The 69,984-nt window shown below is 44.3% G+C and overlaps 5 protein-coding genes and 1 non-coding gene across 6 annotated transcripts in view; 1 reads left to right on the top strand and 5 right to left on the bottom strand.

The window, feature by feature from the left end:
- LOC125923402 (uncharacterized) overlaps window positions 1-155 on the bottom strand; it is a 7,816-nt gene extending 7,661 nt beyond the window's left edge. Inside the window, exon 1 of the mRNA XM_049631668.1 lies at window positions 1-155. This exon is cut by the window's left edge and continues 31 nt beyond it. The gene's annotated coding sequence lies outside the window, so the exon portion shown is untranslated.
- Window positions 156-2,330: 2,175 nt separating this feature from the next.
- On the bottom strand, window positions 2,331-6,410 carry LOC125923401 (low-density lipoprotein receptor-related protein 4-like). Its single transcript, XM_049631667.1, has 5 exons — window positions 6,150-6,410; window positions 5,357-5,575; window positions 4,779-4,962; window positions 3,139-3,340; window positions 2,331-3,052 (listed from the first exon to the last, which is right to left on the bottom strand). The coding sequence occupies exons 1-5, from the start codon at window positions 6,382-6,384 to the stop codon at window positions 2,828-2,830; spliced, it is 1,065 nt and encodes a 354-aa protein (XP_049487624.1). The 5' UTR covers window positions 6,385-6,410; the 3' UTR covers window positions 2,331-2,827.
- Window positions 6,411-15,058: 8,648 nt separating this feature from the next.
- Window positions 15,059-24,271, bottom strand: LOC125922501 (low-density lipoprotein receptor-related protein 1-like). Its single transcript, XM_049630089.1, has 3 exons — window positions 23,154-24,271; window positions 21,082-21,306; window positions 15,059-15,465 (listed from the first exon to the last, which is right to left on the bottom strand). The coding sequence occupies exons 1-3, from the start codon at window positions 23,182-23,184 to the stop codon at window positions 15,059-15,061; spliced, it is 663 nt and encodes a 220-aa protein (XP_049486046.1). The 5' UTR covers window positions 23,185-24,271.
- A 212-nt stretch (window positions 24,272-24,483) lies between these two features.
- On the bottom strand, window positions 24,484-26,637 carry LOC125922500 (low-density lipoprotein receptor-related protein 8-like). Its single transcript, XM_049630087.1, has 3 exons — window positions 26,554-26,637; window positions 25,934-26,154; window positions 24,484-25,639 (listed from the first exon to the last, which is right to left on the bottom strand). The coding sequence occupies exons 1-3, from the start codon at window positions 26,635-26,637 to the stop codon at window positions 25,432-25,434; spliced, it is 513 nt and encodes a 170-aa protein (XP_049486044.1). The 3' UTR covers window positions 24,484-25,431.
- LOC125923400 (low-density lipoprotein receptor-related protein 8-like) lies at window positions 26,471-34,128 on the bottom strand. Its single transcript, XM_049631666.1, has 7 exons — window positions 33,721-34,128; window positions 31,855-31,974; window positions 31,171-31,410; window positions 30,184-30,297; window positions 28,835-28,954; window positions 27,578-27,703; window positions 26,471-27,000 (listed from the first exon to the last, which is right to left on the bottom strand). Exons 1-7 carry the CDS (start codon window positions 33,986-33,988, stop codon window positions 26,759-26,761), a joined length of 1,230 nt encoding a protein of 409 aa, XP_049487623.1. The 5' UTR covers window positions 33,989-34,128; the 3' UTR covers window positions 26,471-26,758.
- Window positions 34,129-47,096: 12,968 nt separating this feature from the next.
- LOC125924074 (U6 spliceosomal RNA) lies at window positions 47,097-47,202 on the top strand. The gene has a single exon (XR_007458259.1). It is a non-coding gene; the product is annotated as a U6 spliceosomal RNA (small nuclear RNA).
- The last annotated feature ends 22,782 nt before the right edge of the window (window positions 47,203-69,984 follow it).

Here is a 69,984-nt window from a genome sequence, read left to right as displayed (position 1 = left end):
TTGGCCATATGTAAAGAGGTTAAGGCCCTCAATTCCTCTGCGGTCTACTCTGTATCTAGAGCCATCTTGTTGAATACTTTCTATGAGTCCTCTCCCTAGAAAGAGAGGCTTAGTTAATCTCACTTAGCCTAAACAACCATACTCTACCCTGTAGCTCTTTGGGTCTTGTCCTGCCTCCCCTCCAGGAGGATATGATCTACCATGCATTTTCTGAAGGACCGCTCTCCTTCATTCACTCCAACAGAGATACACCACGATTTGCTCGTGCACCTTTGTTAAGTTCTTGATTTTATTCCTTCACAAAGGGGCAACTGGGGCCTATTACTTTCTACTCAGAATGGGGAATCATTGTGTTTGTTTGGAAGGTGGTACAGAATATATAAACTCAGACCTAAATGCTATTTGAAGGTCTTCATGGCTGAAGACCAGAAAGCAGGACATCACTATTTCACTCTGGCCAAAGAGTCCTTCGGACTCACATTTAGGGCATAGGTTATAATTGCTTACCAGTGTCGGCCCAGTACACTCGGGTCCCCGAATCCGAAAAGGTCAGGCCTGCAGGGACCTGGGATTTCTGCCACAGAACCTTCCTCCTGCTGCCGTCCATGGAGGCACATTCAATGCTGGACCCACGCCCACCATCCTCCTGGGAACCCAGGTCCACAAAGCACATGACTGCAGAGGGTGGGTGGAGCACAACAGAGGCAGGATGGTAGAGGTTTTCACTGAACAGGACAGTGGGACACTGACCTTCTGAGGAAGCCACATTGATGTGGGGATTCTCACTGTCAATCCAATATATGTTTCCACTCAACCAGTCCACAGCAAAGTCGATCACGGTCCCCTCCACGGATAGGATTTTCCTCCAAGAGAGTTTTCCAGATTCTTTGAGCCTCAGTAGCCTGATATCACCATTATCCAACTCTGAAAGGTAGAGAGCCTTTTCTTGGACTAGGTAGTCCAAGGATGCAAGCTGGTTCACAGTGGCAAAGGGAAGTATCCTATGTTCTGGTAAAGTTGGCTGTCCTAGTAACGCTTCTAGATTTTTCAGATAAATCTGTGGGGAAAAAATTAGGTGGATGGCACCAGCTGAATCTAGTGTCATTCTTCACCTTGATTTTGCATTAACGTCACGCTGCTTGGAACATATGAGAGTTTGAACTTATCTTCTAAAAACCGATAGCAGTTATTTTTCGCCCTTCATGGAGCTTTAAGCACTTAAAAGTCCTTGAATCCATGGGTTTTAAAGAGGTACTCCTTCATTAAATGCCCTCCCCTTTATTTTGTAAATTTTTGAACTATAATTGACCTGTGACATTTGTGTAAGTTTAAGGTGTCCAAGGTGTTGATTTGATACATTTATATATGAAAGGCCCTCTCCGTTAAATGAGACTCCACTATTAATATCTTACTGAAACTGAAGTCAATCTTTCACCCCAACATTTTTCATTTTCATCAGCTTCTTTGAGAGAGACAAAGAGTATGTGTGTGCACCCACACAAGGGGCAGAGAGAGACAGAGAGAATCCCAAGCAGGCTCCACGCTACCAGTGTAGAGCTTCTTGTGGGGCTCAATCTTGTTACAAACCATGAGATCATGACCTGAGTCAAAATCAAGAATCCGATGCTTAACCAACTGAGCCACTCAGGCACCCCTCAACATTTGTCACTTTAAAGTACCAAAGCTGACAAATCGTCTCTATAGGACAGAAGTTAGAAGTGACTTGTTTGTTGGTACCTCCTATGATTTAAGAAAAGTTCCCTCACAAAATGTACTCCCCCACCTACTCACCCTCCCCCACCAGGCTAGAACCCAGCTGAGCTGCTTGTATTTAGAATTATTCCACACCACCAGTGAGATGCTTGGACAACTAAACGAGATTAATCCCACTCTCAGATCCCTCACCTGTGTTCTGATGTGCTGTTTCTTAAGAAGTGGTCTTCATTTCATAGCCTCTTTATTTTGGTCTTTATTTTGGTCATGATAGCTCCCAACACACAGTGAATGCTAGAATTTAAATTGTATTTGAAGAATATCCCAAGGCGGTGGGGGTCGTGCCTGACTGGCTTGGTTGGTAGAGCATGTGACTCTTGATCTCAGGGTTGTGAGTTTGAGCCCCAGATGAAGTGCAGAGACTAAAGAATAAAAAATTTAGGGGAGCCTGGATGACTCAGTCGGTTAAGCATCCAACTTTGGCTCAGGACATGATCTCACAGTTCATGAGTTCGAGTCCCACAATGGTGCTCTGTGCTGACAGCTCAGAGCCTGGAGCCTGCTTCGATTCTGTGTCTCCCTCTCTCTCTCCCCCTCCCCTGCTTGTGCTCTCTCTCTCTTTCTCTCTCTCAGAAATAAACAAACACTAAATAAAAAAAGAAAAAATTAGAAAAAAAAAAAGAACATTCCAAGGGCAAGGGCCCCTACTATGTATAACTGTGCATGGGGAATGCAAATTACTCGGTCTGAAATGGACTGCGGCCCAGGCCCAGACACGTAAGGCTGTGGAACAGTACCTGCATGATAACTGTGGGCAACACAAGGAACATAAATGCAGACTCCTCGAGTGGAATGCAGGTGGTGCCATCGTCTGCGAGCAGGAGTCCAACTGGGCAACGACAGCTTCCCTTGGGGCGTGGGCTCAGAAGGCACAAGTGAGAACATCCAGCGTCCAGACAAGGATTGGTAGACTTGGGCTGGAGCACTTCATGCATGATCTGGAAGAAAGCAGCCAGATGTTACTACGCATCACCGAATCCTTACAAATAGCTAATGGGTAAATCTTGCTTTCTAATCATGACAGAAGGATGTCACTAGTTTGCACTTGGGAAGTTCATACATATGGCCTTTTTAGGGAGACTGAGGGGCAAACTTTGAAGAGTACACTGTAGACCTTGAGTCCGTACGGCTGTTCAGAACGCTTGATGAGGACAGCCCTGTCCTTGCCTGTTGTCTTCTTCATGCGTTGTACGGTTCTCGTCTTCATCTCAGACCAGAAGACTTCATCTTCAAACACAGCGACCGAAAAGGGGCTCTTGATTCGAGTTAGCTGCAGCATCTAAAATGGTGGCGATGAGGTTTCTGGGATGAGTTTTATACAAGGCATAAGACATTACACACAGCCTAATACCAAGGGACACTTACAGTAATACCAGTGCCATCTAGATTAGCAGAGCCAATACAGTGAAATTTGTCATCGGACCAGAATATCTTCCAGCTAAACTGGTCAAGCGCTATGCTGGTTGGCGAGCCAAGACCTTGATTGATGAGTACTTTTCTGCTGCTACCATCCATCCCGGCTTGTTCTATTTGAGGTTCTCCTCCAATTTCAGACCAGTACATTAACCTGTGCAGATGAAAGTCAGCTTTAAAGTATTACCTCACAGAAAATATTGATTCATTCCTTAAAATACTGATCTCTAGCCCAATTATTTTTTTTCCTCAAACTTGGTCTATTCCTTATGTGAAATTGTGAAGTGGTTGGGGTGCCTGGGTGGCTCAGTCGGTTGAGCGTCCGGCTTCGGCTCAGGTCACGATCTCACAGTTTGTGGGTTCGAGCCCCGCATCGGGTTCTGTGCTGACAGTTCAGAGCCTGGAGCCTGCTTCAGATTCTGTCTCCCTCTCTCTCTGCCCCTCCCCAGTTCACGCTCTGTCTCTCTCTGTCTCTCAAAAATGAATAAATGTTGGGGTGCCTGGGTGGCTCAGTCGATTAAGTGTCCAACTTCAGCTCAGGTCATGATCTCACAGTTTGTGAGTTTGAGCCCCGCATCAGGCTCTGTGCTGACAGTTCAGAGCCTGGAGCCTGCTTTGGATTCTGTGTCTCCCTCTCTCTCTGCTCCTCCCCTGCTCATGCTCTGTCTCTCTCTCCTTCAAAAATAAATTAAAACATTTAAAAAATTTTAAAAAAAGAAATTATGAAGTGGTAAAAGAAAGTTTCCCTTGAAATTTTACAGTGCTTATTTAGTCATTACTTGGAGACAAAATATCATGACAGCTTTAGAAGCAGCCAAGGAATACCTTAGTTCTGGGCCTGGAAAACAGCCAGGGAACCTGCCGATCTTCTCTGGCCGAGAAAGTAGGCTAGTTCTATGGGAAGATGTGTGCCTTAGACCTTATTCTTAGTCACAATTGAAGCCATTAGATGCATCAGGAACTATTGCCAATTTCTTGAGGACCATGTTAACAGATTCCTGATTGAAGGTGTTGAAAGGGTGAGAAAAGCAGAGGGTCCCCGATATGGGTCACCTTTGGATCCTAAGTTTTGCTCTATCTTGTTCTTACATTTGATACACACATGGCCATCCCAGTGAAGGCTTGGCTCTGACAGATACAAAACGTGGTCTCTAAGTTCTTGGCCCTTTCCACAGAGAAAGGACTCTGGATGGAAGAACCTAGATTCAAGCCCAACACATAATTATTTCCTCCACTAATAACAAGCACATCAGTATAAATTAAACACTATCCCTAGTTCCATTCTCCTTCCTCCTGCCATTTAAAGCCATAAAATAATATACCTCTGAATGGAGCATTATTTTAGCAGAAGAAAGTATAGGTGGGCCAGCAAGTGAGCATACCTATATCTCACTTCACTGAAATAAAGGACTTTTACCAGAAACTTTTACGATTACCATGTGTATGGTTGACCCACATCACCATAAGATCTAAAGTCAAGTCAGATAGGTTTTTACTCACTCATTCTGTGTTGGGTGAACACAACCAAGGTAGAACTAAGGAGGAATGACAAACCTAAAGGACCTCACTGGCGTTGTGATCCCCGGACTCACCCGTTTAGGGGATCTAAAGCCAAAGACCGTGGTTGAGTCACGTCATCATCCAGGACAATCGTGTGCTCAGATTTTCCTCTCCAGACAGCAGTCAGCCGAATTGCCAAAATCTGGCCAGCTGTCCCATCCACCCAGTACAGATTCCTCCCGATCCAGTCGACCACTATACAGTCTGACCTTATCCCTGAAGAGAGGAAGCCATTCAACATGTGAATTGAGGTTAAATTACAGCCTTTACTGGGTTTTGGCTCCTAGGCTTCAGGCTTGAATGTCATGTTAATTCATTTTCCTACGAGTACCTGCATCCCCATCAGAGCAATCTTTAAAATACTCCCAAGTTCTACTCCTAGAGGAAGACGGCCATTAGAAATAATGGCCTCTGGCTGACAGTTTCGCCCCCACTGTCTTCTGGGGTGACAACACATCTTTCCATATCCAGCCAATTAGCAGGCTTTGATCTCTTTTAGTGAAGAAGATTTAATGAAATCAGTGTTTAGAATGTTAATGGCCACTCATTTTATTTTTCACGCTATATGTAATTCACAAGGGCAGCATGAAGTCTGCGCAAAGGGACATACCTTTCACCACGGTCCCTTTCTTCTTGGTGTCCATACTTATCCACTTAATACTTTCCGTACCGACATCCGTCCAGAAGACCTTCTGCCCCACTAAGTCATAGTCAATAGAGAAAATCATCATGTTCTTGTCTACGGTTGCCAGAATATCTTCCTTCAAGCTCCTCAAGCCACAGAGGAGTAGGCTGAACTGAATTGCCACAAGCAGGATTGGTTCGGTACCTGCCAAATTAGAACGGCTTTCAGCACAGCCTTAAGGAGTTTGATTGCTGAACCCAGCATGGGCTAAGGAATAAGAGAACAAAGTCGTCTTTGCCTTCTCACTGCCAGGCTGGGACACTAGCCAGCTGGTATGTAAGTAGTTCTCCCCTCGATGTTATTAAACTTGAGCTAATACCCACAATTCAAAGATACTCAGAAGAAAGGCATGGCTAGCGTAAACTGAAAACAATATTTCTAACTAAGGATTTGTGCATAGTGGGCAGGAACGAAGTGCCTATTGGAACTTTTGACACTCATTCTAACTTCAGGTAAGGCTGACCGGTGGTGACAGAAGCCGGAGTTGTGGTTCTGTTACAAGGATGCCTTATCTGTAGACACCTTCAGACTCTAACCCAACCTAAATGGCTACATATAAAAAGGGGGCTTGGGGACCGTGCTAGTCCTGCTCTGCAGACAGAAAGCAGGCAGGGGCATTTAGGACTTGAGAAAGGAGATTTGCACTCGTATTCCTGGAAAATTTAGAAGCTCAAAGCTCCTGATCCGGGGCTGAGGAGACGTCCGGGCTCCAGTTTACCTGCTGCTTTACAGGTATGGCCATCAGGCTCCAGGGAGTAGCCAGGGTGACAGGCGCAGCCATAGGAGCCCTCGGTGTTGACACAGGTCTGACTGCAAGGCTGACCACCTGGCTTCTGGCACTCATCCACGTCCTTGCAGACTTGGCCGCTGCTCTCCAGCTCAAAGCCTCGCTCACAAGCACACACCTGAATGAGTTTCAAAAACATAAAGACTTCCTGAAGACATCGATACATAACATTGATGAAAAGGCCTCACCTTGCTATTAAAAGCACATGGTGATACACTCAATTTCAACAGCTGAAAACAAAAAAGTTCTTAGAACCAGCTTCATTTAAAATTTTAATGTTTATGTATTTATTCTTGGAAGAGAGAGAGGGAGGGAGAGGGAGAATATGAGCTGGGGAGGGGCAAAGAGAGAGGGAATCTCAAGCAGGCTCCACACTATCAGCACAGAGCCCAGAGCAGGGCTCGATCTTACAAACTGTGAGATCGTGACCAGAGCTGAGATGAAGAGTCCGACGCTTAATTAACTGAGCCACCCAGGTGCCCCAGAACCAACTTCATTTTAAGTATAGTCATTCTCGGGGCGCCTGGGTGGTTCAGTTGGTTGAGCATCCAACTTCTGCTCAGGTCATGATCTCACGGTTTGTGAGTTCAAGCCCTGCATCAGGCTCTGTGCTGACAGCTCGGAGCCTGGAGCCTGCTTCGGATTCTGTGTCTCCTTCTCTCTCTGCCCCTCCCCAACTTGTGTTCTGTCTCTCTGTCTCTCAAAAAATAAGTGTAAAAAAATTTTTTTTTAATATAGTCATTCTCTGTCTTATCAACCTTGCTGCACACCTCACACCCTTGCCACCACCATGGTTCCTGAATCAACAAAGGGGTCCAAGTTCAGTCCATGACGCCCTAGAACCCCAGTAGAATCAGTAAGAGGCATGGAGACTTAACTGGCAGACCGGCAGTCTGCCAACAGAGAGAGACATTACTATGATGGGACATCAGAATACCGTTTTCTTCTACTTGCCCATCAGAGTCAGGCAAGTTCATGATGTTCGGCCAACTACTAATGCCAGACCAGAGCACGGGCTGTGGCTCTCCTCAGTTTAATGGCAGGCCACATCCAGATACACACATGGAAGGGACTTCCTTCAAAACTTCTGCCCCAGTCCCACGTGTCCCCCTGAGCTCACAGCTCGCAGGCAGTGGAGTTTCTGCAGGCTGGGTGTTACGGTTCCAGGAGACACGACATGGGGAAGGAGCTCAACGGGATTCCCTAGGAGCTGGGAAGGACTCAGAGGACATCAGAGGATGGGTCGGGGCAGTTCTGCCACATGAGACTTAGAGCCTCCGGAGCAGTCAGGGACAGCCTGAGTGAGGACGTCACCCCCTTTCGCTAAACCAAGTCTATGGCTGCTGGAGAAGAGTAGCTGGATGAACTCACAGGCCCGTGCGGGGACTGGTAGCAGGCGTGGGAACACCGCGCTCGGCTGCATGCTGGCCACGCGCACTGTCCGCCTTCGTCGGAGCCGTCGGGACAGTGCTCCTTCCCGTCACACACCAGGCGGAGGTCGAGGCAGGCACGGGAGCCGCACTGGAACTCAGAACTCTGGCACTTCTCGGGGGGGCCTGGAGAGGAGGACTTTCTACTTTTATAGTCCACCCCCGACCCCCGAACACCCCTCCTGCAGCAACAACGTGCCATCAAGACGCCTCCATTCTGGAAAGGGGGTGGATGTCAGCGCCCGCACTGTTTGCTTGTGGAGCTGGCTTCTCACGCCAAGAGGAGGCCGGCAGCCGGCACCCCTGAGGCCTCCCCCCGCTCAACCGGAGCCCCTGCACTTACACCCGGCCTCGTCACTGCCGTCCCCGCAGTCTCTCTGCCCGTCACAGCGCCACGCGTCAGGCACGCACCGCTCCCCGCTGGCACAGGACCACTGCCTGGAGCCACAGCGAAGCTCCTTGGGGTCACAGTCCTGTGGAGACAGTGGCTCCGTCAGCGACACCTGCATTCAGAGCCCAGGAAGCTGTTCTCGGAGGGAGAACAGGCCTGGGTTACGAGGCAACGCTCAGGTCCCCTCAGCAATGAGGCCAGAGAAAGCCCCAAAACTCAGAGAGAAACGCTCTCAGTAGCCAGAGTTTAGGTGAGGAGTTCTAGGTAAACAGAACCTGGGTGGAAGTGGGAAGAAAGGTCTTCGTTTAAGAAACATAAGAATGGGAACACCTGGGTGGCTCAGCCGGTCAAGTGTCCAACTTCAGCTCAAGTCAAGATCTCTTGGTTCATGAATCTGAGCCCCTCGTCGGGCTCTGTGCTGACAGCTAAGAGCCTGGAGCCTGCTTCGGATTCTGTGTCTCCCACTCTCTCTGCCCCTCCCCTGCTCATGCTCTGTCTCTCTCTCTCAAATATAAACATCAAAAAATTTTTTAAGTAAAAGAAAGAAACATAAGAATGTGCTCTAGAAACTTTCTTTAGATTGTTTTACCATATCAAACCCACACCCTAGCATGTTAAAAGTTATAGCACCAATTTGCACCTAATCTGACTTGGACACTCAGATCTGGGACAAGAGGGGAGGGGACATCTGTACGCCTGCTGTAGCCCCGAACCTTCAGATGCATTCTCAGCCCCTCGGGTACCAGCAGCCACATCTTCCACACATTTGACAGATGAGGGAAAAAACACTCAGGAGTAAGTACTTTCTTAAGGTCCAACACGAGCCGTAGGATTCTAGCCAGGCTGCACCTTGCATACAACGTGGCAGCCTCAGTGCCCCTCATGGTGACACGTGAGCAGAGCTTCTGAGTGGGACACTTAAGCCACAGCCATTAAGACCGAACATTTGAAAACCTACAATAAAAACCTCTTAAACATTTTTGTTTCAACAGGAGATCTTCTCACTTTGGACACTTCAATGTAGTTACGAGTAACTTTCTGAGCAGTAAGGAGGAGAGCCTTCTCTGTTCTTGTATTTTCTCAAGTTTTCTAGAGGGAAGCATGTATTCCTGTTGTGAGGAGAAATCTGTTCTTCTAAGCTGCTTTTTTTTTAAATATTTTTTAATGTTTATTTATTTTTGAGAGAGAGAAAGACAGAGCATGAGCAGGGGAGGGGCAGTGAGAGAGGGAGACACAGAATGTGAGGCAGGCTCCAGGCTCTGAGCTGTCAGCACAGAGTCCGACGAGGGGCTCAGATTCATGAACCAAGAGATCTTGACTTGAGCCAAAGTCAGACACTTAACCGATTGAGCTACCCAGGCACCCCTAAGTTTTTTTTAATGTTTGTTTATTTGGGGTGGGTGAGGGGCAGACAGAAAGTGGCAGGGTGTGTGGGGGGGGGGGAGAGAAAGAGAGAGTCAATCCAAAGCAGGCTCCACGCTGTCAGCACAGAGCCCAACATGGGGCTCAAACTCACTAATGGTGAGATCATGATCTGAGCCAAAATTAAGAGTCTGACGCTTAACCGACTGAGCCACACAGGTGCCCCGAGGAGTCTGTTTTTTCTGAAGAAGGGTATGCTACCTTCTCGTCGGTTCCATCTTCACAGTCTACGTCACGGTCACATAGCCACTCTGCCGACACACACTCTCCACTCCTCCGGCACCTCACCTCCCCTGACGGGCACCGCGGAGGCAAAGCAACAGGACAGCCCTCTTCGTCGGAGTGGTCCAGGCAGTCTTGATTGCCATCACAGCGCAGAAAATTAGATATGCACTGGCCGCTCTTGCATCGAAATTCAGGTGTGCCGCATTTTGCATGAACTGGAAAATAGAACTTTAGGTAAGAACTCAGCCAGAGGTGGAAGCAGTTTGATGGCAAAAGAAATGGTCTGAAGACTCTTCAGTCTCCTGCTGTCACCTTGGGAACTAAACCCTGGCCCTCAAAGGTGGTTCGAGCAGTGTTAGGTCAGAAAAGGCCTACTAAGCTTGCCCGGAAAAATCCTGTCTTGGAGAACAAGGGCTAGAGGACAGGGATGGAGACATGTGGAAGGACACTGGGATAGGCTGGGGAGGAAGACTCTCCTGCAGGACCTTAATGTCATCCACGAAAAGAGAAAGTCTCTCACAACATCCAACATACCCTACATGTTCTGTTCATGGGCTCCATTCCTACAGACAGAAGTTGCTTGGTTCAAGAAAAAAGGTCAGATCCCAGGAAAAACCACAAATATGTATTGAAAAGTAAATGATACCTTGGGTTCTTCCTCCTAATGTTCTTCTCATACGCACGAATACAGTCATATCATCTGGCTACCCAGTCACCTCCACATTCAAATCCATCATGGTACCTCGACCAGCTCCCTCTTCTGCCCACTTCAATTTCTCCAAAATCTCTCTTCTACCCTATTCCCACAAAATGATCAAGGTCTTTGGCACAAGTCATTGGGAAGACTAAAAAGAAAGATCGTGAACCCCACAAAAAAGAGGGGGAAGTGGTAACACCTATAGATGAGGATAGCCCACCACATGAGAAGACCTAGGATCAAAATTAAAATCTTCAAGGAGGGAGATTCTAGCTCAAGAAATGTGCTGTCAAGTAGACTGGTTTCCCACTAATGGGAATCTTGTCCCTCCAACTTGGAACCTTCCGTCCTAGTCTGTTCACTTTGTGGTAAGTACAGTCCATCTTTGTTATTTGCAGATTATTTGCACATTCGCCTACTTGCCAAAATTTGTAACACCCTTCCTAAATCTGTGCTCCCACACTTTTTTGGTCATCTGAGGATACACATACACAGGGCACCTGGACGGTTCAGCCGGTTAGATGTCCGACTCTTGGTTTCGACTCAGGTCACGATCTCGCGGTTTCACGGGCTCAAGACCAGCATCGGGCTCTGCACTGACAGCTCAGAGCCTGTTTGGGATTTTCTCTCTCCCTCTTCTCCGCCCCTCCCCCACTCACACAGTCCCTGTTTTTCTCAAAATAAATGAATAAACTTAAGGAAAAAAAGATGCACATATACAGCAGCAAAACATTTGTGTTGGCTAACGCACATTTCCAGTTGCGATCAAACAAGGCGGCGCTCTGCCTGCTTGTTTTGGTCCTTACACTGGAAACAAGTGTCCTTTCTAATTTTTTTTTTTTCAACGTTTTTTAATTTATTTTTGGGACAGAGAGAGACATAGCATGAACGGGGGAGGGGCAGAGAGAGAGGGAGACACAGAATCGGAAACAGGCTCCAGGCTCCGAGCCATCAGCCCAGAGCCTGACGCGGGGCTCGAACTCACGGACCGTGAGATCGTGACCTGGCTGAAGTCGGACGCTTAACCGACTGCGCCACCCAGGCGCCCCAACAAGTGTCCTTTCTGAAGTCTGTTTAGGGCCATACTTCCCACATTTTTGTATTTTTGGTGATTTTGCTGTTTAAATAGGCCCCCAAGTATAGTGCAGAAAGGCTGTCTAGCATTCATGAGTGCAAGAAGCCTTACAGAGAAAATATATGTATGAGATAAGCTTTGCTCAGGCATGAGTTAAAATGCTGTTGGCTCTGACTTCAGTGTTAATGAGTCAACAATATATTATCAAGTGGTCTCTAAACAGCAATACTCCTAAAACAAGGTTACACATGGATTGGTTGACAAAAATATTATCGCGATAGATTCTCTGAAACCTCACCCTGCATTTTTTTCTACGAGCAATGATGTGACACCTGCTTATTCAGTGTTTGTGGCAACTTTATAGAATATAACTATCACAGATAAGGAGAATCAACCGTAATGCATTTTCAAACACTCCAAGGGAGCCATATGGCACTTACTACATCCTTGTTCGTCTTTCCTGTCAGAACAGTCTGGGTTGCCATCACACAGCCAGCTCTTAGGGATACAGCGGGTCTTGTTGTCACAACGCAAAGAACAGTCTTCAGTGGGCTCCCAGCAGTCCAGCTCATCGGACCCATCAGAGCACTGCTGAGCTCCGTCGCAGTGGTACTTCCCCTCAATGCACTGGTTTCTGTTCAGACACTGGAAGACTCCTAAAATGGAAAGGACCAGAGGCTCTCATCATATACTCAGTCATACTGAAGACTTAAAATTAGATTAACTCGGGGTGCCTGGGTGGCTCAGTCGGTTAAGCGCCAGACTCTCAATTTCGGCTCCTATCATCATCTCACGGTTTATGGGTTCGAGCAGGGCATCAGTCTCTGCGCTGACAGCATGGAGCCTGCTTGCAGTTCTCTCTGTCCTTTTCTCTCTGCCCCTCCCTTGCTCTTGTTCTTTCTCTCTCTCAAAATAAGTAAACATTTCAAAAAATAAATAATATAAAATTAGATGAACTCCCCCTCATCCTGGAGTTTGCATCCTATTTGTGTGAGCTTTAGAGCTTATCTAATCCATGAGCAAGCTTTAGTAAAGTACTCAGGCCAATTATATTAACAAGCTGAACTAAGTTGTTTCATAAGCGTTCATATTGGTTTGGTTACTTTAAAAACTTGTTGGGACACTCCAAGTCTGTTACAAGTGGTCTATTTAGCTCACTTTATGGCTCAGCCTTTCTAAAGGCAAATCCTGGAACACTTATGCAAATATGAGGAAGCAAGGAAGCACCAGTTAAATTACAGCCAGTAGAACATTTGCCTTCAATGTGATAAAACGGATGCTGGTAGAATCCACATTCTGACAGACTCTGACCTTTATTGATGACAATTTAAGAAAGCAAAGCGTGATTAGAATATAAACATGGTACCTCATAGCATGTGCCCGGCCGGAGTGGCGTCATATGCCTGGCACAAAGGACTAGACAGGAGACCGTGACAAACCTGGTCTGTTGCAGAAGTGGGAACAGTTCCCTTCATCCGAGCCATCCTGACAGTCCCGTTTGCCATCGCAGAGGTACTCCTGAGAGACGCATTCCTCCCCGTTCTGACAGGGGACAGAGGATTGGGGGCAAAGCAGAGGGGGCGCCGGAAGAAGGGCGGGGGGGCCGTTTGTGGCTGCCCCTTCCAACTCAGGATCTAGAATAAACAGTTGCTTCAGGAAATCAGTCCCTAAGGTTTCAGCAACAGAGATGCGCTCCCATTGTCCCCCTCCTGCAAAACCACGTCACGGCGGGGTAGTGCCATTTCTCCACCTCATCGGGACAAGCAGGGAGATGGACTCAAAGCCTAGATCCTTAGATTAGATGCGCTGCGTTGGCCCATCGTCTAATGGCTTCAAATTTCGGCCAACTGTTTTCTCCTTTCAGGCCTACCGACTTTTTTTCACTGCCTGACGCCATATGCTAGGAATAAAAAATCAAGTTTCAGCCAGACTTGTTCTGTCTGGCTCCCTGCTATAGAGTCTTGTGATCTGGGACAGGGAGCAGCATAATGTGGACACTCCCTTGTTGTGATGTTTCAGTTTCACTTCTAAAAGTTACCAGTTAGTACGTTCAACAACTAGCACAGCAACCCAACAGATCAGTTTGTAGGATAATCAAAGTTGGATTTTTACCAAAACGTTCACCTTGTCTTGGCACACTTTATTCCCTAAGAGATAGGTTCCTATGCCTCATGTTTCTCAGCCTTGAAAATCAGGCTAAACCAACCAATGAATCAAAAGGTAAGGCAGTTCAGACAGAAGAGGGAGAGGAGAGATCTCTATGGAGTGGGCACATCGAGGACAGAATGCCTCTGCCCTCCTTGTTTCTACCCTTCCTTTGGACTTCTGGCCACTCTTGCTGACAAAGCCCCCTGAATCCTGTGACAGGATTTCTTCTTTTTCTGCCGCAAGATCCAGGATCAGATTTTTGGGCTCCAGGCCAAAGGCATAGGTGAAGAGAGAAAGGTAAGCCAGCCTTAAGCAGGGCAATCTGAACTACAAGTACAGCTTCAGCAGCAGGAAAGAACCGCTTCTCCTGGTACCCACAGCCCCAGAGCAGCTTTGCACAGGATGCTCCGCAAGATGTTGCTGCCTGGAGGAAGGGGGTTCCTTGGTAAAACCTGTCTGGGAAAGTGGTTTAGAACAAATTAAATGGATCTCTTTACGGCCAGAGGTTTATTACACATTTGCTCGGGGTCTTGGGTCATTTAGCAAATTTTAAGAAACGTGTCAGCTTCTTACTCTTCCAGGATAGGGAAGTTAGGAGAAGGCCTGCTGACCTGTGGGTCGGGACAACTGCCAATATAAGATTCCTCTGAAAACACACTGACAAGAGGCAGGTAAAGTGGATTTCGGAGAATGACCCCACACAGGAAGACTCGCCTGAAACCTGCTGATTCTCTGCCAGGATGATCATTTTCCTTACGTCTGGCTCTTTTGACACGGAGAAGGGCTCTGGCATCCTCCTGTTCCACAGCAGGAGAGCTCCTCTGTGCACGGTCACCAGGTAGGGCTCGTGGGCCGCTATAATGCCGTCACTCCAGGCCTTGTTCAAAGCGTATGTTCTATTTTTTAGGAGGCTCAGACTTTGCAACCCTAAGGAAGAGTCAAGTTCTTACAAGCTGACGGAGAACATGCAACCTGTGACGGCAGGGGCAAGGGGGGTCATGGGCACCACTCAACTGAGGTTCAATGACCCCAACTGAAAATAAGTCCAAGGAAAGTGTTCAAAGCTCCAGGAAAGTGAGATCTGCCACATGGAAGCATCAGGTGTGATTTTACTGCCTCACATGCGGTCTGTGAACACGCTCAGGCGCCAGCTGCTGGAGATGGCTTCTGGGTGAGAGGACCGTCAACAGCCGCGAGGCAGAGGCCGTATCTGGTGTCAAGTGTAGCTGAAGCATCTCTGCTCCATTTGCAATGGGAGTTGGGTTCTGTTACTTCCACTCACGGGAACAGAAACAGATTCTGGACAAAAAGCTATTAAGCATATTAGCTCTGAAGCTTACTACCTTTCAAGTCAAGAATCCAGACTTACAAATGGAACCAAGTGTGAGGTAAGTGACACGGGTCCCAGCTTTGCCTACGAGAGTCAGAATCTGAGCCTGGGTCTAGCCAGTTCTAAAAATGGCCGGAATCCTTGTGCTGAGACAAGATTCTCCCGCCACCTCCCGTCCCAAGCTTCTTCCAACTGTGCTGCTTGGTGTTGCACTTACCTGACCCTTTGGTAGTCCAGAGGATGCTAGACGAGCCAAGGTCTAAGGCCATATGGGTGTCGGCCGTCCAGGTGCCCATCCAGACTTCCTGTCTGCTTCTGCCATCAAGGGTCATACTTTGCAAATGTTTCCCACTCTCTACCCAGTAGATCACCCTCTTTGGCCAGTTGAGAAGAAGATGCAGTATAATGCTGCCTGTCCTGTAAAGGGTATGTGTGTCTGGGCCAGTAATGTTGGTCTTCTGAATAGCACTTCTGTCACAGGGCAGCCAGTACAAGTCCCCAGTGGATACGTCCACATTTGCTGAGCAGACTGTAAGGAGGAGAAGGAACTTCCATTACAAAGGACACTCAAATACACTCATGCATGGTCTTAAGTTTCGAGTTAAGGATGGACTCAACTGGAAACAATTAGGATGCAAAGACTGGTTCCTAACAAGCCTACATGGCTCATTCATCTGAGTCCCATCATACCTATCCTGGATCCAGCACCTTGTCTGTAGCACCAGCTCATGTGACCCTTACAACCAGCTGCTAAGGGAGAGATTCACCACCTTTCAGGAGTTAGAGATCTACGTGGCAACGCTGACACTTGAATGCAGGTCTGCAACTTTGGATTCACATCCCTCTTCATCGGTTAAGTATGAAAATCAATCAATTACATGTCAAGTGCCTAGGACTGAGATTGCTGCGGGAAAGCAGAGACTAAAGGGAAACCACAACGGTGGTATCAAAGGTCATTCGTGGGATGGACACATAGGGAGGTGACCCACAGCCAGAAGACACAGACATGATAGGCACCAAGTATATGAAAGCCACAAAGCGTTCGCTTCTAAACGTGACCGCTGGGCACGACCCTACGAAGCACTCCCTGCTCCCATTCCGTTCACCATAGCCGGACAATTGGTCCGGGTCTAAGCTACATAGTACCTACTACTGGGCTGCAGTATCACATAAAAGTTAGCAGTGTCAGGCTAGCGAGTCAGATCGCCTTGTTTGAAACACGTTCCAAAATAAGGTGCCCGTTAATTTTTGTGCCTCAGTTTCCACAAATGCATGGTAGGGACACTGCTTCTCTCAGTGTTGAGGATTAGAGTTAGTATGCATAAAGCTTAGGACAGTGTCCAGTGTTTTATTATTTTTTTAAGGTATTTATTTTTGGGAGAGGGCAAGCAGGTGAGGGGCAGAGAGAGGAAGACAGAGGATCAGAAGCGGGCTCTGCACTGACAGGCTGACAGCAGCAAGCCAGATGTGGGGCTCGAACCGAAGAACAGTGAGATCATGACCTGAGTTGAAGTCAGACACTCAACCAACCGGACCACGCAGGTGCCCCACTGTGTCGGGTATTTTCTAGCGCTGTGCCGGAGCTAGTTTGCACGAGCCTGTAACCGCCAGTTGTTAAATTCAGGGATGCTGCAAATTTGCTGTCCAGTAAGGTCATTATTGAAACTAAATTACATAAGCCTGCTTGTATTTGAAACAAAACTAAAACACTCATCACTTATTTTCCCACGTTTTGTTACTGCACACCGGCGCTAAGAGACATCACATTGGTAGCTTGAAATCTGGCACCGTGGGAGTATTTTCAAGCAGAGAAATTGGCAAACGCTGCACATCAGGGCTTTGTGTTAGGTTTTGTTTTCTAGTCCAGGGACTCACAAACAACGGCCCTTGGGCGGATTCCAGCCTGCAGTCTGTTTTCATAAAATTTGGTGGAGCACACCATGGTCATTCTACAGTACATGTTTTCGGCTGGTTGGGCATTCTACTGTTGTATCTTTTCAGATACAACTGGCCTTTCAGAGGAAGAGGTTGAAAACCCCTGGTCTGGGCTGAAGTAGCGGAGAAAGATGCTAATATTGCAAATTAAACTTACATGTGTCACATCTACAGCCATTACCTTTTAAATACCACAAAAATTGGGAAGATATTTTTCTAGTCCTTGAAAACTATTATCCAATTCCACACATAAGTCCTTTGTGTCAATAAACTAATTCCAATTAGTCTCCATTGCTACACTTTTCACTTGTTTACAGAAACACGTAGCAAACAACACTGCAGTAGGACTATATTCACTCAACGATGGCATCGACATCTTTGCCAAATCAGATAGCAATCAAGCATTTATTCACAGTTGGATTGTGTTAAATCTTGATTGAATTGCAACTATAAACTGCTTTTTTTATTCTGAGTTCTTGAATCTGTAGCCAATCTGAAAATCGTGTGGCTATATGAAATTTACAGTAAAGAATGTCGTCTATTTTATTATTTGTAAATAATGTCACATCCTTTATGCCAGTCAGCTTTATTAGAAACATATATAATATATATATGAACATATCCCCCAACCTCCAGAAAGATGGTTCTTAATATAATATCCGGTGGTGTGCTGGGATATATATAAGAACTCAATTGTTAGGACTCCTGGGTGGCTCAGTCAGTTAAGCGTCCAACTTTGGCTCTGGTCATGATCTCAAGGTTCGTGAGTACAAGCCCCACGTCAGGCTCTGTGCTGACAGTTCAGAGCCTGGAACCTGCTTCAGATGCTGTGTCTCCCTGTCTCTCTCCCCCTCCCTGCTCACCCACTGTCTCTCAAAAATGAATAAATGTTAAAAAATTTTTTTAAAAAAAGAACTCAAATGTTAACTACCAGGAAGGTTGAGAAACCGACAAGGCATGGAACTTGGGCGTGGTACCAGAATGGGGAAGCCAGTACCCACAGGCTTAACGTGTGTTAGTTTTTCCCACTTCCTGGGTGTTAGGGTAGGAGCATATCTTAATATTCCTCACGTTTTCTTTTCTTAAGTTTATTTATTTATATTTAGAGGGGGGAAGGAGAGGGGGCAGAGAGAGAGAGAGAGAGAGAGAATATCCCAAGGAGGCTCTGTGCTGTCGGCACAGAGTCTGACGCAGGGCTCCCAGTCACAAACTGTGAGATCATGACCTGAGCCAAAATCAAGAGTTGGACACTGAACTGACTAAGCTACCCAGGCACCCTTATTCCTCATGTTTTCATGAGGAGAAACTGGCATAGAATTGTCCCCATGTTCCTTAAGTCTCACTCCAGGAAAGAAGGGACTTAAGGTTGGCCAGTTAGCAAGAACAGACTGGCCACACCCGGTCCAGCTTCGCTCTTCTCTGTCGGGCTCTGACGTCTGCACAGGAGATGCGCTCTCTCTGGCATGAGTTTCAAGTGGTGCCGTGCAGATTCAAGGTTGAGTGTCCAGTTGCCAGGACCACGGAATGTTCTTTGAGTGATTCTACATAGGTTCTTAAAGACACACACTCTTTCCTGAAAGAGGATTTGAAGCCCTCCCATTTTTTTTTATTAGCAATCTCAACTGTATTTACCAGCTTTGCTTCTCAGTAGGACAGGATTAACGCATTCAAGAGAAAATACTGATGTTAGTATACTTTGATGTGAGGATAAGCTGGAAGCTGGGTTGTGAGGCATCCTGGAGGTAACCAGCCCTTTCCCTGCTGTGAATGGCCTGCCTGGCTTTGTCAAGCTTTCAGCCATCATACACGAAAAACATACCCCTGTTCTCCAGATACATGTGGGGTTTCCCGACGCCAAGCAATTCTGCAACACGAGAACGTCCTACAATTCAGGGGCGCTTGGGGGTGTCTCAGTCGGTTGAGTGTCCGACTCTTGGTTTCGGCTCAGGTCACGATCTCACAGTTTTGTGGAATCGGGTCCCGCATCGGGCTCTGTGCTGACAGTGTTGAGGAGCCTGCTTGAGATTCTCTTTCTCTCCCTCTCTCTCTGCCTCTCCCCCACCCACATTCTCTCAAAATATAAATAAACTTAAATTGTAGGACATTCTTAAAAAATGTTTTTAATTCAGTTCTGACACCATCTACCTGCAGTTGGCATCAGACCCCGCAGGGTAAGGGCTCCGTCCCAATACTGCCCCCACTTCTGATGCCAACCATAAGTACAGGTTGTCCCCGGACTCTGAGCCAATGGCCTTAAATCAGGGTTCCCACAACCCCCTCAAATTTGATCATTTGCCAAATGGCTCACAGAACTGAGGGAAACACACTTACTGGTTTAGCGCATACAGGATACAAATGAACAGCCAGGTGAAGAGATTCACAGGGCCACATCCGAAGGGCCCACAAGCAGGAGCTTCTGTTCCCATGGACCTGAGGTTTGCCTCCCTTCCGGCACACAGGTGGAGGCTTCATCACATAGACATGACTGAGCACTGATTCCATTTCCAGACCCCCCTCCCCTCTCCGGAGAATGGGGAGTAGGGCTGAGAGGTCTAAGCTTCTGGTCATGGCTTGGTCTTTCTGGTTAACAGCCTCCCAGGGTCAGTGATAAGGGTTTTAAAGTTTTTCTGGCCCTAAGTTGTGGAAATGGACCTTAAATTCAATTTTGCATTGTTGGCTCATTCAAGCCAAAGCTATTCCTCTCGCCCAGGAAACCCCAAAGGACCTAGGAGCTCTGTGTCAGAGCTATCACTCAGGAAGTTACAAAGCTCTGTGCCAGTAACCAGGGTCAGATATGTGTATTTTTTTCCTATTATTTCAGAGCCACCTACCCCAAGGACTCAGTATTCCACACGAGAACCCAGCTCAAGTGAAACTGCCAGTCTCCTAAAATTCCTTGATATAATCATTGTAACACTGAAACCTATTAGCTAAGATTAGCCAGTGGAGCAAAGGTGGCATTTTTAATTAAATGGGAAGAAATTTAAGGCCACAAGTTTCCTCAGACAGCCATCAGCTGTATTGCAAGATCACTGCCCGCTTCACTTTTTCCTGAAAGTTCTCCAGGGCAAGTACCGGAAGTTGCAAGGCACCAGGCACTGTGCTTGCCCTCAGGACTCAGCAGAGTCCACTGCTCTGAAGGACGTCCCGGGAGCACGTCTTTCAGGACAGCACTGCTTGTAGTAAAGCTTATTGTTGGTACTTACAGTACGCAGGGAACATCCGGAAATCAAATTACTCACCCTAGAGCTCTAGCCTCAGTTCCTTTTTATAAAGTAGATGTTTGCCGTTAGGCAGAGCACAGGGCACTAAGCTTGGGGTGTAGCACCCAGGAGTGGGAGAGAAGAGAAAGTATATATTACCATGGTAAGAAAATATCTTGCTAGTTCTCTCAGAAATCTGCATTGCAAATCACTTCTAAATTAGTGCAAGAAAAAAATCTGCATTGCAAAACTGAAGGATTTGAGGTCTATTTCTGTCCTACCCAAACTTAAGGCCAGGAAAATAGAATCTCAAAAAACCACTGACCCCAGGATTTGCCAAATCATGGTAGCTTTTTAACAGTCTGCACAGCTCTCCTAAGCATAAGGGTAACTCTGATACTTCATATGTAAGTTAGTTTAAAACCATTCTTTTGGAGGTGCCTGGGTGGCTCAGTTGGTTGAGCGTCGACTTGCTCAGGTCATGATCTCACGGTTCGTGGGTTCGAGCCCCGCGTCGGGCTCTGTGCTGACAGCTCAGAGACTGGAGGCTGCTTCAGATTCTGTGTCTCCCTCTCTCTCTCTCTCTCTCTCTGCCCCTCCCCTGCTCTCACTCTGTCTGTCTCTCAAAAACAAACACTAAAGGGGCGCCTGGGTGGTGCAGTCGGTTAAGCGTCCGACTTCAGCCAGGTCACGATCTCGCGGTCCGTGAGTTCGAGCCCCGCGTCAGGCTCTGGGCTGATGGCTCGGAGCCTGGAGCCTGTTTCCGATTCTGTGTCTCCCTCTCTCTCTCTGCCCCTCCCCCGTTCATGCTCTGTCTCTCTCTGTCCCAAAAATAAATAAAAAAAAAAAGTTGAAAAAAAAAACAAACACTAAAAATAAAAAAAATTCTTTGGCATTAAGATGGATTCAGATCAGGAATAGGTACCTTTTTTTTTTTTTTTTTTGGCTCTACTTAATTTTAGAGCCAGAAAATAAAGGGAAAAAGCCAAAATAGCCACCCAACTTACCTGTACGCTCTGTCCAAATCTCTCGCTTTTCTCCCGAATAGCCAGTTGAGAAGAACAGACGTCCCTGGGCATTTGTCCAGTAGATGAGGTTTCTTTTCCAGTCAATATCCAGTAAATAGATGTTCCTAGGATGCTCTTGAACCAGGGTTCGCTCTATAGCAGTTCCCATAAAACCAACTTTCAACAAGTAGAGACGTTTGCCAGAAGAAAACACCACCTTTAACTCTACCAAGGGAAAGAGGAGATTTACTGTCTGGCCATTTGCTAGGTATGCCCAAATGCTCCCTTCTTGAGCAATCCCTCCAGCTGAGGTACACCTAGAAAGGGGTCTTATCAAGTTAGCTTCTGAGGCACACATACAACCCAAATGCCCTAGCTTTCTTAGAGAAGGGAGCCATTTGGGCAAATGAAGTGCTGATCAGCTTTCCCAAGGCACAAACCCTTTGGATTTTCTGCTGAAAGGTTCACACAGAAGCAGGAGGATTAGGGTTGGGGTGGTGCCCCATTTCATTCAGTAATGTCCTCGAATCATTGCTCGTGGCACTCAAGTCTCAGTAGAAAGAATTTTAAATTCAATTGCCCACTTAAAGAAAAGTTACTTGGGAACTTAACTGGATATATAATGTTCAAGGTACGATTTAAGCTCAAGTCCTGAGTCTGGCACAATAGTGTATTATATACACCATGAGTGCATTCAGTGGCTACCCCTGAGAATTGTGTTCTTTAAAGGTAGTTAGAACGTGAACATACTTATAGCATTTTTTTTAATTTTTATTAGTTTTCTTTACTTTTGAGAGGCAGAGAGAGAGATCGCAAGTGGGGGAAGGGCAGGGAGAGAGGGAGACAGAGAATCCGAAGCAGGCTCCAGGCTCTGAGCTGTCAGCACAGACCCCGATGCAGGGCCTGAACTCACGGACCATGAGATCATGACCTGGAGCTGAAGTCGGATGCTCAACCGATTGAGCCACCCAGGTGCCCCCACCATGTCTTCTTCTTAAAGCCTCAATGTTCTTTAGGAAAAAGTAACTTGGATAGAGGGGTTCAATGGAGCATGTAGCCTTAATATTTCAAAGACAAAACCAGCAGGAAGACTTTACGTTAACAATATTGACATAGACTCTCTGCTCACAAACAGAAGCCAGAACATATAATAGTTATAAGACTATGGAGGATTACTTTTCTTATACAACTTAAATTTTCTGGTAAAACTGAATGGTGTAAACTATGTTTTTCTAGTTTAAAAATCAATCAAACCCAAATATCCACAGATTGATGAATGGATAAACCAAATGTAGTACAGATAAAATGGATTGTTATCCAGCCTTAAAAAGAAATTCTGGGGGCACCTGGGTGGCTAAGCGTCTGACTTCAGTTCGGGTCATGATCTCATGGCTCGTGAGTTCGAGCCCTGCATCAGGCTTTGTGCTAACAGCTCCGAGCCTGGAGCCCGCTTGGGATTTTGTGTCTCCCTCTCTCACGCTCTCTCTCTCTCTCTCTCTCTCTCTCTGCCCCTACCCTGCTCACGCTTTCTCCTTCAAAAATAAACAAACACTAAAAAAAATTTTTTTTTAAATTCTAACACCTATTACAACATGTATGAACCTCAAAGGTATTATGCTAAGTGAAATAAGCCAGCAACGAAAGGGAAAATACTGTATGATTCCACTTAATGAGGTTCCTCAAATAGTCAAATTCATACGGACCGAAGGTAGAATGGTCGTCCAGGGGCAGGCAAAGGAGGAGAGGAAGGGGGAGTTATTAAATGGGTACAAAATTTCAGTGTAGGAAGATGAAAACGTTCTGGAGATGGATGGTAGTGATGGCTGCAGAAAAATATGAACGTACCTAATGCTACTGAACTGTACACTTAGAAGTGGTTAAAATAGGAAGTTCTAGGTTATGGACTTTTAACACAACTTAAAAAACTAATCAAGATCTTTGAGAGTGAAACTTAACCAAAGTAAGGTTGTCAGTGCAAAAGTGATTGGTCCCAAAATGGAAGCCACGTTATTTCCAGGCCTACCATGGAATGTGACTCCCAGAGCCAAACCCATTTCACCCAGCATACTTACCACTACATGTACCAGAAGGTAAAAGAAACATTCCCTCTGGACAAACACACTTATAGCCCTTGGGATGGATGGGGGACAGGAGACATAAGTGGCTACAAGAGCCTGGAGCACATTCTGGGTATCTGCCTGTTATAAAAGAGAAATAGATTAGATACAATTTCAGAATTCTCCATATACTAGTTCAAAACTGAAGACTCAAGGGGAATTAAATTAGTTTTGCCTTAAGAGGAATCCCAGTATCCTTGTTTCCTTCTAGGTTAGGCATGCTGACCTTTAAACTCCCACAATCCCCTTTCAGATACTGGCAATTACTTATCCATGTTAAGCTCAAGCCAATAAAGCTTCAACCACCAGCATCTTCTCCCCCCAGAGTTAAGGCAAAATGCTGCCTAGCTCGCTTATAGGAACACTCCTTTAGAAGTAAATAGTAGTCTCAGTTCTCTACTTTGGTTAGTCTCTCAGACACAGTAAGAACCATTATCTGAGTTGAATCTGACATATAATTACTGATTGACAAAAGTTTTTAACTCCTACTCTTCTATAAATGGGATACTGGGCTTTCTTCAACTTTCTATCAAGAGCATAAAACTTTAAGGTCAACGACAATTAACGTGTCTGTGAGTAAGCTATTGTAGCCCTTATGTGAATAGCTTATTACCCCGTTTCATGTATTTCAGACTTCAAGAATCTGGTTACTACATTGGACTTGGACAAACCACAAGGTACATGCTTGGAAGGAGTTTCCCAGAAAAGGATTTTTCTCATTTTCTCTTATTTAGAAGTCCTATAGAATTCTGGAATAATACCCAGAACACTTTCCCTGCCTAAAAAAGTAGCAAGTTCCAAGAGCAGACCAAGGTAGTAATTTAGGCCATTTCTGTTTAGTGTACATTCTGATGCATTAGCATTTCAAAAGCAAGTCCTTGACATACCCTTGGGCTGCTGGGATTTGTGCAGGACAGAGAAAGCAGATATGGAAGCATTCAGCAGCACCACTCTCTCCTTTGGGGTGTGGGGTGAAGTGCGAAACAGCCGTATTTTATTTGCCCAGAAGAAAGAATTCTCAAATACAGCTAGTCCTATTGGATTGTCACCTTCCAAGAAGATCTCAGGAAAGGTGTGCCTCCCACTGCCGTCCACGTTTACCGTCTCTATGGACTAAAGGGTTAGAGTCATGAGAGCAGTGTACCGTTAGCAAGAGATGCCGAGGTCAGTGCACCTCTTTCATGCACACTGATTAACATCTTCATGAGCTATCAACTTGACAGAGACGAAATCATCTTAGGATTCACGGAAGGTAATGCCAAACCCAGTGGTGCAACTGCATCTTGCACAAACCGGGTCACAGATAAGTTACAATAGTTACTTGTACAACACATTGTCTGCATCCAAACGTTGTGCCAAGTTCTTTCCCTACATTTTCCGATTGTCTTTTGAAGAAAAACATTTTAGCTGTTTTCAGAGAGGGCAACGGGAGCCCAAAGAGGTGCCATAAATTGCCAAAATCACAGCTGATGTGATAGGCTTAAAAATATGATTCCCCAGGGCACCTGGCTGGCTCGGTTGGTACAGCATGAAACTCTTGATCTCAGGATTGGGCCACACACTGGGTGTTGAGATTACTTAAAAAAAAAAAAAAATTGACGTCTAAAAAAAAATGACTCCTAAGCCTATGCTTTTGGCCACCGTGTCATATTGGTCTGTCAGTTTGATGCTTCCAAAAATGACATTACACAAACTGTAATATTAAGACCTCGAAATAGGAATATAAGTAAGTACTAAGTACTTAACTATGTTATTTCAAGGAGGTGGTCTGCCATCTTAAAAGGTTTTACATCCTAGGCATGACACAGAATATGCCCTATACTACCAGTGCCAAGTTTGACTGCAGTATTTAAGAAAGTCACAATAGGGGCACCTGGGTGGCTCAGTTGGTTAAGTGACTCTTGATTTCAGCTCAGATCGTGATCTCACGGTCATGGGACCAAGCCCTGCATCAGACACCGCACTGAGCATGGAGCCTGCTTGGGATTCTCTCTCCGCCACTCTCTCTGCCCCTCCCCATTCCCTCTCTCTCTTTTCAATAAACCTAAGGAAAAAAAAAAAAGGAAGTCACGCCAAGTCTCCCAACCTATGTTGATATCATCAGACTCTACCTAAAGATACTGTGCAATCCTAGCTCGCTTCTCTCCGTTTTCACAGCCAGAAGTATTTCACAGTGTCGATGCAAGACCAAAGAGAACTTCGCAGTTACCCACAGTCATACCAAGACCCAGGTTTAACGGTTTATCTTCTCTCCCGGACCTATTTCCAGTACCTCTTTATAGTCACTGATCCAGTAGAGCCTGCCGGTCACGTGGTCGAGTGTCAGTCCTACAGGCTCCTCCATGTTTACAGCTGCGAGCACCTTCCTATCCGAGCCATCCATCCCTGCAGTCTCAATAGTTCTCATGCCTTTCTCACCACGATTTACCCAATACAAGGACCTGAGAAAAGTAAAAGGGGCAAGATGTTAACAGTCCCCTCCACTGAACAGCCAGGTCCCCTTAGCTCTCTTGTACAGGTCCCAGATCACCACACTGTTAAGAATGCAGGAGATTTCTGCCCTCAGACTCAATAGACTGAAAAGTTGGGCCTCATAACATTCGATTTAGGCTTTAAACTCAAGATTTTTTTTTTTTGGAGCAAATAGGTTGAAAAAGTTGAAGTGTTCTCTTACCAACTTAAACTTCTAAGATAACCAATGATTTGGGATATAGTCTCAAAGAAACACTACTTACTTCTTTGTGGGAAACACGATGAGCTGCTCTGGCACCAGATCCTTTTCCAAGATTTTGACGTAGCCTCTGCCATCACTTAAACCAGCACAGATGACCCTTGCGAAGCTGCTTGCCCAATACAACTGTCCCGTGAACCAGTCCAAAGAGACACTGTTCACCGTTTTAAGTTCTGGGGATACAGGAGACAGTGTTCTGTTCCCACAGATTTGGACCGAACTTGTCTACATGTTCTGATTTCAAGCTACACGATGAGGCAAATAGGACACAGGGAAGGAGGGCCAGAGATGTGCTATGTCCAATATGCAGTGTGCAGCAGGGAAAGAGAAAGATCTTAGCAGAAACATAACCAAGAAATCAAAGAGAATGCAACCTCAGTTTGGGGCACTATCTATTACAGAAGTCTCAGGTGCATTGTTAGGAACTGTACCTCTTAACCACTCGCAGAGGATTTCTGGGCACCCAGGACAATGCTAAGCACTTCCGCACATGTACCAACTCTGGTTTAACCCCCACACTTACCCAATGAAGCAAGTGCTATTCCCTTCATCTTACAGACGGTGGTTCAAAGGAGTTAGCAACTTGCTCAAAGTCACATACCTAGTAATAGAGTGGAGACAAACCTTGGCCTGAGCCCACATCCCCAAACTTTCTGGACTACTTAATAGTGACTTCATTCTCCAGTTGGACTCTACCAAAGCTCCCATGGAGCCAAATTAGATAGTCTTATCTCAAATCGGGACTGTACAAACTCTCATGATTCCCAAGGAAGTCACAGAAGATGTCCAGATGAGTAACACAGGCTGCTTATACTCTGTTGATGTGGCTTTAAGAAGCTATAGGGTTCTTCACGTCAAGAAATATACCTGGATAGAGAAGAACCGAGTTTGGCTTCCCAAGGACAAACACATTTAAGATTCCGTCCACCCAAAAGTACATGCTTCTCTCAAGATCATATGCAACGGAAGTAGGCCTCGATTTTATAGGTACAAGAGGTTCGTAGATGCCTGTTCTTCGATCCAGGACACCAAGTTCTCGATCTGCTGCTATAAGAATTTTAACAGCATCATCTGTAATAGAATTGGAAAAGGAGTAGTGACACATTCCTTTGAAACTTTCTTTCATGCCATTCTCTTTAACCAAAGAAGCTGTCCCTGCTGAAATGCACTTACCCTGAAGTCTGGACTCAGGAGTGTCCAGAGGAGATCTAGGGGACCACCTTAAGTCTTAATTCCTCCTCTAAACTCCAACACATTCAAACTAATCTTTGGAATCTCTTGGCCCATTTGATTTCAGATTCAGCCCTTCCCCCAACCCTAAACGGATGTCCTCTCTATGCCTCATACACAGAAGCCAAATAAATGAACTGTCCCATCCTTAAAGAAACACAGGCCCAGTTAAGATTTTATCAGTGGGGTCTCTGGAGCCCCTAGGTGTATAGCCTAGAGAATACGTCATTTTAAAGACACTTAATAGCAACTGAAACTCAAATTGGCCAAGGAATGTTGTCATAGCAGCTTCTTTATGGAAAGAATAAAGTCTTCTCTAATACTAGACCCTAAAGGGAATCACCCATAGTATTTCTATCTATAATTACTGCTAAGGGCACAGCAAGAGCTAGGCTTTACTTAGGGTCTCAGAGCTCACCTGTAACTCGACAACTGGTACCATTGTAGAGCTGGTGACCTTGAATACATTCACAGGAGTAAGAGCCTGGTGTGTTGTGACACAGCTGGCCACAAGGACTGTAGGCCTTGGAGCACTCATCTAGATCTAATGAGAGACAGTCGTAAGTCAGAGATGACCAAGGAGCAATCCCTTGAGTATTTTTGTTCCTTTGAGCTACTTTTCAGATGCTCACTAGACACGTATTATGTGGAAACCACTGCACTGGGTGCTGGGACAGACCGTCCCTGCCTCTGTTGAACTGCCATCCACATAAGTGTAATTCAGCAGAAACATCAATATAGAGACCCCAGAAGATGGATCTAGGTTGCCCTAACAACATTCTTGGGGGTGTTGCTGATTCAGAATGAATGGTAAGATGTGGAAAAACAAAGACTTGTGCACTGCTGGTGGGAAAAATCAAATGGGCCGCCCCTGTGGAAAATAGTTGGATGGTTCCTCAAGTTAAACAGACTTGACCACATGATACAACGATTCCACTTCTGACATATACCCAAGAGTATTGAAAGCAGGGATTCAGACATCTGCACACCAATGTTTGTAGCATTGTCCACAATCGCCAAAAGGTAGAAACCGTGGAAGTGTCCATCAACAGATGGATAAACAAAATGAGACATATACACACAATGAAATATTATTTGGACTTAAGATTTTGGGGGGCCTGGGTGGCTCAGTTAAGTGCCCGACTCTTGGTTTTAGCTCATGTCATGATCTCACCATTTGTGAGATCAGGCCCCACATCGGGCTCTGCATGGACAGCACAGAGCCTGCTTGGGATTCTCTCTCTCCCCTACTCTCTCTCTCTCTCGCTCTCTACCCCTCCCCCACTCGTGTTCGCTCTCAAAATAAACTTAAAAAAAAAAAAAGATTCTGACACATGCTAGGACATGGATGAACCTTAACAACATGCTAAGTGAAATAAGCCAGACACACAAGGACATTTACCACATGATTGTATTTAGATGCAGGACTAGAACAGGCCAATTCATAGAGACAGGAAGTCGATAGAGGTTTCCAGGGATTGGAGACAGAGTTATTATGTCACAGGTATGGACAGTTGCTGTTGGGAGGATGACAAAGTTCTGGAGATGGACAGTGGTAATGTTTGCACATGCTGAGGCCACTGGAGTACACACTTAATGATTAAGTTGGTGTATTTTATATCATATCTATCATCCTGCAATAAAAACTTTGAAGATGAGCCAAATGAACGCTAACCTGCACAGCTCTGAGCATCCGGCTGTAATTGCCACCCGGCTCCACACGAACACTGGACTCCCCAGTATGTGTCCCTGCACTGCCCCTCACAGCCCCCGTTGGCCAGAGAGCAGTTTTTACCTGGTAGAGACAGGGCAGCGGTCAGGACGGCTTAACACGGTACAGATCAAACATTTCATAAACCGTTGTGTTACAAAGACCCACACTGTGTAAGGGCCATATGACTGTTTTGACCCTGCTCCCTGACCTAGGAATGTGGAGGCTTTGGGAAAAGACCAGAAGACAGGGAAAGTTAGGAAACTTGGAGCAGGGGAAAGGAATTTTTAGGTGGACAGTCCAGACAATTTCACATGTTGGCATATTGTTCCGCCCACAGAGGGGCCAGCAACCTCTTCCTTAATTTCTCCAGAAATGTGGGTGGTCAGGACCCTTGCCTCAGGAAGCTTTATAGCAGTTTATTAATTTCAGTGAATTATCTACACAGGACAAAGCCTGTGCTTTGTCCCACTGTTTATGCTTTTACGATCTTACTTGTTCCTTTAGTAGAAAGCTGCTTTCACAGCCTTTAGCAGCACTAAAGAGGTTTCATTATACACATCTAATACCAGATTTGAGGAGGAAATAAGACAGATGACAAAGTGCCTGGGGTCAGGTGCCCCCTCTCCCTCCACAACAACTTGAATCAACAGTGATTTTTATAGTGAGAACTGCAAGGTATTAAAGTTTGAGAGGCTCCTGAATCGCTCAGTTAGTTAAGCGTCTGACTTCAGGTCATGATCTCACAGTTCATGAGTCTGAGCCCCACATCAGGTTCTCTGCTGTCAGAGTGGAGCCCGTTTTGATCCTCTGTCCCCCTCTCTTTGTCCCTGCCCCGCTCTTGCTCTTTCAAAAACAAGTAAACATTCAAAAAAAAAAAAAGTTTGAGTTGCTTCCCTCAGTAGTTTCCATCCTCACCAGGAAAGTCTTCCTAAGTCTTTCTTCAGTTAAATCCTTAGAGAATTCACCATATGGTCTTGAACACACGATGTGCTTCTCAGTAGCAAAGTATGCGTTACTCCAGAATTTTAGGAGCCATGTGGTTTGGGGTATTTAGCTAGTCTATTTCCCTAAAGCCATAACAGGAGAACTCTCAAAGTTTCATGGCGCAAGTAACATTGGCTCAAACTCGGGAGACCAAAACCAAGGCTTGGAACCTGTAACCTGGGATGGAGCCGTCACTGAAGGATTAATAGGTGTTTTAGTCCACGCGTTCCCAGAGTGTAGACCCTATGATTACCAAGCAGCACTGGCTTACTTGGTCCGATTCTCCCCACCCCTGCATTGGGCCAACCCAGCAACGGGGTCCTCACCGCATGTGGCGGGCTCATCGGTACCATCTGCGCAGTCTGCTTCCCCGTCACACATCAGGGATTCCAGGATGCATTTCCCTTCGTCACACCTCACAGTGCCTTCTGGACAGGAAGCTGTGGAGGCAGGAAAGCATTCTTTTCTGACAGCACTTGGGGGAAGGGGTGATAGAAACACTTATTACAGTAAGGTGGCCGCAGTATTTCTAGAACCCAAAGCAAGTCTAGGTAGGGAAGGACGTTGTGTCATTTGAAGCAGGGTTTTCAGGGAACTGGGACTTAAGACTTGATAACAAGGATGTTATGCCACTTGGGCACTGGACTGAAAGAATATTGAATTTGAATTCAATTAGCATTAAGTAGTTCCAATTGAAATGGTGTTACAGTGAGTTAACACGCGCCCTAAAGGAAGACTCTTCTTAAGCCAGTTTAAACATTACAAAAATGTTAGAATCTGAATATATTCACTACTGCAGATTTAATTCTGGAAAGATTGAAGTAGGATTGGGATTTACTGAGAATGTGGAGTTTCTACCACATTGTTGGGGGCGGGGGGCGGGGAGGGTGTAGAGAAAAGGAACGTAATACTCATCAAGTGCTTTGTAAGGCAGGGCAGTGGGGGGGAATCCTCTTTTAATGAGAAATTTTCCTCTCCCGTCTTCACTAAACCAGGACGGGAGGCACCTGTTAGGAGACTGCCTTCATAAGCTGGTGCTCGGGTGTTCTGTGCATTGGCCACGTTGAGTAGTGGAAACATTCGAGGCAACGCTCAGAGCGTCCACCACAGAGCTATTATTTGAGCACTGCTTTAGGTTTCCATGGATAACTAAATCTCGAGTTATTGCTAGGAAACATCCTGTTTTTAGATATAGGATGGAAGTCTCGGTCACAGGAATGAAACGCAGCTTGCAGAAAGCGGTCCACATAGTACAGCCTTCCCCTTTAAACGAAAGGCCAAGGCCCGGGAGGTGGGCGGGGCGGGGGACTCACCACAGGCTTCCTCATCAGAGGAGTCACCGCAGTCATTGACGCCGTTGCACTTCCAGCTATCCATGACACACACCTTGTTCCTGCACTGCCACTGCCCGGCCAGGCAACGGTTCGGGGAGCACGGTGCTTCGTCAAGCCCGTCGCCGCAGTCCTTATGCACGTCACAGAGCTCCCAAGCATCACGACACCGAGAATTTCCCGGACACTGGATTTTTCGGCCAGGACATGCTGTTGGTATCTCTGTCAAAGGCAGGAGTGGGCTCAGGGGGGCAGCGCCCCTGAACTTGCTTGTTCATTCAGGTTTACTCAGGTATTTATGGTCTGCTTACAGACCATAGGTGTTGCTCGTTTATTCAGGTATTTATGGTCTGCTCGTGGATTTGGTCTATAGAAAACCCAGAACTGAAAGGGATGGTAGCGATTAGCGGTGTGGCCCCAACTTTGTATACTCAAGTTCATCCCAGAGGAGTTTAAAAAGGCAACGGAGGCAAGAATCTTTTAGGTCATTTTGCAAAAATGCAGAAGTGGATAAAACGTCCCCTATAATAACGGAGACCATATCTGGAGTGAGCCCGTGTGGCATAAGGCTGTTTAGTGACTTGTGTGTTACGCTCAATCCTGTGGAGGCTCCTCGATGCCGCAGACACAGAGAATACGTGTGAAGATACACGAAGTTGTACGTACCACAGTTAACCTCATCGGAGCCATCCAAGCAGTCTCCGGTACCGTCACAGAGCCAGCTAATAGAAATACATTTCCCGTCATCACACTGCCAGGCCTGAGGATGTCCACCGCATACTTCCTCTGCAGGCCAGGGGCGGTATTCGGGGGGCAGAAAGGAAGAGGTGTTTGTCAGGGCACACGCAGCTTTTAAATTTGGGTTTCATATTAAGTCTTGTCATTGCCAAAAGAATAATTAATTCCTGATTCGCCACTGAGTCAATCCTGAACTTGCCTGTCCTTTTCAGGTTATCCTTAAGAACACATTGTACCCCGGCCTCAGGGGTAATCACCTAGCAGCCCGATAAAGCTTATGCTCCCCAACATGCTTCTAGAACACAGTTGTCCGGTAAAGCCTGTTGTGACTACAGAAGAGTGTTTTGGACCTATGCTGCCCAAAATGGTAGTCACCAGTCTCCTGTAGCTGTGGAGCAACTGTAATGTGACTTGTATGATAAAGGAACTGTATTTATTTAAATAAATTTAAATCTTCACATGTGGGGGACACCTGGGTGGCTCAGTCAGTTAAGCATCCGACTCTTGATTTTGGCTCAGGTCCTGATCTTGTAGTTCGTGAGTTCAAGCCCTGCATCGGGCTCCACACTGACAGTGTGGAACCTGCTTGGGATTCTCTCTCTCTCTCTCTCTCTCTCTCTCTCTCTCTCTCTCTCCCTTTTCCCCTACCGCACTCACTCACTCTCTCATGCTCTCTCTCGCTCTCAAAATAAACTTTAAAAAAATCTTCACGTGTGGCTAATGGCCACTGTAGTGGACAGTACAGTTTTACAAGTTCGCTTCTTCAAACCCCTTTGGTGTTTGAGACTATATCAAGAACTCAGACAACCTGGAGACTGTTAGTTTGGGGTTTAATTAGATCTTCAAATACTTCAAAGTATGCCTTTGGGCAAGTAAACCTGGAGAAGTGGGGTGAAGTATATGGGGGAGCAGAGCACAAGGCATTGATGCAAGTATGAAATGTAATTCTAACCTGCCCTATTACAGGTTTTCACACCAAAGGTTTCACATTAAATTATTAATTTATTATTAATTAATTAATTATTAATTAATTAATAATTAATAATTAATTATTAATTAATAATAATTTAATAATTTCACATTAAGTTACAGTAAGTGACCAGTCCAGGAATGTGCATGTGGGGTACAGAAAAGGAACACAGCGCTCTCCAAGTTCTTTGCGGGGTGGGGGGGGAGTTCCTCTTTTAATGAGGAATTTTTTCCCTCCATATTTACCGCACAAGGATGAGAGGCATCTGTTAAGAGGCTCTCCTCATCTATATGTGTTCAGGTGTCCCTTCTGGGGCTGGGAGCACTCTTAGCACAGAGCCGTTTGAGCTTTATTTCAGGAAGACATTTACCAAGTAGCTAACTTGGCTTCTATTGGTTTTGTAGTTTTCTTTATACTAAATTTGTAAAGATATCTTTTAGTTGAACAAAATCCCTAAGCAAAGCTGAACTAACTTACTGTATATATTTACAAGTAATTGTGTGCGCTGAGGTCTGCCAAGGTTTCCTATACAGGAATCTGTATGATTGCAGTTTCAGGAACTGCCACATGCTTCAGCCAGAATTTAAGGAGAGAAGCCAGACTTTTGCTGGGTTTTCTATCCCAACCAGCCCTCCACACTCATTTTGATAATAATGCTACCAACACCTACATCCCTAGGCTTACCGACTGAAAGCCTGCAACAATCCAGAAGGCCCAACATTTCCGGATACCCCCTAAGAGGGAAAACCACCAAACCTGGCACCGTCAGCCAGGCAACAGCCCAAGGGCCCATCTAGGAGTCCAGACACGGGGAGGCCGCTCACCACACTGCTCATCAGTTCCGTCGGGGCACTCTCGCTCTCCGTTGCAGAGCCAGGCCACGGGAATGCACCTTTCCCCACAGGCAGCTTGCCTCGTCATGTTGCACCTCACTTGGTCTACGTTGGATGAAAAAAAGCAAATCCGTGAGAGTTCCTGGCTACGTTGGCTACAAGGGAGCACCTTTTCGTGGTAAGCTGCCGTCAAGAGGTCATTCAGAAGGCCTTCCGTCAACTCATACTCAGGAAGACACTTGGGGGGATTCAGTATCATAAAATCGCATATGACTTCTGCAGTCGTTACTACATCGGAAATAGTTCTTCAGGTGGTATAAAGTTGGGGAACTGCCATCGCCTGTCCCCATTAGAATAAGGGGCTGGCGTGCGCTCTGCTCAAAGAGACACAGGCACTGCTTTCGCTCCGGTTCCGTCTTAAACAATCAGTATGAATAGTTGCACATTTAGAAGTCCAAGTTCAAAGACAGCACTCTAGTTTACTTTTAAGCATGTGCAGACACATCCGAAAATTAGATTAGCATTGCGGGTCCCTACATACTATCTTGATAAGAATGCCTCTCATAGGCTGGTTATAAGCATTTGTTAAGTCTTCAGTTATCTGCAGGAGATTGATTTACACTCTCAGTTTTGTTCAAGTTATGAACTTGTGTTTGTCAACCTTGAATGATTAATGGTCAAAAATCAGCCTGTTATAGAATGTGGTCCCCAGAGGGAGGCTCCAGGAAGGCCTGATTATACTTAGTTTATTATGCTGTCATAACTTTGAAAAAGAAAGAGCCAGCCTTTGGTTCCTAGAAAAGATGAGCCACATGGCCCATACGAGAAGCCTCTGCAAGATGCACTGAAAACCCTGTGCAGTCCTACTCCCTGGGACAATTTCAATATGGAATGGAAAGTGGTGCAAAGTTGTGTAATGGAAGTTGACAACAGAAGGTCGTTGTGTAGACCACAGCTTCTTTGTTAAGGGACCATTTCATAGTCTTACTTGTATCCCTCTAACATAGCGATTTTAGCATAGCTGCTCAAGGTACGGTTTTTTTTTAAAGCTGACTGGCAAAAAATATTTTAATGAAATGTTTAGAAAGTATTGGTTACTAATGGGTAGCTAACAACTTTGCCGATGACTCACATACCATCCAGGCAATCTTACTTAGCTTAACCCAAACCACTGAGAGCAAGTGATGTTACCAACCGCTAATATGGGAGCACAGACTCAGCTCTCAGACTACATAGGTTGGCATTTCAGTGAAACCGCTTACTAACAATAGGACCTTGGGAGAGTCACTTCCTCTCTTTGGATCTCAGTTTTCTGGTCTATAGAAGGAGACTACTAAATAAGTGATCAGAAGAGGAAGAGTCAGAGATGAAACGACCACAAAGCCACTTGGCACAGTATACCCACCATATAAATCGTCATAAAGTGTTAACTCTTTTACTGCCTCTTCCAGCAGATCCTTCCAGAAGGATCCCAGTTAGGGGTTCAGTCAGCCCTCAGAGACTTATACTGCCAGGTGAGTCACACCTTGAACAATACGGTGCTCTGGTGCTTCTCAGTTTTGAGACCATGTGTGCATCGAGATTCTACACATCTACAGATGCATCTCAAAACATTACTTTTCACTTATGTAGATGCTTGCTGTGAATGAATACAACACTTATTAATATTTTTACTTCTATATTAATTTTAGGGTAGCTTTCTCATAGTCTGTCAATACACAAAGTACAATGATCCCATGCTATTCTAAAACGGACATCCTAAAGAGGTCTTCATGCCAGAGGGCCTTGGTAACCACTGCTTAGTAAAAAACCCAAGTAACTTAAAACGTTCTCCAGGAGTGGTACAAAAAGACCACCCAGAGCAAAGGCTTCTCATCCCTGCAAAGATGCTCTGCCAGGTTAGGCAAAAATCTTGTGGGTGAGAATCCCTCCTGGAAGACAGAGAACTCAGTTAAGTGGTACCTCCTCCGAACTAGTTAACAGCACCTTGACCAGGAGGAGTCTGCGCGAGTTAAAATGACCAGCCTTCAATCTATGAGGGCCAGTAACCAGGACCTGTCAAGAGATCAGCATGCCGGCAGGCCGGGCGGTTTGACAAACGCTGGGCACCTCCTACACCTGGCTAAGCCACCAACCAGTCGCCCAGCCAGCCACCATCTGGGAACTGTGGGTGTCTCAGTCACCCTGGGACACGGATTCAGCTCTCCTCTGCCTTGGGGTCTGCCTAAACCCGAGAGGTATCAACAAGTGTTGCGGGAAGTCGCTTCCTAACCACACCTCCGGCCCAAGCCCGGTCCCCCTACTCCACCCCCGCCCCCGGCAGGGGGGGGGGGTGCTGTTTCCGGAGGGACTTACCTCTTCCCCAGGCCCCGGGCCTCCACCAGGCTAAATCTGCTGCATGGGGAACCCTGAGCGAGGGTCCCATCAGAGACCAGGGCTGCAAAGCGGATCCCACTTGGCCACCACACGGCGAGGGTGGGGGGGAATTGGAGGGGGGGAGAAGAAGGTGCGCCCTGCACTCAGTGTGCAGAGAGCTCGCTCCCACACGCTTGGGGTGGGATGAAGGAAAGACGCCGAGTTTGACCGCTGTGCCCACCTCTTCCACCCACTGGGCAGGCGGGGAAGGAGGAAAGGGCAGAGAAGCAGGGGGCCCCGCGACTCAGCCGGCGGCCCCTCCAGAATGCCGGACTTCACCCTCCTCTGTGGAAGGTCACTGCAGGAGCGGGGGGGTGAGGGGGGGGGGCTTCGCGCACACCAGCGAGGGTGCCCCAAGCTCTCCTCCCGCCCCTGCAGCGCCTCGCAGCCCGCCACCCCTGCACGCTGCCGTCCCTTCCAGGACGCCCTGCCGCGCGACCCCACTCACCGGTCCCGGAGCCCGCGAGGCCGCCCAGCGCGGCCAGCACCGGCGGCAGGAGCATAAGGAGCGCCCGGAGCCCCATGGCGGGGAGGGGACAGGGCGCCTCGGGGCCGGAGTCGCGCTCGCCGGAGGAGACCGCTGGCGGGAGGAACGCAGGCTGCGCCCGGGGCGGGCTTTCTTCCGCTCGCGCCGCTCATTGGGGATGACGGCGGCGGGGGCGTGGGGAGCACCACCGCGGCCGGCCCCCGGGGAGGCGCTGCCCGGGACCCAGCCGGGCTGCGGGCAGGACGGCGCCAGCCTCTCCGCGGGGTCTCCCCTCCGGCAGCGGGACAGCGGCCACTCCGCTACCTCGGGCCCTGGCCTCCGCCACGCTCGGGGGCCAAGTGGGACTGCTCAGCCGCGCTTAACTACGGGGTTCGAGAACTCTTATGGGCACAGGAATCACCTAGAAATCTTACTCGGCAGACTCTGATCCCGGAGGTGTGGGGCGGGGGCCTGAGAGCCTCTAACAGAATGATCGTCAGGTGACGCCTTGGCTGCTGGTCCTCAGACCTCACTTTGAAACAGCAAACTGAGGACAGCACGGCAGCCGCGGGGCTCGGGAGCCCTTCTCTGCGAGGACTCCCCCCTCTGTGTCTCCTGTCTTCCCAGCGCCCCCCGGCCAGAGCCAGGCCCTCCTGCGAGGGGTCTGTACTGACAGCGCGGAGGGGTCAGTCGTCCTGGCCGGCGGTCAGAGTCACAGCACAAAAGCCCCGAGAAACATCATACCGCTTTCCGTGTGTGTCCCCGCAGGGGTGGAATTACTTTCCTAAACAATGGGACGGGGACGTGGATCTGGTGGCTCCAAGCCAGAGTCCAACATAATCTCTGTAGGGTCATAGACTTACAGGACTGGGAGAATTTGGAGGTCGTTTTATCCAAATGCTGCCATCGGGGATGAGATGATGGATAAAAAAATAATGAGAGCTGATGACACATTAGCAAAGCCATAGAGCACCCTCCCTTCCCCTTACTAAGCTGTGGCATTCCTTCTTTCCAGTACACCAGGGGACGTGAGTGTCAGATTCTTGGAGAGAACACGCCAGCGGAGTTAGAATTTAGAATGTAAAACCGGCAAGGAACATTTATAGCGTTGGGAAGGGCAAGGCAGCAATAAAACACCAGGAAAAAAAAAAAAATAGAAACAGAAAACTGAATTGCAAAGTGCCTTCTTAGATTTTATTTGCAACACAGTACTCCAACAGCTTTCTTTTAAATCATACCTCTCTTCATGTTCACTGCTGGCCCCATCAAATCACACTTGGAAGATATCGGAATGCCATATGCTCTTGAAGTTTTCTTTAAATTCGTTGTGTGCTCTGATTGCATAAGCCGCTTAAAAGGACCCTTCCGCGCTTAACAAAAACCTCCTAAGATATCATAACGATTTCTGCTGAAATGTTGTTGCTTTGGAACCAGAATCTATCTGATGCTTAATGGCATTCGGAGACACAATAGAGCAGCTCAGAGTTTTAAGAATATAGACGCGTTTTCCCCCCAGAGAGGCACCGAAGCCGGTGGTCAGAAGCTGGAATTGCAGTGTGGTAGACCTGGGTTCGAATCTCAGCTAAATGAGGCTATACGTGGATGTAAATGGCAGCTGTATTGTTAGGCAACAGTCAGCGTCGGCTCTGAATAACCCTTACAGGCTGAGAAAGCCATAGACATGGGTGACAGAAGTAAGAATTTCAGTAGCATTTATATTTGGCTTTAAATCCTTGTATTCTGACTCATTCTTGCTTGGTGACATGTGTGGTCCCACGGTCCTCTGTCTCTCCCCACATTTCACGTCTTCAATCTGTTCTGTCAGCCTGTGGGTGAGCAGAATGATGCCCCCTCCCACACACACATCACCTGAAAAAGGTAAATTCTAATTCCCAGAACCTTTAAATTGTGATTTACTGTTGTTTTGGTTGCAGGATATGAAGAAAATCTGGCCTCATACAGATATGTGTTGCCTGCAAAAGAAGTAACAGTCTTTTCAAAGGATATCTAAATGTAGACGTTCTTCTCTGGGTTTTTTTTTTTTTTTAATGTTTATTTTTCATTTTTGAAAGAGAGAGGGAGAGAGAGAATCCCAAGCAGGCTCCACACTGACAGCAGGGAGCTCGTTGGCGGGGCTTGAACTCATGAACCGAACCGCAAGATCATGACCTGAGCTGAAGTCGGACGCTCAACCGAGCCACACAGGAGCCCCAATATTCTTCTTTGATATTGTAATTTTCTTCCTCCTACAAAATATAGGTCCTGGCTCCCAGTACCTCAGAACGTGACCTTATTTGGAAATAGGGTCTATGCAGATTTACTCAAGTCCAGGTGAGGGCATTAGAGTGGGCCCTAATCCGATATGACTGGAATCCTCATAAGAGAGAATTGTGGACACAGACATTAGAGAAGAAGACGGTGTGAAGAGACACAGGGAGAAGGCCATGTGATGATGGCAGCAGAAATAGGAATTACGCTACTCAAGCCAAGGAGTACCTGAAGCTACCAGAAGCTGGAAGAGGAATGGACCTTTCTGCTACAGCTTTCGGAGGGAGCATGGACCCCTTGATCGCAAACTCCTGGCCTCCAGAACTGTGAGGCAATAAATCTCTGTTCTTCCAAGCAACCCAGTTGCTGGTAGTTTGCCATGTCAGCCCTAGGAAATTGGTGTAGATACGAAGACCAAAATGGTCTTAAGCATCGTCATTTCTTAAAGGGTAATTGCAGTGTGGAATCTGAAACCATGTGAGTGACCATTTCATACTGTTCTTATTAAAATCCACCAGCCTATTTTATACTTTGAATGGATCTTTCACCCATGCATGACTTTGTAACACTGTGCACTAATCATTTGGAAAATATGGACTCGTTAAGTTATGCTGATAGTCCAAATGTTGACAGTTCCTATCATACAGTAGTTTAAAACTCACATTTGTCGCGGCGCCTGGGTGGCTCAGTCGGTTGAGCGTCCGACTTCGGCTCAGGTCATGATCTCAAAGTCCGTGAGTGCAAGCCCCATGTCGGGCTCTGTGCTGACAGCTCAGAGCCTGGAGCCTGTTTCGGATTCTGTGTCTCCCTCTCCCTCTGCCCCTCCCCTGCTCGTGCTCTGTGTCTCTCTCAAAAATAAAATAAACATTTAAAAAAATCACATTTGTTAACATCACTACTGATATCATCCGGAAAGATTTTGACTATTGAGAAGATAGTAAGCTCCCGTTGGTGGACTCACGTTTTCAAATATTGTAATTCTCCCTTGAAAGCTCAAATTATATCATTGGCGACAAATACAGTCAGTTGTTTTCCTTGAAGTGACACAAATGCACCGTTCGTTTCTGAGGAACATGTTGCCAAGTACCCAAGTCTGAATAAACAGATGTTTATCATCACAAAATGGCGTTTAGTGAGAAGCGTGACCGGTTACGCTTGCAACTCAGGCAACTGCACAGGTGCTTGCCTCTTCTAAGTCGGGTGGGCAGCAGAAGGGCCTCGTGCAAACTTGCCATTTAGTAACAGAATATTTAAAAGCCATATACTACAAGGCTAAAATAATAAAATTAATAATTTTTACTGCACAAAGTACATTTTTAAGTGTTTATTTAAGGCATATTTTTAAACTACAAGTATGTGGCAATGAGGAATAACTGACTACTAGTATGGTTTGGTGCCACCACCCTGATTCATGGTAAGGAGCCAGGGGTTTTACCACCACTGGTTTTTGTTTGTCTATTTACCCTCAGGGAAAATGTCAACACAACAAAAAAAGCAAATATTCTTTTAAAAATAGTTTTGACCTCGGAGACCCACTGGTATCCATACACCATCTTAGAAAGGAAAGGTCTCATATCCACCATATGTAAAGAGCTTTTACAACTCAATAATAAGAAGCAAAATGACCAGATTTTTTAACTGGTCAAATGTTTGAACAGTCACCTCACAAAAGTAGATATATGGCTGGCCGATAATGCCTAAGAAGATTTCTCTCTCTTTTTTTTTTTCTTATAGAGATTTGTATACTTGAAATTGTCAGAGGAATACGAATGAGAACAAATTAGGTAGACCCAGCTTTACAAGCTAAAATTTAAAAACAACAACTCGATAATACCAAGTCAGGATGCGGAGCAACCAGAACTTTCTTTCATTGCTGGGAAGTGTGTAAAATACAACAACCAGTTTAGGAAAACCATTTGGCAGTTTCTTATAAAATTAAACATCTACTTAATATATGACCCAGTGATCCCTCTCCTAGTTGTTTAACAAAGAGAAGTGAAAACATGTGTTCGTACAAAGACTTTTACATGAATTTTATAGCAGCTTTATTTCCTCTAGCCCCAAGTTATACTAATGCAGATATTTATCAACAGTGCATCAAGAGTGTGTGAAGTATGTCCACACAGTGGAAAACTATTCAGCAACAAAAAAGAACAAACTACTGGTAGGTCCAACAACATGGATAATTCTCACACCATTGTATTAAGGAAAAAAGACTGGCGCAGAAGAGTACATATTGTATGATTCCATTTATATGAAGGTCTGGAGCAGGAAAACTAAGCAATAGAATTCAGACCACTGGTTGACTGGGGCTGGTGACAGGGACTGAAAAGGCATAAAAGGAAACTTTTGGAGGTGATCGTGTGTGGGACGGCCATTGTACAGGTGTGTTCATTTGTTAGACCTCATTAGACCGTCCTCTTAAAATGAGGACATTTTATTGTAAACTATAGCTCAATAGATGCTTTTTTTTTTCTTTTTAAGTGTTAGGCTCAGGCATTTCTTTTTTTTTTACTGAGATCTAGTTTGCTTTTAAAGGAAAACTAATTTAGGCGCTATTAAAACTATTACTGATCAAAGAAAAATATGGAAATAGCTCCAATTTATCTTATGAAGTTTGTGTAATTTTAACACTTCACAACAGACATATTGCATATGAAAGTGGAGGTTAAAAGTCTAAACACATTAAGGTAAATTATATCAAGTAGTTCAAAAAACATAATACTGAATAACAAGTACAGTTTATTTTGGTAAGGCAAAGTTCATTTATCATTAGGAAATCTTTAATATAATTAATTACCTCAACAATTAAAGGATTAATATTATATTATCCATATGATTTGGAAATATATGCTCAAAACCTTCGGTGAAATTCAGCAGCCATTCCTATAAGACAGGAAAGCAATGTACAATAAAATGTATCATAAAAGAAAGAAAAAATTTTGTATACCAATGCTGCTATATCCAGAAAACTTAATAATCACTAAGTTAAACTAAAATTAGTAAGAAAATTTGCTAGCATGGGTGGAAAAATACAACAGTATCTTCTCTTTAGGAAAGCAAAAAAGCAACTGAAATGTAAATATAAAAAAAATTTTAATAATAAAATCTATAAAATACTTAGAATAAAAAAGGCATAGGACATATGTTGGATTATACAAACTTACCAGATTTTATTAATATTAAATACAATATATACTAAGGGTTGCTGGGTGGCTCAGTCGGTTAAGCATCTGACTTCGGCTCACGTCACAATCTCAAGGTTCTACGTGTCACATTTGAGATACTAAGAGAAGCCCAGATAGCTGATAAAACAGTATTTCTAGGTGTGTCCGTGAGGATGTTTCTGGAAGAGACTCACATTTGAAGCGGTAGACTGAGTAAAGACCACCCTCGTCAATGTGGCCTAACGTCGTCCAATCCATGGAGGACTCTGATAAGAACAAAAATATAGAGCAAGTTGTGAATTCTCTTCCTTCCTTCCACATATCTATATCAATATCTCCATTTGTACATCCTATTGGTTCTGTTCCTTTGGAGAACCTTGACTAATCCATCAGTGTCATGAAACGAATAGATGTCATCCTGAAGTTGAACCTTATACGTGAAACTGAAATCTGGACTTCAGCTCCTGGGCCTCTAGAGTTCTATCGGGTAATTTTTTGGCATCTGCAAGATTCTGCCTAGAAAAATCTTATATTTTTATACATACCTTACCAGGAGATTTGCATTTATGGTTATACCCCCAAATTTCAACCCATGTAAAGAAAACAAGACAGAAGAATTATGTGATATAATTTGCAATGCTGAACTCTTACGATTGGGATCTATTCTGCAGTCATTCTGAAACTTCATATTTTCACTGGTTTTTTTTGAAATTCAACATGTAGTGACAATGAACCAGTATCTTAGTAACCAGTGTCTTGCATATAGGAGATACACAATAAATATGGAATCACGTTGAGCAGCTGTTAATGATTGCTCTGCTGTTAAGGTTTTTTTTCTTATTTTTGACTTTCTAAATTAATGCCTCAGCCTTCTGATCAGATCTAGAAAATAAAGGTCGTTTTATGAAAGGTAACGTGCTTTATGAATTTAGTTGGCTAATATTAATACTGCACTCGTTCTCAGCTCTGATTGATTTGAAGAAAAGAACTGTTAGGAAATGAAACACAGTTCCCCATGCAGTAAGCTCCATAATTTGATGGGGCATCAAGCACTGAAGATTCAAAATAATGTAAGAGGTATATCCTACAATTTACAGCAGTGGTAACAGACCCACAAACCAACGATTATAATACAGTATGATAAATGCAATAGAGGAACTCACAAGTATGTCTTAGACACAAAGAGGAGACAGGGGTTGGCCAGGGATAGACACAATCAGGGCAGGCTTCAGAGAGGTCATGATGTTGAGTTAATTTTTTTTTAATGTTTATTTATTTTTGAGAGAGAGAGAGAGAGACAGAGAGCAAGGGCGAATGGGGGAGGGGCAGAGAAAGAGGGAGACACAGAATCGGAAGCAGGCTCTAGGCTCTGATCTGTCAGCACAGAGCCTGATGCGGGGCTCAAACCTACGAGCCATGAGATCATGACCTGAACCAAAGTCAGACGCTTAACTGACTGAGCTACCCAGGCACCATAATATTGAGCTAATTTTTAAAAGACGTGCTATCTGTGTGTAGGACATTCCAGCCAGACAGAGTAGACCATATGAAGGTGCCAAGGTGTGTTTTAAGAAATTCCCGTTAATCCAGAGTTGCTGGAGTGAAGGCTTCTCCCGAGGCGGTGGCTGGCTAGGAAGCTGGACAGATAGGCAGGTCCCAATCATGAGGCGCCTGGTGAGCTACGCTGAAGAAAGTTCTGGGGAACTTTTGGACATCCAAGTAGGCGTATGAAGATTCAAACTAGGCCCAGGCTGAGCCATCAAGAGGTAAAGAGGAGATCGGGCTGGGTGTAAGGGACCTGTAGGTATGGCCCTTCTAGGAGTTCTAACTAGTTGGAGCAGTGGTTCAGCAATGGGAAGTAAGAAACCAGACACACCTGCTCCCCTCTCACTAACCCCAGGAGTAGGGTAGAGCCGCCATAAACAGAATCTGCCAGGAAAGGAATGGTCTGGAGGCAAGGATGGGAAACAACCTTTATTTCAAAATCCGTTGGCCATAGGTTCTTCAGTAACATTCATGTTCATAATTAGGATCTCAAAGAACCTTTTGAATTCTCCAAGATATATAGAAATGTAGTGACAAGGCAAAGGACTTGGAGTGAGCAGACCTGAATATTACTATAAAGCAACATTTTGTTGATTTTTTTTGTGTGCCACTTACGACCTGAGCCCCTTCTTAAGAGCACCTGAATCTCCTTGTAGAGAATCACGTCATTCCTGCTGTGGGGGCATCTTGGTAGGAGCCCAGCCCCTGCCTCCCACTAATTTCCGGTGTCAGATTCATTCTCTGTCCTCCCCAGTAAGGGAGCTGGCACGTAACCCAAGCTTGGCTGATTCATCTCCCGTGGGACTTTGAATTTGGAGCCAGCAACATTCCCAATCTCGAGGGAAAGCATTTAGGCTTTCTCCATTATATAAGATGTTCGCTATGGGTTTTTTTTTTTTATAGATGCCCTTTAACAGGTTGAGAAAGTTCCTTCTATTCCTGTTTTGTTCAGTATTTTTTTTTTTATCATGAAAGGGAGTTGAATTTTGTCAAGTGCTTTTTTTTAAGTCTATCGAGATGATCATGTGGTTTTTATCCTATTTTCTACTAATATGATATATCATATTGATCTATTTTTAGATGTTAAACCAATGGTTTGGGTTGATCTCAGCCCATTAGCAGGGATGCTATCAGGTAGGAATGCCTGGGACACTCACCTGGGCCTGTACTATGCCCTGCAGCCTCCCACAGAAACTTCCAGATGAATGCTGTGCCTGGATTGGTCCTTGTGGTTCTTATTATGATTACAATGGGGTAAATTGCTACAAGGCTTTATGCCAAGGATTGATATTAAAATTTATTTGGTGCCACATGTATTTTATTTTCTAACTGCGGGATTTGCTAATTTACGTATGTTTAAGCATCGTGAATCGGCATCCGTGAGCTGATTCACCAATACCTTATTTTCTGCCAAGCTGGGTAGCAGAGAACTGTGTGGGTGTCCATGCGTGTCTCAAACACTTAAAAGGAATAAATGTTGAACGATGACGTGCCAAGAGATATTATCCTGGAAAGATTTCATGAAAGAGGTGGAATTTAAGCAGGCATTTGAAAGAAAAAAAGAAACACACTACAGAGGATCACTTATGTAGCAAGTGAGATCTATGTTAATTTCCCTAACTGTTGATTTGGCGCTTTTGCAAGCTGAACCGCTTTGGAGGCACCCATCTGTCTGAGTCTAAATACCAGAGAATCACCTTTCCTCCCTCCCTCCCTCGCTGCGAGAACCTCCCTCGCTGGTGTCCATCTGGGCCATCTGAGTAACAGATTGCTAATACAACCTGGTTTGACAGGAGCTATTTTGAAAATGGCTGTGCTTGTCTCATCCAAGGTGACGACCTACTTCTCCACCAATGACTGTAACCATGTTTCTTGGGTTCTTCACCCCTTGCCCAAATCTGTGTCATTTATTATTTCAATTTAAAATGTTGTACTCTTCCAGGGCACCTGGGTAGCTCAGTCGGTTGAGCGGCTGACTCTTGATTTCGGCTCAGGCCATGATCCCAGCAGGGTCATGGGACTGAGCCCCATGAGCCCGCTTAAGAGTCTTTCTCACCCCTCTATCCCTCTCCCCCATTCACTTTCTTTCCTTCTGTCTCTAAAAAAGGTAAAAATAAAACAATAAAATGTTGCATTTTCCATTTCTCAAGAGTCATTATAATGTTATCGTCACTGGTAAAAATGAGTCATCTTAACTCCTTTTGCTGTGTCTCTCCAAAGAGCATATCCCGGGGACTCAACCTGGAGACACAGGGTGTCAAAGATCTTGAAGTTACAGAGAAGGAGAAAATAGTAACTACCTTACTGGCATTTCATTTATAGCATTATTAGTCTTTATTTTAAAAATAGTGGCAAATGACAGCATGAAATCATCACAAGCAGGGACCACAAAAGGTACAGATATAGCAGGACTTCAGAGCCACAGTCGAATATTTGGGGACAGTGTCTATTCCAGTATGTTCTGTTTACATATTAAGTTTCTAACAAGAAAAGCATTCGTTAGTGAATTTCCTCTGTACCGTACTAACAGTTTCCTTGTTGGTTCAATCAGGTGTTCACCAGGTCAAGTAAGTCCTCCTATTCTACCTGCTTGTCCCTCTCACATCGCACCCCCCCCATATGCCCCCTGTCTGCACCCCGGCTCCAGCCCCTGGCCCTCTCACATGCCCTTCTCAGCAGCTTGTGCTCAATGTCTGTGCTCAGCACCAGCGTGTTGGAAGCCGGTTATGTCTCCGCAGAGGCTGCTCTCCGACGTGGCCATGAGCAGTCTGGTGTTCCACGCAATTACAAACAGATCTTTATGTATCAGAGATTTTCTTTCTCTGTTTTTTTTACCAAATATTGCAAGAGCATGACTAAGAGAAAGCTAAAGCGATCTGATTTTGCTAGACTTTTGAAAAGTGTGTGGCTTGATATTTCATTTACTGGATTTTTTTTCTTCCCTGCTCCCTCCCTTTCTTTCCTTCTTTCCTTTTTTATCTTTTGTGGCAGTGGTGGTTTTTGTTATCTTGATTTGGTTCTGGTTTAGGTTTGTCCTGGCAACATTTGAAGATCACACTCATTTGTTGATAGAACAACAATAAAATTTACTGTCCAGGAAGATCTGGGCAGTGAACTGGGGAAAGAAAGCAGCGGTCTAGAGATGAAGGGATCGAATTCTTCCCTTGGCCATGTTACGGATTCGCTCTATGACATGTATTAAGCTTTGGAGCCCCTCTGGACTTCGTGTACAATATCAGATGGTGGAAACTGATTCTCTTCCAGATCTTTCTTGACTTCAGCATTCTATGAATTGAAAACCAGATTGTCACAAACATCTAAAAACACTCCCGAAAACCTGTAAGAAAGGGATTTTGAGAAAATGGCAGGTTAACTGTACATTTCCAGACCCTCCAATCTCCCACCTCCTCGCTAAGGCCGCCCAACAACTGAGAAAAGTATGACATGACAGCAGGTGTCCATGGCTGGGGCATCATCTTTTTAATGCTTTAAAATACAGACAGATTGTGCTCACTTCGGCAGCACATATCCTAAAATTGGACCGACACAGAGAAGATTAGCGTGGCCCCTGCACAAGATGACACACAAGTTTGTGAAGCCTTTCATGTTTTTTACGTATATACAGTGGAATACTGCTCAGCGATGAAAAATAACGAAATCTTGTCATTTGCAACAACGTGGATGGAACTAGAGTGTATTCTGCTAAGCAAAATAAGTCAGAGGAAGACAGATATCATATGATTTCACTCCTATATGGAATTTGAGAAACAGAACAGATGAACATAGGGGAAGGGAAGGAGAAGTAAGATAAACACAGAGAGGAAGGCAAACCATAAGAGACTTAAATACAGAGAACAAACTGAGGGTTGATGGGGGTGGGAGGTGGGTTAAATGGGTGATGGGCATTAAGGAGGGCACTTGTTGGGATGAGTACTGGGTGTCATATGTAAGAGATAAATCACTGAGTTCTACTCCTGAAGCCAATACCATACTGTACGTTAACTAACTTGCACATAAAATAAAATAAAATAAAATAAAATAAAATAAAAGACAGGGATCTTCCCACCGCAAAAACAGCAAAATCCCCCCTCCACTGTCAGACTAATTCACCAACTCATTCACAATTTCCTGCCAGTTCACCACTTGCCATGGTTTTCAACAGCCTGACTTTGGTCCTGCCCACGAGCGGGCAGGAAGTGAGGCGGGGCGGGCAGGCTGCCTAAGAACAGGTGGTTTCTTTTGAAGTAGAACCAGCAGACAAGACCGGGGAAAATTTTAATAAGTACATAAAAATAACTTTGGAGATGTAATTGGAGCCAAAGAAGACTTTCAGAAGCTCAAATTCTGATTTACAAATTTAAATGTATTTAAATATATTTTTATTTTGGAGAGAGAGCCAGAGAGGGGCAGAGAGAGAGGGAGACAGAGAATCCCAAGCAGGCTCCCTGCTTTCCATCCAATCTCTGCGCAAAGTGTGAGAGAGGGAGACAGAGATTGGATGCGGGCCTGGATAGGAAGACCCTGAGGTCATGACCTAAAGTGAAATCAAGAGTCGGACACTCAACCAACTGAGCCACCCGGGTGCCCCTGGTTTATAAACTTAGAAATTCAGCAGACATGGGGCATCCAGGTGGCTCAGTTAAGCATCCAACTCCTGATTCGGCTCAGGTCATGATCTCAGGTCCAGGGGTTCGAGCCCCACATGTGGCTCTGAGCTGACTGCGGAGCTTGCTTAGGATTTTCTCTCTCTCCTTCTCTCTTTGTCCCTTCCCTACTCATACTCTGTCTGTTTCTCTCTCTCTCTCTCAAAATAAATAAATAAACATGAAAAAAATATATAAACAGCAGACATGAGAAGTATAGTGGTCAATGCTGAGAGCTGAACTGGGATTTGGGGAGAAGAAAGGGAAAAAGTAGCTGAGTACACTGAACAAAATACAAAGAAACAGAAAATATGAACGAAGAGATAAGAATGAACCTGGCCTAGAGATTTATTATGTGAATAATAGAGTTTCCGAGGGAGAAAAAGCCCTGGATGGAGAAAAAGTAATGCTTGTATAAGCATATAAGAAAACTTCCCTAAGCCAAAGAAAGGCTATTTTCTGTTACAAGGTGCTCGCCAATTCCCAGGCAAAATGAGAACAGACATATATCTGGCCACACATCATTGAAATTTCTGAACCCTGAGAATGGAGAAAACACATTTCAGACAGACAAAACGGTACTTGCATAAAAAGAGAATCTAGGCTAGCACCAAATGTCTCATTTGCAGGCTTGGGGTAGAAAAGGGCTGTGATCTGGGAACTGTGCACAGAGGCATACATTCAGATGTGAGGGCAAAAGAGGGGTATTTTGGGTTGTTCAAGAATTCAGAAATATATCACCCTCATTCCATTACCAAGGAAACTACACGACACTCCAATAAAAGGAAAAATTAATTCAATTCTAAGACTTCACAACAGGGGGGAAAAAGCAAAAACACCAAAAAATTGTGACAAGCATATATTTACCTACAAAATGTATAATTTAAATTGATAAGGCATAATGCAAATGAGTCCATCAATATATATTGTTGTGCCCTCTCTCTCTCTTCCTTCCTTCTTTTTTCTTCAAGCATGTATTTATATCAATATGAACTGATAGACTCTTAGTTTACCCTTTTTGTTATAATCCAACACTACTTTAAAAAAGTCTTCTTGCTCAAATTGTTCTTATGTGTGTACAGGAAGGAAGGAGGGAGGGAGGAAGGGAGAAAGGAAGGAAGGGAGAACCAAGAAAGAATCCAAGTACCTTACAGTAACACAGTATTTGCCTATATTGCCTCATTTGGGGGCATTGGTGGGGGGTCAACAATTGAAAATAAATCTTGAGGGGCACCTGGGTGGCTTAGTCAGTTAAGCCTCCAATTTAGGCTCAGGTCATGATCTCACGGTCTGTGAGTTCCAGCCCCACATCGGGCTCTGTGCCGACAGCTCACAGAATCCTGCTTCGGATTCTGTGTCTCCCTCTCGCTCTGACCCTCCCCCACTCACGCTCTGTCTCTCACTCCTTCACAAATAAATAAACATTAAAAAATAAATTAATTAAAAAAAGAAAAGAAATCCTGAACGCTTTTTAGCGATTTGCCTACTTTAGCAGCATGGACAAAGTAATTCTGAAACTACTGTAGCTGAATGGGAACTGAGGAAATGACTACACCTGCTGATATTGTTGGAAGCCTAGTTCTCACGGTGGAGGAAGGACACACAAATCTGACTCCCGCTGCCAAATCTGAGACGATTCAAGCATCAAAATAATTAAGTACAGTTCTGAATTACAAGCCATTGAAAACCTAGGGATGAACCAGTCTGTGTCCATAGATTAGGTAGATAGATAGATAGATAGATAGATTAGATAGATAGAATTAGGGCTCTCCTTCCAGGTGAATGTCAAGTGCTCACTTGTAAACGTGTAGGGCATGATAGAGCTGGAAAAATCGCTACTTTGCAAACAGCATGAGGAATGACTGGATCAGGCAAGAATCACCAGTGGATGATAAATCTAGGGGGGAGTTTCGATCGGCAGCAGGAGGGCCGCATGACAAAAAGGTATATCACTCCAGACTGCTTATTAGTTGCAAGGGAGAGAAAGGAAAACCATAATGATAGAGTGGAGAATCAGTCAACAGCCTGCGTAGGTGATCAAAATTCACATCAGCAGTGGAGGGCAGGTAGATGTTGTGTGAGGGCACACGAGGTAAACTGAGGAAGACACAGCTCACCTGTCGAGAATGAGATGAGGGCGCGTGACCTGAGTCAATCATGACTGAATAATCAGAAAAGCACAGAACAACATGATAACAATAGAAACAACGTCATATATTTTTAAATGTCAGGGGAAACTGTACTCTTATAAAACGTGAATCTCTTCCAAAGAAGACACCCAGATGGCCAACAGACACATGAAAAGATGCTGAACATCACTCGTCGTCAAGGAAATACAAATCAAAACCACAGTGAGGTGTCACCTCACACTTGTCAGAATGGTTAAAACCAAAAACACAAGAAACAAGTGTTGGCTAGGATGTGGAGCAAAGGGAACCTTTGTGCCCTGTTGGTGGGAATGCAAACCAGTGCAGCCACTGTGGAAAACAGTATGGAGGATTCCTCAAAAAATTAAAAATAGAATTACAATATAATCCCATAATCCATTATTGGGTGTTTACCCAAAGAAAATGAAAACACGAATCCCAAAAGACATATGCACCCCTATGTTTACTGCAGAATTATTTGCAATAACCAAGGCATGGAAGCAACCCAAGTGCCCATCTGTAAGTAAATGGATAAGGAAGAGGCTGTGTGTGTGTGTGTGTGTATGTATACATACACACACACACACACACATACACACACACACACACACACATATACATATACATATACACACACACATATATATAGACATACATACATATAGGAATATTACTCAGCCATGAAAAAGAATGGCATCTTGCCATTTGCAACAACAGGGATGGACCTAGAAGGTATATAGTTGAGTGAAATAAGTCAGACAGAGAAAGACAAATATCATAAAATTTCACGCATGTGTGGAATTTAAGAAGTAAAACAAATGAACAAAGGTAAAACAACATAAACCAAAAAATCCCAGACTCAAATACAAAGAACAAACTGGTCGTTACCAGAGGGGAGGTGGGTGGGGGGATGGATAAAATAGGTGAAGGGAATTAAGAGCACATTTATCATGATGAGCACTGAGTAATGTATACAATTGTTGAAATTGATATAACCCTGAACGTTAATTACCCTTCAATTTAAAAAAATGTGAATGCCATAAAATACCAAGAAAGGCTGTAGAGATTTCCAGACCAAAGGAGGCTAAAGAGGCACACCCAAAAGTGACACTTAGCCTCAGACATGGCCTTTCCCTGGAGGGTGGGACTGCCATAAAAAGCATTATTAGGTCAACGGACAAAAATATTAACTCTACATTAAATTAAATTATTATAACAAAATGTCTGAAATTATAATTATACTATGGAAATTGTGAGAGAATATCACTCTTCTTAGGAGGTACACACATAGTGTTTAAGGATAAGAGTAGCTATTCCGGGGGGGGGGGCACTGGGTGGCTCAGTCAGTTAAGCGTCTGACTTTGGCTCAGGTCGTGATCTCATGGTTCATGAGTTTGAGCCCCACATCAGGCTCTGTGCTGACAGCTCGGAGCCTGGAGCCTGCTTTGGATTCTGTGTCTCCCTCTCTCTCTGCCCCTCCCACACTTGCACTCTGTCTCTCTCTGACTCTCAAAAATAAATAAATGTAAAAATAATTTTTTAAGAGTAGATATAAGGGTATATATGTAACTTACCCTGAAAAGATAGGATTACATCTGTGTGTGTGTGTGTGTGTGTGTGCATAGAAAGTAAACAGAGGTTAGAGGAAATTGGAGTAAAATGTTAATAGGTAAGTCTGACAAAGAGCATTGTAGATGTTCTTTGTACTAGTTTTGTTTTTCTAATCGTATAATTGTTTTCAAACAAAGTCAGCGTAAAGAATCCACAACGACAAATTCTAATTTTATGAACAAGATATAAGGGTCAGGAATGGGAGAATGAATACATAAGAAAGCAAAAGTATTCCTAATGTCCCAGTTAGGTTGGTAGGGAGGACAAGAATGATGTTAACTCTTTAGAGGGTCAAGGGGACTCTGTGATTCCAGCACACTGATGGAGATTTCCAACTTTAAGGAGGAGGCAAAACATAAGAGCTATATAGTAAAAGTGTATCGCTTGAGACAAAGCAGGGCGGGGAAAAGAACTTAAAAAATGAATGTCTTGATTAACCCAGAAGAAATGTGAAAAGAGGAAAAGCATGAACAACAATATATTTAATAAATGGTTAAATATAAAGTAAGAAGGAAGGTAGGAAATCATACTATCAGAATGGATGTGAAGGGGTTGAAATCCAGTATCAGATGATAGGACTCTCAGACTGGGTTAAGAAATAATATCAAGCCATATGCTCTTTACAAAACACATATTTTAAATTCTACCTGGAAAATTTGAAAATTAAGGGACAGGTAAATATAAATCAGGCATATGCAAACCAAATAGTATCCAGTGAAAGGAAATTCAAAAGCAATCATTTTGATATTGGCTGTAGGAGAGCCACACGGGTTTGCAAATGATGAGGGATCATTTTAACCCTCTCCATCTTCTGTCTACACTTTGGAAGGATGGCATTGTTTCCTTAGCAACCCACTTGAAAGGGAGAGCTTGCTCCCCCATGAATAACATTAATGATGGCTGTCACAGGCCATAATTTGGAAGCTCTCTCTTTAAATGTTGAACTTAACCTAATGAGGTCCTATTCCTGAAGACATTCGGATTTTTTTTTTTTTAACAGAAAGAAATACAAATGCCTGATTTAGGGGGAGTTTGTACTAGTGAACTCATATCTTCATTCACGCTGAAGAACAGATAAGATGGCGTCAAATGATGTTGAATCCACTAACATTACGGATGCTAAAAACTTCCAGGTATTCTTTAAGTCGCTACTAAGTGAGTAGTGGACCCCCTACCGGACAGTCCCAGGAAAGGCTTTGTGGACGAACTTCTTTCTCCACGCCTGAGTTTCTGCTGCCACCTACAGTCCAGTCTGGGCACAGCACTTTGCCCTTCGTGCTATTTTTCACAGTTGCCACAAGATCCCTTAAACATTGTATTTGCTGACTCTTGCACAATGGGTATGGTCTGTATCCAGGCCAGGACCTGCAGACATACATCTACATGTCAGGGAGAAAAATGATACAATTAATTCGTACCAGGAACAGCTTCCCTTGCGAGGCCCTGAGATGATCTGTGAGTCACACATCCCAGCATTAACATTCTCACCCAGGAAATTCCACTTCGTCAACGCTCACCCCTGCTTCCCCCCTCCTGGATTAGCGGGAGGTTGAGATGAGGCCCCACCCAGCCCACACTGTCACTCCAGTGGAAATAAGAATGATAATATTCACAAGAAACACCAGCATTTCTTTCACGGTTCCTGTGTGCCAAGGCACCTTGCCTGTGTATGGCCCCATTTATTCTTCATGATACGATAAGAGAGTCATTCTTATCCCCCCCCCCCTTTTTTATGGACGGGGAAACAAATCAAGGCTCAGAAAAATCAAGTTGCTTGTCCAAAAAACTAATAGAACTAACAAGTGGTAAGCCCCAGGTTTAAACCCAAATCTGTGGTTCGAAATCAACAATTCTCAGGGTTCCTGGGTGGCTCAGTCGGTTAAGCGTCCGACTCTTGATTTTGGCTCAGGTTATGATCTCAGGGTCTTGAATTCGAGTCCCACGTTGAGCTCTGTGCTGGCAGCGTGGAGCCTGCTTGGGATTCTCTCTCTCTCCTCTCTCTGCCCCTCCCCACCTCCCTCTCTCTCTCTCAAAATAAATAAATAAACTTTAAAAACAACTCTTTACACTATGACATGCTTGATCTGCTCAAGTATATGGGAAGATCACCCCCACAGGTATCTTTTGGGAGTGTCCCATTCCCCAAAACTCTAGAGCAACTGAGCACATGAAATTGCTAAGTTCTTGAAAAGTCAAATGAGTAAAATGGCCATACTAGGTGAGCACGCTAGCTTCAGTGAGCTGTTCACCTGGTAAAAGAGATTGCCGCACCTCCCTTCCTTCCTCCTTTCCTTCCTTCCTTCCTTCCTTCCTTCCTTCCTTCCTTCCTTCCTCCCCCCATTCATTCATGTCAACAGGTCCCTGGAGCTGTGTGGGCCACATAAACAAACCAAACCACGATACAATGTAGTAGTTTCACCAACAGGGGTGCTCGGGGCACACGGGGCACAGTATGATGCACCCATCATCTGCCCACGTCCATCTCGAGTCAATTACTGCTTTTCCTTCTGCACATACCTTCTTCATGAAAACTGAGACTTCCTCAAACTACAAACAATGTGTCCAAGGATGAGGCAAACCTTTCTTTCCATTGCTATTGGTTTTCAGTTTACATTTTTCTTAACTTTTTCCACGTAAATTCTCTAACTTGAAACGTGTTCATTGGATCACATCACACATCATCAAGGGATTTTTCAGGGCAGTTTTTCCTCTGCTTGGCTTTACCCTATCTTCTCCCTCCCCTGTGCTCCTCAGGACGGTCCCCATTTGTCAGGGTAACACATATTACAAATATTACATTTCTGCTCCGTGTTTATATGTTCATGTGTGGACATATAAATACCTATGCATTGGGGGGAAGAAAAGCCAAGAAAAAAAAGCTTTTTTCTGTGCATACCTATAACATGTTCAAAGCTATTGTTTGGTTGTTACCTTTCACCCGTTCGGTATCCGTACACTCTTTCAGCTGGAAGGTTCCAGAACCCACCTGATTCAACTCCTGCCTGATGAGTGACTCTACCTCAGATTATTCTCCCCTTAAAGATCTTCCAGACCAAAGGCTCAGTTGTGACCCTGGGCAGGTGAAAAAATATTTCTGTTTTGTCTTCTGGGGGCAGATACAATGTTCTCTTACATGTAAGTAACACCTTTCCCCACTTGATTTAAAACCATTTTACAGAGTCCGTATTTGTTGGATACTCTGTTTCTCAAATCCTTAAAAGTATGTGAGAAAACAAAACCTGCCCTAAAGGAGTAAGTACTGATGATACCAGGGGGAATTTAAGGAATGGTAAGAAAACAGGCTCTAAAGTCTCACCAAGTGCTCTCAAGCCCCAGCCCAGCAGCCGCAGGCTGTGTGGCATTGGGCAAGCCAGTTCCCCTCTCTGCGCCTCTGTGCAAACATTACAAACTTTTTGTTTTAATTATTGAGATGATACATGCAAAGCATTTAGCAAAAGCCAAGACTTTGGCATTAGTGATAGATTTTTTTGATTAATTAATTAATTTATTGGGTGGGGGTTGGTAGAATTGTACTTTAATGTGTCTCTGTTCACTAGCAGAACAGGAATTTTCCAATGGCACTTATATTTTCCTGAATGAAATGATTTATTTGTTTATTAAAGTTATAATTCTGTAAGCCTCATAAGATTCCAAGATTAAAGTCCTAAGGATATACCACACATTGATAAACTATAGGTTTATTTAATTTATTTTTTCTAATTTTATTTTTTATTTTTTAAAACTTACATCCAAATTAGTTAGCATATAGTGCAACAATGATTTCAGGAGTAGATTCCTTAGTGCCCCTTACCCATTTAGCCCATCCCCCCTCCTACAACCTCTCCAGTAACCCTCTGTTCTCCATATTTATGAGTCTCTTCTGTTTTGTCCCCCTGCCTATTTTTATATTATTTTTGTTTCCTTTCCCTTATGATCGTCTGTTTTGTCTCTTAAAGTCCTCATATGAATGGACTCATATGATTTTTGCCTTTCTCTGACTAATTTCACTTAGCATAATACCCTCTAGTTCCATCCACATAGTTGCAAATGGCAAGATTTCATTCTTTTTGATTGCCAAGTAATACTCCATTGTATATATACACCACATCTTCTTTATCCATTCATCAGTCAATGGACATTTGGGCTCTTTCCATTCTTTGGCTATTGCTGATAGTGCTGCTATAAACATGGGGGTATATGTGTCCCTTCAAAACAGCATACCTGCATCCTTTGGATAAATACCTAGTAGTGCAATTGCTGGGTCATAGGGTAGTTCTATTTTTAGTTTTTTGAGGAACCTCCATACTGGTTTCCAGAGTGGCTGCACCAGCTTGCATTCCCACCAACAATGCAAAAGAGATTGTCTTTCTCCGCATCCTCACCAACATCTGTTGTTGCCTGAGTTGTTCATGTTAGCCATTCTGACAGGGGTAAGGTGATATCTCATGGTGGTTTTGATTTGTATTTCCCTAATGATGAGTGATGTTGAGTATTTTTTCATGTGTCAGTTGGCCATCTGGATGTCTTCTTTGGAAAAGTGTCTATTCATGTCTTTTGCCCATTTCTTCACTGGATTATTGGTTTTTTGGGTGTTGAGTTTGATGAGTTCTTTATAGATTTTGGATACTAACCCTTTATCTGATATGTCATTTGCAAATATCTCCTCCCATTCTGTCGGTTGCCTTTTAGTTTTGCTGACTGTTTCCTTCGCTGTGCAGAAGCTTTTTATTTTGATGAGGTCCCAGTAGTTCATTTTTGCTTTTGTTTCCCTTGCCTCCAGAGACGTGTTGAGTAAGAAGTTGCTGTGGCCAAGATCAAAGTGGTTTTTGCCTGCTTTCTCCTTGAGGATTTTGATGGCTTCCTGTCTTACATTGAGGTCTTTCATCCATTTTGAGTTTATTTTTGTGTATGGGGTAAGCAAGTGGTCCAGGTTCATTCTTCGGCAGGTTGCTGTCCAGTTTTCCCAGCACCACTTGCTGAAGAGACTGTCTTTATTCCATTGGATATTCTTTCCTGTTTGGTCAAAGATTAGTTGGCCATAGGTTTGTGGGTCCATTTCTGGGTTCTCTATTCTGTTCCATTGATCTGAGTGCCTGTTCTTTTGCCAGTACCATACTGTCTTGATGATTCTTTGTAGTATAGCTTGAAGTCCGGGATTGTGATGCCTCCTGCTTTGGTTTTCTTTTTCAAGATTGCTTTGGCTATTTGGGGTCTTTTCGGGTTCCATACGAATTTTAGGATTATTTGTTCTAGCTCTGTGAAGAATGCTGGTGTTATTTTGATAGGGATCGCGTTGAATATGTAGATTGCTTTGGGTAGTACCGACATTTTAACAATATTTGTTCTTCCTATGCAGGAGCATGGAATCATCTTCCATTTTTTTGTGTCTTCTTCAATTACTTTCATAAGCTTTCTATAGTTTTCAGTGTATAGATTTTTCACCTCTTTGGTTAGATTTATTCCTAGGTATTTTAAGTTTTTTTTGTGCAACTGTGAATGGGATTGATTCCCTGATTTCTCTTTGTCATTTCATTGTTGGTGTATAGGAATGCAACCGATTTCTGTGCGTTGACTTTATACCCTGAAAATTTGCTGAATTCATGAATCAATTCTAGCAGTTTTTTGGTGGAATCCTTTGGGTTTTCCTTATAGAGTATCATGTCATCTTCGAAGAGTGAAAGTTTGACCTCCTCCTGGCCAATTTGGATGCCTTTTATTTCTTTGTGTTGTCTGATTGCAGAGGCTAAGATTTCCAATACTGTTGAATAACAGTGGCGAGAGTGGACATCCCTGTCTCGTTCCTGACCTTAGGGGGAAAGCTCTCAGTTTTTCCCCGTTGAAGATGATATTAGTGCGGGGTCGTTCATATATGACTTTTATGATCTCGAGGTATGCTCCTTCTATCCCTACTTTCTTGAGGGTTTTTATCAAGAAAGGATGCTGTATTTTGTCAAATGCTTTCTCTGCTTCTGTTGAGAGGATCATGTGGTTCTTGTCCTTTATTTTATGATGAATCACATTAATTATTTTGCAGATATTGAACCAGCCCTGCATCCCAGGTATAAATCCTGCTTGGTCGTGGTGAATAATTTTTTTAATGTATTGTTGGATCTGGTTGGCTAATATCTTGTTGAGGATTTTTGCATCCATGTTCATCAGGGAAATTGGTCTATTGTTCTCCTTTTTAGTGGGGTCTCTGTCTGGTTTTGGAATCAAGGTAATGCTGGCTTCATAGAAAGAGTTTGGAAGTTTTCCTTCCGTTTCTATTTTTTGGAACAGTTTCAAGAGAGTAGGTGTTAACTCTTTCTTAAATGTTTGGTAGAATTCCCCTGGAAAGCCATCTGGCCCTGGACTCTTGTTTTTTGGCAGATTTTTGATTACTAATTTGATTTCCTTACTGGTTATGGGTCTGTTCAAATTTTCTGTTTCTTCCTGTTTCAGTTTTTGTAGTGTATATGTTTCCAGGAATTTTTCCATTTCTTCCAGATTACCCATTTTATTGGCATATAATTGCTCATAATATTCTCTTATTGTTTTTATTTCTGCTGTGTTGGTTCTGATCTCTCCTCTTTCATTCTTGATTTTATTTATTTGGGTCCTTTCCTTTTTCTTTTTGATCAAACTGGCTAGTGGTTTATCAATTTTGTTAATTCTTTCAAAGAACCAGCTTCTGGTTTCATTAATCTGTTCTACTGTTTGTTTTTTTCGTTTCGAAAGCATTAATTTCTGCTCTAATCCTTATCATTTCCTGTCTTCTGCTGGTTTGGGGTTTTATTTACTGTTCTTTTTCTGGCTCCTTAAGGCGTAAGGTTAGGTTGTGTATCTGAGATCTTTCTTCCTTCTTTAGAAAGGCCTGGGTTGCTATATACTTTCCTGTTATGACCGCCTTTGCTGCGTCCCAGAGGTTTTGGGTTGTGGTGTTATCATTTTCATTGACTTTCATATACTTTTTATTTTCCTCTTTAATTGCTTGGTTAGCCCATTCATTCTTTAGTAGGATGTGCTTCAGTCTCCAAGTATTTTTTACCTTTCCAAATTTTTTCTTTTGGTTGATTTCGAGTTTCATAGCATTGTGGTCTGAAAATATGCACGGTATGATCTCAATCTTTTTGAACTTGCTGAGGGCTGATTTGTGTCCCAGTATATGGTCTATTCTGGAGAACATTCCATGTGCACTGGAGAAGAATGTATATTCTGCTGCTTCAGGATGAAATGTTCTGAATATATCTGTGAAGTCATCTAGTCCAGTGTGTCATTCAAAGCCATTGTTTCTTTGCTGATTTTTTGATTAGATGATCTGTCCATTGCTGTGAATGGGGTGTTGAAGTCTCCTACTTTTATGGTATTACGATTGATGAGTTTCTTCATGTTTGTGATTAATTGATTTATATGTTTGGGTGCTTCCACATTTGGCGCATAAATATTTACAATTGTTAGGTCTTCTTGGTGGATAGACCCTTGATTATGATATAATGCCCTTCTGCATCTCTTGATACAGTCTTTATTTTAAAGTCTAGATTGTCTGATGTAAGTATGGCTACTCCAGCTTTCCTCTGTTGACCATTAGCATGATAGATGGTTCTCCATCCCCTTATTTTCAATCTGAAGGTGTCTTTAGGTCTAAAGTGGGTCTCTTGTAAACAGCATATAGATGCATCTTGTTTTCTTATCCATTCTCTTACCCCATGTCTTTTGATTGTAGCATTGAGTCCATTGACATTTAGAGTGAGTACTGAAAGATATGAATTTATTGCCATTATGATGCTTGTAGAGTTGGAGTTCTGGTGGTGTTCTCTGGTCCTTTCTAATCTTTGTTTGTTTTTGGTATTTATATATGTATATTCATCTTTTCTCCCCTCAGAGAGTCCCCCTTAAAATTTCTTGCAGGGCTGGTTTAGTAGTCACAACCTCCTTTAATTTTTGTTTTTCTGGGGAACTTTTTACCTCTCCTATTTTGAATGACAGGCTTGCTGGATAAAGAATTCTTGGCTGCATATTTTTCTGATTCAGCACATTGAATATATCCTGCCACCCCTTTCTGGCCTGCCCAGTTTCTGTGGATAGGTCTGCTGCAAACCTGATCTGCCTTCCCTTGTAGGTTAAGGACTTTTTTTCCCTTGCTGCTTTCATGATTCTCTCCTTGCCTGAGTATTTTGTGAATTTGACTATGATATATATGCCTTGTTGATGGTCGGTTTTTGTTGAATCTAATGGGGGTCCTCTGTGTTTCCTGGATTTTGATGTCTGTGTCTTTCCCCAGGTTAGGAAAGTTTTCTGCTATGATTTGCTCATATAACCCTTCTACCCTTATTTCTCTCTCTTCCTCTTCTGGGACCTCTATGATTTTGATGTTGTTCCTTTTTAGAGTCACTGATTTCTCTTAGTCTTAAATCGTGCTTTTTTGCCTTAATCTCCCTCTTTTTTTCTGCTTCATTATTGTCTATAAGTTTGTCCTCTATATCACTGATTCTCTGTTCTGCCTCATCTATCCTTGATGCTGCAGCATATATCTGTGATTGCAGCTCAGTTATAGCATTTTTTATTTCATTATGGCTATTTTTTTTACTTCTTTTGTCTCTGCAGAAAGGGATTCTAATCTATTTTTGACTCCAGCTAGTATTCTTATTGTCGGGATTTTAAATTCTGGTTCAGACATCTTGCTTGTATCTGTGTTGGTTAAATCCCTGGCTGTCATTTCTTCATGCTCTTTCTTTTGGGGTGAATTGCTTTGTTTTGTCATTTTGAAGAGAGAAAGGAATTAATGAGGTAGAAAAATTGAAATTAATTTTTTAACGTTTATTTATTATTGAGAGACAGAAAGACACAGAGTGTGAGCAGGGCAGGGGGCAGAGAGAGGAGGAGACACAGAATTGGAAGCAGGCTCCAGGCTCTGAGCTGTCAGCACAGAGCCCGACATGGGGCTCAAACTCACAAACTGTGAGATCATGACCTGAGCTGAAGCTTGTCGCCTAACCAACTGAGTCACCCAGGTGCCCCGAAAAATTGAAATAAAAAAAATTGAAATGAAAAAATATTAAAATTAAGAATTAAAAACACACCCACATACAAAAACTCAATAGATGATGCTAGAATCTAGGTATGTTTTGGTCTGGGTGTTGAAAGTGGTTTGACAGATTAGAGGGGAAAAAAGTGGGGGGGGGGGAGAAAAAAAAAGATATTGTTTGAGAATTTGAAAAAATGAATACACTGAAGTAGACTAAAATGAGATGATGGGTAAAATGGAATTTGAAAAAATATACACAAAAGTAAAGAATATAGTAGAGAAAAATTAAAGACAAATATTTTTAATGAAAAGTAAAAACAAATATGATTTTTTTCTTTTTCTGTATTTAAGGAAAAAGAAAAGAAACGAAAAAGAAAAAAAAGAAATCATTTGAAAATTTGAAAAAGTGAATACACTGTAGTAGACTAAAATAAAATGATGGAAGTAAAATAGAATTTGAAAAAATTTACATAAAAGCAAAAAATATAGTAAACATTAAATAAAAATATTTTAAATAGAAATTGAAATAAAAATGAAGTTTTTCTCTTTCTGCATTCAAAAAAAAGAAAAAGAAAGAGAAAGAAAAAAGGAAATTGTTTGAAAAATTGAAAAGGTGAATACACTGAAGTAGACTAAAATAAAATGATGGAAGTAAAATAGAATTTGAAAAAATTTACACAGAAGTAAAAAATATAGTGATAAAAATTAAAGAAAACTATTTTTAATAAAAATGAATTTTTTCTCTTTCTGTATTTAAGAAAAAGAAAAGTGTAAAAGAGAAAAAGAAAAAAAGAAAGAAAGTTGAATAGATGGACCTGCTAACAGATTGAAGTAGGACTGAAATTGCTTGCTTTTCCCCTAGAAGCAGGTGGTGAGACTTGTGTTCTTGAAGAGGGAAGTTGGCCCAGTTGGGCGGGGCTCAGTGTAATGGCTCTGGTCTCCACTAGATGGCGCTGCTAGCCTAACTGGGGTGGAGTGTTTCCATGCTCGTAGGTGCGTATGCGCATGCGCGGGAGCGGTGGAAAATGGCACCACCCAGCTATGCAGTCTGTTCTCCAGGGTCAGCATTCGCGCACCCATCCTCTGTCTTCAGCTTTCGTCCACTCCCCGCTTTTCCACTCTCCGTGACCAGGCCCCAGGCAGTACCTCTCTCCCGAGTTTTGCCTCAGATGCGGCTGTTTTCCCCGGCCCCTTACTTCCGAAGGACTGCGGCTTTGACCCGGTCCGCCCCTCTGCGGGAGGGTCTCACCGAGCAATGGCCGAATGAGCGATGGCCGAATATCAGCCGCACCCAGGAACGCTTGCTGGACCCTGCTGCTGCCGGTGTCCCGAGACTGGCCAGGTGCCAGCCCGTCCCAGAAAAAGTTCGTGCGACAGTGTAGCTGCAGCGTTTCAGGGATGATGGAAAATCACAACACACACCTGGCACCAGGCTTCACCCTTAAAGACCTTGTTCCAGCACCAGCGAATGTGGCCGCCTTCCGGGGTCTGCTGGGACCCGGTGGCTTCAACGGTCTTTACCAAGTGTCCTTCCAGCAGTGGAACCGCTTTTCCCCGTGTGGCCCGAGAACCTCCTGGACCCCACTCTGTTCCTGGGGATTCGCCCTTCCCACCAGAGCACCACCAGGTATCAAGCTGCAGAGTTGCAGCCTTTGCCCTCCCCTTGTTTACAGTCTTAATGGAATTTAAACCCTCTCCTTTCTCCTTTCTCCCTTTTTAGTTTAGTCTCTGCGGCTGTTTCCAATTTTCTATGTTTTCTCCAGCTGCTTTTGGGAAGGGGTGCTTTTCCCGTATTCCTGCCCCCCACCCAGTCTCTGTCCTCTCTCTCTCTGCTTGCAAAAGCACCTCCCTTCCTGCTCCTTCTCTCTCCCCAAGTTCACCTCTCTGCGCCGCATACCTGCTAAATTTTGTGGTTCAGGTTGTGCAGATTGTTGTGTTAATCCTCCAATCGGTTTTCTAGGTGTGTCTATAGGTTTATTTTTATTTTCATTTTTTTCTAAATATGGAATACTTTATTTTCTTTAATTTTTTAGTTTTTAATTTTTTTTAAAATTTAAATCCAAGTCAGTTAACATATGGTGTAATAATAATTTTAGGAATAAAATTTAGTGATGCATCTATTACATATAACACCCAGTGCTCATTCTACAAAGTGCCCTCCTTAATGCCCATCACCCCTTTAGCCCTTCTCCCCCACCCAACACCCCTCCAGCAGCCCTCAGTTTGTTCTCTTGTACTTAAGAGTCTCTTATGGTTTGCCTCCCTCTCTGTTTTTATCTTATTTTTCCTTCCCTTCCCTATATTCATCTGTTGAGTTTCTCAGATTCCACATATGAGTGAAATCACATGATATTTGTCTTTCTCTGACTGATTTCGCTGAGCAGAACACACTCTAGTTCCATGCATGTTGTTGCAAATGGCAAGATTTCATTCTTTTTGATCGCCGAGTAATACTCCATTGTATATACACACCACATCTTCTTTATCCATTCATCAATGGACATTTGGGCTCTTTCCAAACTTGGGCTGTTGTCAATAGTGCTGCTATAAACATGGGGGTGCATGTGCCCCTTTGAATCAGCATGCCTGTACCCTTTGGATAAATACCTAGTAGTGCAATTGCTGGGTTGTAGGGTAGTTCTATTTTTAATTTTTTGAGGAACCTCCATATTGTTTTCCAGAGCAGCTGCACCAGTTTGCTTTCCCACCAGAAGTGAAAAAGGGTCCCCCTTTCTCCGTATCCTCACCAACATCTGTTGTCGCCTGAGTTGTTCATGTTAGCCATTCTGATGGGTGTGAGGTGGTATCTCATTGTGGTTTTGATTTGTATTTCTCTGATGATGAGTGATGTTGAGCAGTTTTTCATGTGTCGGTTGGCCATCTGGATGCCTTCTTTGGAGAAGTGTCTATTCATGTCTTTTGCCCACTTCTTCACTGAATTATTGGTTTTTTGGGTGTGGAGTTTGATAAGTTTTTTATAGATCTTGGATACTAACCCTTTATTCCATTTGCAAATATCTTGTCCCATTCTGTAGTGATAGATTTTAGAAGAATACTGTTGACCCAATTTTCTACCCCAGAAGAGATGATCCCCTTAGCTAGACAGAGAGAAGCAGAATGGAGGCAAACATGAAAATGTTGCACGGTGACCCAGAGAATGAGGTTCTAGGTCCACCTCCCACGTCCCCACCTGACCTGTGGGGCATGGGATAATGAAACCTCCAGAGGAGCTAACAGCAGAAGTTGCCTGTATCTTTCCTCCTGGATGGATCCTGGGAAACAGTAGGACCCCAGGATTCCTTCCCCCAGATGAGGAGAGGCTGCAGCCAGCATGCAGTCACCATGAGGGCAGCTAAGACAGCTCCCCCGGGGTCCCCCTGCCCCATGGTGGCACTGATGGGCATCACAGCAGCCCAGAGAGGCCTTGAGGCAGAGAAAGGCTGAAGTAAGATCAGCTGCGGATCTTTCCATGGGAAACAAGATGGATATGGCTATGTTCCAAGCGCTGGGAAGCACAGAAGTTCAGAGGCCAGTCACAATGAGACTCAGCAGAAGGTGCTAATGTGGACACCAGCACTGCCACCTTGACTCTGGTCCCAGAGTCAGGGCCTCTGGTCTGCAGGCTCCCGGCCTGGTCCCCGTGCTTCTGGTCTGCCCCTCACAGTGTACCCCCAGTAAATCCCTTGCTCACAGAATCCTATTTTGGTGTCTACTCCTCAGAGGAGCCCAACTAAACAAGAGTCCTGACCCCACCATCCCCGAGGGCCAAAAAGGACTTAGGTAGCTTCGTGAAGAACTCAGTCTTGGGGACCAGGAAATAGATGTGGCTGGGCTTAGGGTCAGAGAGTGAGCGCTCAGACCCGCATGACCAGCGGAGCAAGTATGGCCTGGGCTCTGATTCGGCTGCTCAAGTCAGGGTCCGACTGCTGACCGGGTTAAAGAGGCGGGGCTTTCTGGAACCATCAGCAGGGAGCTTGTTGAAGGGCTATTGTCCCGAGGACAGAGGACGAAGGAGCCGACAGCAGCTCAGGAGTTTTGCTCATCAGGCTTTAGCTGTTATTGTGGGATGCAAAACCTGATCTACCATCAGATGAATTCCACACTTTAGCAAGGACTTGAGGAAAGGTATCTCATCGCCGCACAAGCTAAGGCTGATCCTAGAAACACAAAAGACTTGGTGTAATTGCTGCAGAAATACCCAACTTGAAAAATCATCTGTATTATAAAAAGGATGCAAGGTTTGGGGCACCTGGGTGACTCAGTCGGTTGAGTGTCCGACTTTGGTTCAAGTCATGATTTCACAGTAGCTCATGAGTTCGAGCTCCGCGTCAGGCTCTGTGCTGACAGCCCAGAGTCTGGAGCCTGTTTCAGATTCTATGTCTCCCTCTCTCTCTGCCCCTCCCCTGCTCAAGCTCTGTCTCTGTCTCAGAAATAAATAAACATTAAAAACTTTTTTAAAAAGGGGGGGTTATCCAGCCATGAGTGGTGGCATCATTGCAGACTTTCATTTCAATAGCCAGGAAACGCTAGGCTAGTTATATCTGCCAGTGCTGGATATTATGTCGCTGAAAAAGATTTCTAAACAAATGTGTCTTTCTTGTGACGTGAGACTTTTCAGTTTCATCCATTACATGAATAATTGCTGTTGACAGTTTATACTGACACGTGTTTGAACATTTGTCGGTCGGTAAGATGTTCATTTATTTATTGCCTCTTTTTCTTACTTGTATCTCATGACTAAAATATCTGTAGCTCTGAGTGTAAATAGTAATTGAGCAGGAACCGCTTCCTGATGTAGAGCCGTGGAATCAGCAGCTTTCCCTCTGATGCTCACCTGTACTGGAAATAAACAGGATTGAGGAAATAAAGTCCAGCATGACAGTCAAGCTTAGATTGGTATCTGAATAAGTTATCAAGAAACCCTAAGAACAGCTGCAAGTTTTTTTTTAGAGATGATAATCAAGGTCCCTCCGATGGGTGGAATGAGATGCCAGATTAAAAACAGGAGTAAGTGAAAGTCTGCAAGTTGAGCCAGGAGCCACCCCACCTGACCCCTTTCTCTTCCCTGCTCTGTAACATCGGCTCCCAGACTTGCACCCTCCTGGCAGGAAGTGGGGGACATGCATCCTCCTCGGGGAGGTGTGAGCATTGAGATGTCACCCAGTAAAGCAGTACAGCAGTGAGGTCCCTTTCCAGCCAAGCTACAGTAAAGCCCAGCAGACACTAAGCTCAGAAGACACACAACTTCTAATCAGCTCGGACATATGCCCCTCTCATTAATGGCCAGGCACCACTTGCCAGGTATTTGAGGAAAAGAACTAAAACAAATGTAAAAGTAAAGTGAAAAAGACCAAAATAAACAAATGGAAACCAGAAATTTAGAAGAAACAGAGACAGCGTGTATGAAATAGGTTCTACTTACATAAATGGGGTAGAAAAAAGCTTAGGGTGGAAAGCCACCACAGCGGGGAAGTGCCCAAGGTTAGCAAGATATTGTAATGGGATCACAAGTGACTTGTTACATCACCTGCAGGAAATTACTTTCCACTGACGCTGATACCCTATTGTACTCTGATCACAAACTCCACTTGCCCCCTAGACCCTTTGCTTCTTACACATTCAAGTTGATCATTACTGTCTGATTGTTTTCTCCCTGTTCATGTGTGTAGATCTTGTTTTCTTCATGTTCGCCACATGGGTAATATCTTGTGAGCTCAATAAATAAGGAGACAAGGGGTGCCTGGGGGCTCAGTTGGTTAAGCGTCTGACTTCAGCTCAGGTCATGATCTTGCGGTTCATGGGTTTGAGACTTGCGTCCAGCTCTGTGCTGACAGCTCAGAGCCTGGAGTCTGCTTCAGATTCTGTGTCTCCCTCTCTCTCTGCCCTTCCCCTACTCATGCTCTCTCTCTGTCTCAAAAATAAATGTAAATACATACATACATACAGAGATGAAAACCCTGTTCAAGGCTCTTTTCTCCTTACGGATATTAGACTCTCTCATATTCAATTCTGCATCTGCTCTCTTGCTGGATAAGAGAGAACTCTAGACTCAGAGTCTAAAGAAAATTCCATGGAAATGAATATGCTCAGAGAAATAAGTCAATGTGGCATCTATGAAACAGGGTGAATATAAATCTTTGAAAAGCACAAAGAACAAGAAAAGCCTTGGAAATTAAAAATCTGATAGCCAATATTTTTAAAGAATTGGTAAACGTGTCAAAAATAAATCTCTCAGATGGTTCTTTTAAAAGACAAGAGGAGGTGAGAAGTAAATGAATCAGAGGATCATCACAAGAGGAACAATGGCCAAATAATCAGAATTCCACAAGGGAAGGGAGAAAATAGTGCAGAGAGTGTTGTCAAAGACAAACGGAAGAAAACTTCCCCATGCTAAAGACACAGTTCTCCAGATTCTAGACCCACCGAGTGCCTATGACTATAAATAAAGACTCACAACATATGACACATAGTCCATCAACTTCAGAAAGGGAGATGAAAAGAAAAATCTAAACATTTCTAGAACTATATACAATAAAAAACAGGAATCCAGATGGTGTCAGACTTCTGAATGGCAACCCTGACAGTAAGAAAATAATGGAACAAAGACTTTAAAATTCTAAATGAAAGGGGGTGCCTGGGTGGCTCAGTCAGTTAAGTGTCCAACTCTTGATTTTGGCTCAGGTCATGATCTCACGGTTTGAGAGTTCAAGCCCCATGTCGGGCTCTGTACTGATGGTGTGGAGCCGACTTGGGATTCTGTCTCTCTCTCCCTCTCTCTCTGCCTCCTTCTTTCTCTCTTTCTCTCTCAAAATCAATAACTAAACTTAAAAAAAAAAATTCTGAATGAAAGTGATTCTTTCAATGCAGAAATCAAGACCCAGCCAAACAAGTTTGAGGCTAAAGGCACCTTCTGTGTTACCTCAGGGAACCTCTTCGAAGGTTCCCACCTACCAAAACAATGGAGAAGTGACATCTGCCTTGCCCAACTCACAGCGTCCTTGTGAAGCCATGAAATCAAAGAAGTTGATTCCATCCACGGAGTACTCATTCTTCTGTAAATCATAAATTCTGGGCCAGTGTCTAGTCATGTTTGGATCCTCTAAATTACCCAGGCTGGTGACTTATACATAGTAGATATCAATAAAGAACAAATGAATGAGATCTGTAGAAATACTTTCTAAATGTTGAAACATGGGGCACTATATAATAATAATAATAATAATAATAACAAGATAGAAACTTAATATATATAATACTATATTGGAGAAAGGATGGCATAACCATGAAATAGAATATTGTGTATTCATGTGACCTGGGAGAGTGTTCATGCTATAATGCTGTAGTGTTAGAGGACAGTTAGAGGTCTATAGGATGTGACATCTTATACACACACATACACACACACATGTACACAGCCATGCACCTGCTGTATGTCCCAATTTAATTAACCCAAAAGAAAGAAATTAGCATAAATGTGGTTACTCCCCGAGGGAGCAGGTAAGAGGTCTTGAGAGGTCTGTCCTGGCCCTTGACTTCCAGCTGAAAGGACTGGCGTCACTCTGCCAGGCGACTCTGTGAGGGTTGAGAAAATAACTAAGTCTTTGCAGAATCCCTTCCGTCTCATACACAGGTTAGCATCACCAATCTGTCATAAATACGCACTGGTAATCTATGTGCTTCCATTTGAAGAAATGCGTATCAACATTGATCTTCCCTTGTTCCTGACCCTGGCTCCATAGCCACAAGGCTGCATCCTGTTCCAGGCCGCAGGTAGAGGCCGTCCCTAGAGGGCCCTCAGTAACGTCTCCACCTGCTTCTCTCCATTGCCCCAGGAGGCCTATCTGCCCACCATCTGCCCCTGCTCTGATTCCATCCGTTCCCCGGCTGGTTCTCAAACGGTGTTGACTTGAGACCACCATCACACATCCATATAGTTCACGGTCTCAGATAGTCAGTCAAAACTATGGAAGAATAGACTAGAAGAAAATAGGATTAAGTTTTCACGGGGACTGCCTTTGAGTCGTGGAAGTTCCAGATAAGTTTTTCTTGTGGTTACTTCATTTTGTGCTCTTCTGATTTGGCTCTATTGCTTTTTCAGTACTGGCTGAAGGCTCTGCAGCCCACAGGCATCAGGCAGAGCAGAGGAAGCCCTTGGCACTGTGGCTCTCACACACTGCTGGGCACAATCAGAAATCATTTGTCCTGTAATCATGACTTTCACTGTCCACAAAGCAAGCTATTTTTTTTTTAGTGTGCTATGCAAAGATGTTGACTATCTTACCAAATACAACGGGGCATAATTGTTTCTGTGAAGTTTTGGTCAGTTAGGACTTTAAGTCCCCGCGAGATAATAGAAAACATATATTGGTCTCTGCCCCTGGTTTCTGGGACAAAGGTCCTGAAACCCTCCTGACTTCCCGGATGAAGGGAGTGTCTTTGTTCTAATGGCTCCTGGCTGGGGGCTGGTCACCAGAAAGATGGAGCCCTGATTAGATGCTTGGGATTGTCAGCCCCGCCCCCCATTCTCTTGAGGAAGGGGAGGGGCTGAAAGCTCAGTGAGTGATTAATTATGCTTGTGCGATGAAGTTTTCATAAACATCCCAAAAGTATGAGTTGCAAGGAACTTCCCGGTCGGTAAACATATCCACCTACCGGGAGGGTAACCCCAACTCCATGGAGACAGGGGTTCTTGCACCCGGGACCCTTCCAGACACCATTCTATGTATCTCTTCATTTGGGCGTCCGTCTGTGTCCTTAATCATATCCTTCAATAACCTGGTGAGCAGAAGCAAGCGTTTCCCTGAGTTCTGGGCACTGCTTTGGCAAATTAATCGGACCTGAGAAGGGGGTCATGGGAACCTCCAATTTGTAGCTAAGTTAGAAGTTGCGAGTATGGGGGCCTGCTCCCCGTGATTGGCGTCTGACGGAGGAGGCAGTCAGCATGAGCCTGTGGGGTCTGACACTGTTTCCTGGCAGATGGTGTTAGAAC

This window comes from Panthera uncia, chromosome B1 (genome assembly GCF_023721935.1).
Source record: "Panthera uncia isolate 11264 chromosome B1, Puncia_PCG_1.0, whole genome shotgun sequence".
Classification (NCBI taxonomy): Eukaryota; Metazoa; Chordata; class Mammalia; order Carnivora; family Felidae; genus Panthera; species Panthera uncia.
Note: the sequence above shows the minus strand (reverse complement) of the source record. Positions and strands in the feature narration are given on the sequence as shown.

Coding starts and splice junctions, on each gene's coding strand:
- LOC125922501 (XM_049630089.1), bottom strand. CDS start 23,184: ATGTTTCTTTTACCTTCTGGTACATGTAGTG. Junction 21,307..23,153: donor ACCTTCTGGTACATGTAGTG/GTAAGTATGCTG, acceptor TTCCCTTGGTAG/AGTTAAAGGTGGTGTTTTCT. Junction 15,466..21,081: donor GATTTGGACAGAGCGTACAG/GTAAGTTGGGTG, acceptor TCCTCCTTACAG/TCTGCTCAGCAAATGTGGAC.
- LOC125922500 (XM_049630087.1), bottom strand. CDS start 26,637: ATGGGAGCTTTGGTAGAGTCCAACTGGAGAATGAAGTCACTATTAAGT. Junction 26,155..26,553: donor GGATGTGGGCTCAGGCCAAG/GTTTGTCTCCAC, acceptor CAGAACATGTAG/ACAAGTTCGGTCCAAATCTG. Junction 25,640..25,933: donor ATCGTGTTTCCCACAAAGAA/GTAAGTAGTGTT, acceptor TACTTTTCTCAG/GTCCTTGTATTGGGTAAATC.
- LOC125923401 (XM_049631667.1), bottom strand. CDS start 6,384: ATGTATCGATGTCTTCAGGAAGTCTTTATGTTTTTGAAACTCATTCAG. Junction 3,341..4,778: donor GCTTTAGATCCCCTAAACGG/GTGAGTCCGGGG, acceptor TCATCTGCACAG/GTTAATGTACTGGTCTGAAA. Junction 3,053..3,138: donor TAGATGGCACTGGTATTACT/GTAAGTGTCCCT, acceptor CCACCATTTTAG/ATGCTGCAGCTAACTCGAAT.
- LOC125923400 (XM_049631666.1), bottom strand. CDS start 33,988: ATGATACTGAATCCCCCCAAGTGTCTTCCTGAGTATGAGTTGACGGAA. Junction 31,975..33,720: donor CGGAACTGATGAGCAGTGTG/GTGAGCGGCCTC, acceptor CCTGGCCTGCAG/AGGAAGTATGCGGTGGACAT. Junction 31,411..31,854: donor CTCCGATGAGGTTAACTGTG/GTACGTACAACT, acceptor TGCCTTTGACAG/AGATACCAACAGCATGTCCT.